Here is a 72,089-nt window from a genome sequence, read left to right on the forward strand (position 1 = left end):
CCTTAACAGACTACAGTTACCAGGATTCTTTGAGGGAAGTCATGACTGCTACAGTGGTACTTTAAACATATGGTGCAGATGTGGCCAGTGTCAGTCTCATTATGTGGTTGAGGGAGAGCCCAAACATCACAGAACTGAGAGGACTCTGGGTAGAAACCCACTCCCTGTTCTGCCAGTTCCCGTGCGTCTCCACCTCTCTCTTCTGCAAACAGGAGCACGCGACACTAGTCATTGTAAAACCTGGTGGGAGAAGCTTGAGTGTATTTTTTTCAAATTTAGCTTCAAAGAGATTTCGCAACTGATTGTCAGATCAACGTGTTCCCCCTCCAGGTGTGGCTGATGGAAACACTTTGTTCTGGTGACTAGTGTATTCACAGCCTTCGTCTCTCAGGCTTGCACTTAGCAGCAGTAGTGGCAAGTGCAGGGCCCATTCATGATAGTCACATCCATGCGTCCTTTGTTGCTGTGGGGTTGAGAATGAAATCCTTGTTAATGCCTTCTCCCACAACAACAGAGGTCCCTAGGAGCCGGTAAGCATGAAAGGAGAGAGTGTTAATTACTGAAAAAAGCCTTCTCAGAAGAATCTTCTCAGTGGCTAACATGCTCCCCTTTCGTGCTGATTGGCTTGTAGAGACATAGATACCCTGCTGGGACCCTGCTACCATAAACATATGGGGTCTAAGACACAACTACACCCCTGCTTAACAGCCAAACAAACCAGGCAAAGGAAGTGGACAGAGAAAGCCTTCTGTGCTAGGAAGGAACCTGTAGTGTTAAAAGTCATGCTTTTAACTGAGACCTTTTATTGGAAGGAGGGAAGGAAGCAAGCACGCGTAAGGATGAAATGAGAACCAGCAAAGGGACTGTAGCCTGGAGTTTGAGGTGGAGCAAGAGACCTTGGCAAAAGGAAGGAAGCCAAATGCAGCCAAAGGCCAGACAAAGTGAAATGAAACAGAACCAAGGATATCCTGATACCAGAAGAAACAAGATCCAGAAAGTGGACAGGCCAGCTTTAATAAGGGAGACCCTTAGGAGCGGCGTATGCCAGAGTGGGGGGCGGGGGCTGAGAAAGAAAAGAGGAAAAGAGCTGCTCTTATTCCATTTGTCTGGTGAATGCTGCTTAATTGCTGGGGGCTCCACTCATTTTCTGTCTGGGTAGAACAGCCTTTGCAGAGCTTTTTGAAGAAGGGAGCCCTGGAAATGGAACCGATTAGCCAGCCTATCGCATTCAGTGCCATGTGATTACATCATCACATAATAGCAGCACCACACACACTTTGGGAACATACCTTCAGCTGATGGGCTACGTGACCCACACAACTCCGTCGCAATATGACCAAAGGTAGGTGGGTCACACCAACCAATAATGACCTTTTAGATGGAGCAGAATCTGAGGGAAGGAAAAAGATGGAGAGAGATATCAAAAGAAAAGGGGGGGGGAGAGAGACATAAGGAGAGACCAAGAAAAAAAGCAAGAGAGAATATTAATTCTATGAATGCACCAAATGTTTTTTAGCTTTGACATTTGCTTTGAAATAAGCATATTCAGTGTAGCTGAAAAATGACCCCCCCCCAAAAAAAATCACAAATCACTGATCATTCATGTTACTTACATGTTGAAGAGAGCCCTTTTTGGCTGCATTTTGGGGGTGCCATTTTTCATTTGTTTTTCTTTCACTCTCATTATTTGCCCACATTCTGGGCCATTTTTTTCAGTTGGCTGTGGTTTGTGTCCAGGCATCCATGACCCATAGACAAAATGGCCATGGCCACTCCAGCAAGTCTGATTAACTGGCACTGAGGCTAATCAGGGTTTACATCTGCGGGTGGCAGTGTGCTCGCTGGTACCTCCAATGGTGTCCACAGAAGGTCAAATGTCCCTTCAAAAATCCACAATGTATGAGAGACTGTTTCCTGTTCTACGTAGTTCCTCTGTGTGCTGGCTCAGCCCCAACTACACTGAACACATCACCTTAAACAGTTGCAGCTGGTATAGGGTTGCCAGGTTCTTGGCCTGAGACTGATCCTGTATCTTTAGGAGAAGAGAATTTTAGGAGAAGACCTATTGGAGGTCTTCTGTATCTTTAAAAGTTGTGCAGGGGGAAGGAAGAATTCCACCTTGTGGTTTTTCCCATTACAATGTTGCAAGAACACCTGCACTTGGCTGACTTTCTCTTCTCCTAAAGATACAGGATCAGTCTCAGGCCATGGACCTGGCAACCCTAAGCTGGTAACATTTTGACTTGGTAGGGCTGCAGTCTTTCACCTTGCTATTTTCCTCATAATAGGAGTTATACAGCCCTTATTTAGGAAAGTGTGCTGTTACACTTATGCAGAGTGCCACTGTCTCCTCACTAAAAAACATCAATTATTCTCCTCACACATTGATATTTCATAAGACGCCAGGATTAAAACACCCATCTTCCCTTCCATTCTGTACAGAGAAGAGGTGCCAAGAGCTTCTCTCTGTGAGTGAACATGGCTGATGTACCTTTTCCCTCACTGATGTGAGAAGGCATGCCCACACCATTTTGAGGGCCTGTCTCTGGTTCTAATCTTTTAGATATGGCAGCCATTTTGTGTTATGCCACACCCAATGACAGCCATTTTGTGTTATGCCATTTTGTAACTGGCACCCACAACACTTTATTAAAGCTACAAATCTGCCACCTGGCCTGAAAAGGTTGGTGATCCCTGGGCTAAATTAAAGGCAGCAAGGGCAAAGAAGAAAGAGAAAGTTCTAGCAATGGCCCAGCATACACTGCTTAATTAGTGTAAAACTATTACATGGTTTAGAAATGTTTTAAAACAAACCAAGAAATAAACACAAATATATTCCTGATGAGTATGGAAAGTGGTCCCCATCAGGCAGCACTTTTTGACTGTCATGAAAACTGGCATGGACACCAAGGCAAGTAGTTATTCTCAATCCTACTAAAAAAAAAGTGTGAGTTTTTTAAGAAAGAAAAGAAATGGATCCATGTTGCAGGCTGGGGTGAACGGTGTATCTTGGGTCTGGAAAGTTTAAAGGCCATTGCTTTAGAAGGCTGCAGTGATGTGAGGAATGGAAGAGGGTCAAAAGATCAGTGTTGATTTTCTTAAGCAACAAAAATGAACCAAGTGTTGAAAACAAAGACTTGGTATAGTTTCAGTGCCAAGAAGTTTCAAGTTCCATGCTCAGAACAAATTCTGCAAATTCATGCAAACAATGCAGGCATTCTTGATATGTATACACTTGCCCAGTTTCTGAGAATTTGAATTTTAGCAACCCTGCTTATTTATGAAGGAGACTTACCTTCCCCATTGAGAACCAATCATACGGGTTTCCAATCAGCACCTAGAATCCAACAAATTGTCAAAGTAAATAAAGTGAGAGAACACCTCTGCAAACCCTAGATGGCTAGATTGCCAACCCCCTTTTTTAAAGAGCCTTTTAGTTTTTATCCATGTGAATAAATTTGCTTCAGATCTGATGTGCCCTCCAAGTATTTGGTAAGAATTTAATCCCACAGCATGTTGTGAGTTAATCCTAGATGTGTTTCCTGAACCTGCCAATGTTATGACCTCCCTCTCCCCCCTTCAGAGATGTTGATCCCAACAGAAAAGGAACGAAGGGAGAGAATTTCATGGGCTCCTTCCACTCTACACAAGGGAAATGATATAATTGGGACTGTTTGGATTTAGAAATTAAAATAATTTGGGTTTTCTCGGCAAGGTTCTCACAATGTCAGCTTCCATCAGGCCGATGAGAAACAGAGGCGCCTTGGGAGTGAGAGCTTTGACAGCTCTCCCAAATAACACCCTCACCGCCAGGGCAAACTGCTTTTATTTTCATTTTTCCCTTCCTTGTTTATTGTTGGATCAGAGGTAGTTTCCTTGTGTGCTAAACAAATCTGTTTGTACTTTCCCAAAAGGTGGTGGGAGAAACTATTGAGCAAAGAATTGGCCTATACCACTAACCAGAGCAGGCTCGGTTTCTGTTGAAAGCCTTGAAACTCCTGGTCCTGCCAGATTTGACCTACCCAGTGGTCAAATGGGGTGCTTCTCCTGGCCATTGGAACAGAGTAATTGCCAAAAGCAAGGCTTCACATTTGGCTTTGAGGCAGCAGAGATGAGAGAATAACTGGTTGGTACTGATTGTGGACACATTCAGTTACATTTGTGTGTAAAGGTGAACCTGCCTAATTTGTACTTTATACAAACTGAAACACAGCCATCCTTTGGAATTCACACTTCTCTGAATTTTGCAATGCAGTTCTCCAGCCAAGTAATGTGTACAAAAATGCATATACTAGGGTAAAGTGTGCTTAAAAATCCGCATACTGGTGAAAAAAACGAAAATGCATTGTATAAGAGAAAATGGCCTTGCAAAAATGCAGAGCTTGGAAAAGTTACTTTTTTAAACTACAGCTCCCATCAGCCCAATCCAGTGGCCATGCTGGCTGGGGCTGATGGGAGTTGTAATTCCAAAAAAAGTAACTTTTCCAAGCTCTGCAAAAATGTGTATAGAAGGCAAAATTACATACAAAAATGAGTATCTTATGAGAAATTGACAGAAAAATGTTGATAATTTTCATGAGGACTTTGGGAAAAAAACAAATTGATGTGGAAATGCAGAGGTCTACATTTAAGAGTAGAAAAATGGGAAATGAGGATTCACCCATCCCTACTTGTTAGCTATGTTTATACAGTGATTTTGTGGGAGCAAAAAACTGCAGAATGTAGCTCCCTTCACTCACTCACTCACTCACTCACTCACTCACTCACTCACTCACTCACTCACTCACTCACTCACTCACTCACTCACTCTCCTTCCTTCCTTCCTTCCTTCCTTCTCTCTCTCTCATTCTATTTCTCCTTCTAAAAAAAAAAAAGCTCAGGCTCCTATCTCCATCAATTGTCACCTGGCAGCAATCATTATATCAGGATGTAGCGGAGGCGGAAAAAGAAGGGATGCAGGACTACTCATCTAGTACAGCTGAGAGATCAGCAGCTTTTAGTGCCTCCTCTCCATGAACTTCTCTTGAACTCCTGGCCATTGGAACAACTTGTAATTAAGAAGTTGAATGAAAGTTTGCTTATCTCCTCCTTCCTCCCAATCGATTTTCCTCTTAAATTATGTTTTTTTAGATTTTTTTAAAAAATATTTTAAGTGAATTGGAAACTGTTCTGTGAGCCTTTTTTGCATGAAGAGGTTTTTTTAAAAAAATTTTTTAATTAAATAGATGCGGCCAGCAATTGTCCTCTTGACCCTTGCCCTCCTTGGCTTATTAAAACTTGCCTGCTTTGGATGGGGTCTTACTCCCTCTGAAAGAGCAGGTTCTTAGTCTGGGGGTGCTCCTGGATCCATCTTTGTCACTAGAGGCCAAAGTGACCTCAGTGGCTGGGAATGCCTTTCACCAGCTTCAGCTGGTAAGACAGCTGTGGCCATTGCTGGACTGGAATAGCCTGACCACTGTTTTCCAAGCACTAGTAACCTCCAGGCTGTTTTTCTGTAATTTGCTCTATTTGGGGCTGCCCTTGAGGTTGATCCAGAAGCTCTAGCTAGTGTAAAACCAGAGCTTGGAAAAGTTACTTTTTTGAACTACAACTCCCATCAGCCCCAGCCAGCATGGCCACTGGATTAGGCTGATGGGAGTTGTAGTTCAAAAAAGTAACTTTTCCAAGCTCTGTGTAAAACATGGGGTGCAACTGCCCACTGGGGCAGGGTATCACCAACATGTCATCCCACTGCTGAACGAATTGCCCTGGCTGCCCATCAACTACTGGGACCAGTTCAAGGTTCTAGTTTTTGTGTACAAAGGCCTATATTGGGACCAGGATACCTGCAAGATCATCTTACTCTTTATATACCCAGTCAATCACTGCACGCTGTAGGTGATTGCCTCCTGCAGATACCTTCTCATCAGGAGGTCCATTTGGCACAACATAGCAAGTGGACCTTTAGTGTAGTGGCACCTAACCTTTGGAATTTCCTCCCTTTAAATATTAGACAGGCACCATCTCTATTAGCATTTCAGCGCCTGCTGAAGTCCTTCCTCTTTCAACAAGTCTTTTAAGTAGAGATCTTCTCCCTGTCTGCATCTGTGTTGGAATTCCTTTTTAAGATTTTTTAAACTTTTTTAAAAAAAATATGCTTTTAAAGATGTTTTGTTTTAATATATATTTAACGTCTGTTTTTAAGACGTTTTAGAGTGCTTTTCGTGTTTTTGTTTGCCACCCTGGGCTCCTACTGGGTGGAAGGGAAGCATATAAATTTGTTTGTTTATTTGTTTGTTTAAATAAATAGTAAAAGATTGCTTTCTAATCCTTATGGCAGAGGTAGGCAACCTGTGACCATATGGCCACATGCAGCCCTCCAGGCTAATTTGAAAAGCCTTCTGCAAGCAATCAGTTCAGACTTCTGGCAAAGAGTAATCTGCACCTCTCTGAGCAGTTCACTAGAAGAAGAAGGAAGAGATGGGGTGCCCTGCCCACTTTTGTCTATGCCACCTCCACTGCTGGCTTTGCACAGTGGCATGCAGCACCCAGAGTATCTCTGAGAGAATGTAGCCCTCAATAGAGTAGCCAAGCAACTAAATGTGTGTGTGGGGGAGCCAAGGAGGAAACCATTCCGACCTTCGCTTGTGCCTTTAATGGCTACTAGGTCTGCAAAAATCAGGAGGTGAAGCTTTTTATGCCATGGGGATAAACATTAAATGCAGAACAAGATACTGCTAAAAATCAGAGAAAAATGTTGGCAACACCAGATCATAATGATGGTGAAGATCAGGGATAGGATTTGCTTTGGTGCCTGTTCGATTGCATTCTGTTGAACTGGCAGGCAGGTCCATTTCATTTAGTTATTCTCCAGCTATCCTTTACTTTTACCATTCTGGTTTTTTTGCCCCCAAAATAACAATATTAACATTTTTTCCTTTTGGAAAAGAAAGGAAAAATCTTTCCCCTCTGCTCAGTGCCCACCCACCCAGTCCCTCCTTCATCTCCTTCTTCTCCTGAATCATACTGGATCCTCCTCCGGTTACTCCAGCCCTGGGAGAAAGCAAGAGATTGCCTGGTCAGTTACCATCTGAAAAAGCAAGAAATCATCTGGTTAGTTTCACAGTTAGTAAAGCAAAGACTAAGGCTGATCAGTTTAATATTAGCAAACCACAGACACAGGCTGATCAAAGCAAAGACATAGGGTGCAAAGCAAAGATACAGGCTGAAAAAGCAGGCTAGTTGGTTTCAGGTTAGCAAAACCAAGACACAGGTGGTCAGTTTCACCTTAGCAAATCAAAGGCACAGGCAGCAAAGAACAGGCTGAGCAAAGCAAAGAAAGACTGCAAAGCAAAGAGCATGCTGGTCAGTTTCACAGTTAGCAAATTAAAGACTCTGGCTGGTCAGTTTAATTTTAGCAAATCAAAAATGCAGGCTGCAAAGCAAAGAAAAGACTGGTCAGTTCCACTTAGCAAAGCAAAGGAATATTCTAGTTAGTTTCACATTAGTAAAGCAAAGATATGGGCTTGTCAATTTCAGGTTAGCAAAGCAAAGACACAGGGCGGTCAGTTTCACCTTAGCAAGACAAAGACACAGGCTGCAAAGCAAAGAACAGGCTGAGCAAACAAATACACAGGCTAGTCAGTTTCACATTAGCAAAGCAAAGTCACATTTTTTAAATAAAAGAAAACAAAAACCAGTGTTGGAAAAGCTGCAGAAACTCCAGCATTCAGGATTGGTCTGTAAGATAGTTGACATGTGGACTATCAGGAAGTCCAATGCCAAGTTCCATTTTAGCAAAGTTCTCACCTATTCCTAGTGACAACATGCTTGAAAGCATGCAGGGAATGCCTGGTGGTGCTCTCAGAAACCTGCAGAGTTGCTGACTGAATAAAGTTTCAGTAAGCAGAGGTGGATTGAGGGCTCAATGCCCTGTTTAGATCACTCTCCTGCTATAAATTACACAAAATAAAGGTACCTTTCAGGTGCCCCTAGACTGTCAGTGTTTTGCAAGAGGGATTCAAGCACTTACAGGAACTTTAGGTTTGCGCATGTTAAGTGCATTAAAGTGGTCTGTCTCCAATGTGCAACAAATCCACTTAAAAGAAAAAAGGACCTTGTGGTTAGAAAAGTGACAGTAAAATGCACTGAAAAGTGTGGAATGAATGAATGATTAATGGGAAGATGTATAAACACCTCAGAGGCAAATCAGGAGGAATGTCAGATGAAGGCTCATTGTCGTTTAACAAATCTGAATGGATTATCACTAGAGACCAGATACAATCTACATGAGGGGGGCTGAAATGACCTTATTTTGACCTTATCCAGCTTTCACTGTCACTTGTTGAAGATGCACCTCTTCATCCTTGCTTTTGACACTTGAGATACATATATTTTAGGACCCACTCTAGTTGTGAATGTAGCTTGTTTTAAACTGTTGTTAATACTGTGTTTTTTATTTCCTCCTTCTCCTCCACCTTGTTCTTTCAGCAAGTGCCCCCAAAACAGCCTCTCTCTGTTTCTAAAATGGTCAGGCCTAACCTGCCCCCCACTAAGCAGATTGACAGCCTCCCCAATATGAGGAAGTTGGAAAGTGGAAGAATATAGCAAGGGTGTAGCAAGATGATTCTAGAGGTTGAAGATATCCAGGGCCTGTTTCCCAAGGTTCAAGACTAGCACCTGTCAAATTTGGGCAGCTACCTGGAATCCATGTGTGTTTGAAGAGCTGTCTAAAACTTGGATCTAGTATGACCTCTGCTCCTTTCCAGGTCCTTGAGAGAATAGCAGGGAAGCTCAAAAAAGGACTGCAAGGTCACCATCAGTTTCTTTTGAGGGGGGAAGAAGCTTTCTTGCATTAGGGAGGCATTGTAGATCATATGCTTGGGGGTCCACAATAGCCCAGTACTGGTCTGATTTAACAAAAGTAGGATGGGGTGAACACCCCTGATGTGAATGAGGGAAGATGTGTGAGCTTGTGTTTGGGGTGTTTACACATGAAATAAAAGTCACATGGGCTTCCCTTCTCCCAATTCTAAGTAACATCCAAAGCTGCCCAATGAGTCACCCCTTGAACATGTAAACAAATCAGTGGTGGGAAAGAATTTGGGTTGTTATCCAAAGACAAGTTGATAGTGTAAGCTTCCTCAGTCCCACTAAACTTGGTATTTGTGTTTCAAATGTCTCCAAGTTTTGAACGTTCTTCTGGCCATTTTCTATGCATGAAGACGAGTTCTCAATTGCACTGGTGATATGTCCCCATAGAGTTTCCATTGCAAATGAAACTGGTGCACCATTAACCCCCTTCTTTAATTTCTAATGCAAACTTTGCATAAAATTGGACCTGATAGTGGTCCCCAACTAAGTCACCAGGGGTATCACCTCCCACGCTCCCCTGTCACATTATGAATATTTTGCCATTTCCCCTCCATCCTCAATTCAGCTGGGGTGACAATGTCACAGCCAAGCCAATTAACTTTCCAAAGTAAGGCTTTGAAAGATGCTGATATGAATTCTTTTTATTAAATCAAGCCATCTTTAATCTGTCCATTTCCTTCCTCTGGAGAGAGTGTGATACATACTACACAAAATAGCAATTACATTGGATTTGTGTGGGTTCCTCCAAAAGTTTTTTTTTTGGCTTACAATTCCACAATCTGTAGAGGCCCTTAATACTGCAAGATTTCCTTTTCACAATCTCAGGTCATTGTGTTTTTTTCCCCCGAGCAGTCTGAATGTAATTTACAGGCTATTAATTTTCAAAATCACTCTTCTTTTATGATCTTTCTCCCCGTTGCTCTGAGCTGAAGGGTGGTCAATTGGCAAGGAAGAAATGCATCACCAGTACAACCCTTGAACTTTGAGCTATTTAGTTGTGGGGAGAGGCAAAATGGAGTGAAACAATCACATTTCTTTTTGGAAAGGTTTGAGAATTTGGGGGTCTGTGCCCCTCTTTGCCCCCTCCCTCTGGGAATGTCTCTTTGCTTTTGTTTTGTCTCTCTTGCCTTGATTCGTTTCCTTGCAAATTGGGGCATGACATCATGTGACGTGATAGTATCAAACCAAACTGAATTTGTATTTCAAAACACGTTTTGTTCAGTCATCCAGCTCGGTCACTCTGCTGTTTTGTCTGGCCGTTTTTCTTAATTAAACACCCATGAGAATTTCACTTGTGGAGTGTGTGTGTGTGTACACGCACACATGCACACACACACACAAACAAAACATCAGGGAAGGCTTCATATCTCTAAATTATGACCAACTGAAATTTCATCTTAGTTGTCATTCCAAGAAGTTACACTGGCTGCTCCACCTCCCTGAAAGTTGGTCTTGGGTCATTTTCACAATTTAATTAATTTCATAATTAATTCCATGAGAATTTCATTTGTTGAAGTCAGCATATTCAGAGCAGGCTTGATATCTAAATCTGAATCAGTAACATTTGTGCTTTGTTCTGGACCGAAGTGATGGGAAGGGTCTGCTCCCTGACCTTTTGTCTGGTGGACTGTCACCTGTTCCATACATCTGTTACTGTCAGTGGTGGCAGATGCAATATTCCCAGGTCCCAAGATGGGGAGGGAGGAACTAGGTTCTTAGGGAGCACCTGTTACGGGCTATTTACTCAACTCTCCTCTCAGCAGCTGAAAAATACTGAAGACTCCATCTTCACTTATAAAGCTTGAAATTTATTATTATTATTATTATTATTATTATTATTATTATTATTATTATTATTATTATTATTATTATTATTATTATTATTATTATTATATTCCGCCCTTCCTCCCAGTAGGATATTGATCTGTGTGGCTAGCATTGTGTCATTTTTTTTTTAAAAAAAATATTATTAGGAAAGATTGCATCAGTGTCTATTCATGTGAATGACTGTGATCAGATCCACATGTGCAAATTTATTGTCTTATATGACCTGGATAAATCATGCATGAAAATCATAGTCATCCAATGGTCTGCAAATGTTATACAAAATGAATTGAACAAATAGTGCCTCACCAGAGCACCATTTAGTTTAGGGCTGTGTGTATGAATCCAAGGCTAGCTCCATGCTTGAGAAGGCCTTGGCACTGAGCCCCCTCCTTCAACACCAGCGCTCCCCTCATGGGCTGGTGTTTCTTTGACCAGTGCTGGGTGTTTTACCATTTTAATTGCCCCCAACATATCACCATAAAGAAATGGTGGCCACTTGGCACTGAGTGCCAAAAATATTTTACAAGGAGGCCCAAGGCAGTTATCAGTAGTGGCCTCTGCTGGCGTGCTGGGTGTCCAGCAGATACCCAAGGATAATGGGTGATGATGTTAGCCCTGTAAGCATCCCTGTATGATGGTTGGGGGTTGGAGTCTACTACTGATCATCCAATCAAAGAAAAGATGAGGATGAAACTTTTGAAAAGCAAATTGCATGATATAGTAGTAATGGGGAACTTCAATTGGCGTAGTGGTTAGATTGTTGGACTATGACCTGGGAGACCAGGGTTTGAATCCCCACACAGCCATGAAGCTCACTGGGTGACCTTGGGCCAGTCACTGGTTCTCAGCTGCAGAGGAAGACAATGGTAAAACCACTTCTGATTACCACTTACCATGAAATCCCTATTCATAGGGTTGCCATAAGTTGGAATCGACTTGAAGGCAGTACATTTACATTAATTACCCTGTCATTCTGCCAAATACAGCCCCTCCAAGAAATTCCTGACTTGTGTTGCTGATAGCTTTCTCCTACAGAAAGTGGAGGAAGGAACTAGAGGCTATCCTTGACTTGATTCTAACCAACAGAGATGACTTAGTGGATGAAGTGGGAGTTACGGGAACTCTGGGGGAAAGTGACCATGTTATTCTTGAGGGTTTTTTTATTTTAAAAGAAGCAAAAGCTGAGAGTAGCCATCTGCATACCCTAGAATACAGGACAGACGATTTAAATAAAATCAGACAATGATTAATCAGGTCCCATGGCAAGCAACCCTAATGTGAAATTGAGTCTAAGATGGGTAGGAGTTTCTTAAAAAGAGCATTCTAAAGGTACAATGGCAAATACCTTCAACAAAGAAAAAAGGTGGAAGATAGCAAAAGAAGGCAATGTGACTTCACAAAAAGCTTAGAGATGACCTGAAAACAAAAAAGGACACCTATAGAAAGTGGAAGGAAGACCAGACCGCAGGAATGGTGTCAGGAAGGCTAACGCAGAGAATGAGCTGTGGTTAAGGAGGGATCCTAAAAGCAACAAAAAAAGCTTTCTTCAGGTGCATGCATGGTAAAAGACCAAGAAAAGAAATGGTGTTTCAGCTACTCAGTGAGGATGGCAAGATGATAACAGATGATAAAGAAAAGGCAGAAGTGCTCAATTCCTACTTTGGGAAGTCTAAATTCCTTCTAGTAGGAAGGGCAGGATATAAATTTAATAAGTAGGTAAGTAAGTAAGTTGAAGGGGCAGGATTGCAGCTTGAGATTGATAGACAAATGGTCAAAGAATACCTAATTACTTTGTGCAAATTCAAATCTCCAGGGCCCAATGAACTGCATCCTAGAGTTACGAAGGAACTGACAGAAGAACTCTCAGAACCACTGTCTATCATCTTTGCAAAATCATGGAGGATAGATGAAGTTCTGGATGACAGGAGGAGGGCTAATGTTGTCCCTATCTTTAAAAGGGGCAAAAAGGAGGAAGCTAGGAACTACAGACCAGTCAGTCTGACAGCAATCTCTGGGAAAATTCTGGAGCAGAAGTGGTCAATTTGTAAGCACCTTGAAAATGATGCAGTGATTATTGGAAGCCAACATGGATTTATCAACAACAAATCCTGCCAGACTCATCTAATTTTTTGATTGGGTAACCTTCCTGGTAGACTGTGGGAATGCTGCGGACATAATATATCTCGACTTCAGCAAAGCTTTTGACAAAGTGCCCCATGATATTCTGATTAGCAAGCTAGCTAAGTGTGAGCTGGATGGAACAACTATCAGGTGGATCCACACTTGGCTACAGAATCACACTCGAAGAGTGCTTATCAACTGTTTCTTCTCAAACTGGAGAGAGGTAATGAGCAAGGTACCGCAGGATCCTGGGCACAGTCTCTTCAACATTTTTATTAATTATTCAGAAGTGGAGGTAAAGGAATGCTTATTAAATTTGCAGATGATACAAAAATGGGTGGGATAGTTAATACTCTGGAAGACAGAAACAAAATTCAAAGTGATCTCGATAGTTAGGAGCATTGGGCTGAAAACAACAGAATGGAAATCAACAGGGATAAGTGAAAAGTTCTATAGGAAAAATAGAATAAATACAGTTATAAGATGGGGGACACTTGGATCAGCAATACAGTAATACTGTACCTCAATTAACAAATCCTCCAGGAACTAAGCTCCTTTTCAGGAAGGCCTTTTTAAAGGTGAAACTGATCAGCTTTGCTTCACCATGGATGGATATATTTTCAAGCCTGTGCCTTTGCTTTAAGGTGAAACTGACCAACCTGTGCCTTTGCTTTGCTATCAATAAACTGATATGCCTGTGCCTTTGCTTTGCTAGGGTGAATCTGACAAGCATGTGTGTTTGCTTTGCATTAAAGAGATCTCTTGCTTTCTCTCAGGGCCAGGGAGGAAAGGATCCAATATGATTCAGAGGAGGAGAAAGAGGGGATGGGCTGGGGGAGGTGAGGAGGCACCCTTTAAAGCCCCTATTGAAGCTGCCCCCACTATCTATAAGAGGGTGTAGAAACATATCCTCAGAGCTTGGAAAAGTTACTTTTTTGAACTACAACTCCCATCAGTCCCAGCCAGCATGGCCACTGGATTGGGCTGATGGGAGTTGTAGTTCAAAAAAGTAACTTTTCCAAGCTCTGCATATCCTGATTTTGTCCATGTTATTCCTACCTCTGATACCAAAGTTTCTGTTAAAGAAATAATGTCAAGGAATGCATCTACTTTGTTAATGGAGGCATTACTGTACTACATATGAGAACGATCTTGGAATTGTTGTTGATCACAGCCTGAATATGAGCATTTGCAAAAAAAAAAGGCAAATGCTATTTTAGGCTGCATTAACAGGACTATAGTTACCAAATCGTGTGAAGTACTAGTTCCCCTTTATTCAGCAATGGTTAGGCCTCATCTTGAGTAATGGATCCAGTACTGGACACCCTGCTTTAAGAAGGATGCAGACAAACTGGAACAAGTTTGACCGACCAGGAGAGAGACCTCGGGGTTGTAGTGGACAGCACGATGAAAATGTCGACCCAGTGTGCGGCAGCTGTGAAAAAGGCAAATTCCATGCTAGCAATAATTAGGAAAGGTATTGAAAATAAAACAGCCGATATCATAATGCCGTTGTATAAATCTATGGTGCGGCCGCATTTGGAATACTGTGTACAGTTCTGGTCGCCTCATCTCAAAAAGGATATTATAGAGTTGGAAAAGGTTCAGAAGAGGGCAACCAGAATGATCAAGGGGATGGAGCGACTCCCTTATGAGGAAAGGTTGCAGCATTTGGGGCTTTTTAGTTTAGAGAAAAGGCGGGTCAGAGGAGACATGATAGAAGTGTATAAAATTATGCATGGCATTGAGAAAGTGGATAGAGAAAAGTTCTTCTCCCTCTCTCATAATACTAGAACTCATGGACATTCAAAGAAGCTGAATGTTGGAAGATTCAGGACAGACAAAGGGAAGTACTTCTTTACTCAGCGCATAGTTAAACTATGGAATTTGCTCCCACAAGATGCAGTAATGGCCACCAGCTTGGATGGCTTTAAAAGAAGATTAGACAAATTCATGGAGGACAGGGCTATCAATGGCTACTAGCCATGATGGCTTTGCTGTGCCACCCTAGTCAGAGGCAGCATGCTTCTGAAAACCAGTTGCCGGAAGCCTCAGGAGGGGAGAGTGTTCTTGCGCTCGGGTCCTGCTTGCGGGCTTCCCCCAGGCACCTGGTTGGCCACTGTGAGAACAGGATGCTGGACTAGATGGGCCACTGGCCTGATCCAGCAGGCTCTTCTTATGTTCTTATGTTCTTATGTTCTTAAGTTCAGAAGAGGGCAACGGGGATGATCAGGGGATTGGAAATAACGGCCTTCAACCTTGAGAAGAGAAGAGAAGACTAACGGGAGATATGATAGTACTCTTATTACTTGAAAGGTTGACACACAGAGGAGGGCCAGGATTTCTTCTCGATCATCCCAGGATGCAGGACACTGAATAATGGGCTCAAGTTACAGAAAGCAAGATGCAATTCTCCTGCCCAGGATTCCTGACTTCAGTTACTGGAATTGTCTGTCAAACACGGGCAGAAGGTATTATTCTGTTGACCAGCCAAGAGCAGAAGGCTAGGCCCCTACTATTTATACTAGACATGGGCCAGAGCTTGGAAAAGTTACTTTTTTGAACTACAACTCCCATCAGCCCAATCCAGTGGCCAATGCTGGCTGGGGCTGATGGGAGTTGTAGTTCAAAAAAGTAACTTTTCCAAGCTCTGGACATGGCCAATCCAGAAATGTCATGCTGCTGGCCAATTACAAGGAGTGGTGCTGCACTCCTCTATTCCCTTCTGTGCCTGAAGAAGACTTTGAATGTTGCATTTTGGATAGTCTATGTTAATTTTTACCTCAGTAGTCCCTTCAGTTCCACTCCCTATATATGCATATATGTGTGTGTATATGTATATATATTATTTTATGTATTTTAATTGCATTTTATGTATTTTAATTTATTTTAATGTTTTTGTTATTTTTATTGTGTACAATTTTATTATGTACATGCTCAGTTTTATTGAGTGCCTTATTTTAGGGCAGAAGTGAAAGGATAGAAATATTTTAAATAAATAAATAAAAATAAATAGTCTGTTCATAGGGTTTTATGGTAAGAGGCATTCAGAGGTGGTTTACCATTGTCTTCCTCTGAGTCTGGATGCATCTTAGTCTGGTGACTCAGCTTTGACAATTCTGTGTGGGGTGCCCCTGCTAGGGGTCTAGCCTCTTGGCTTAGACTCCTGACGGCATCGCTCTCAGCTTCTTCAACACTCTCAACCCCCCTCACCATGTTAAGGTGTGCATCCTCAAGGGGGCTCTGAGGAGGACTAACACTGAATACCACCCTATCTGTCTGTCTGTCTGTCTGCCTGCCTGCTAATCACACATAGACACACACACATACTTCCACCTGCTGAAATTTCAGGCTCCCAAAATTATGCTAAGTACACACATTGCATCTGTGTACCCCATAACCAGAGCTTGGAAAAGTTACTTTTTTGAACTACAACTCCCATCAGCCCAATCCAGTGGCCATGCTGTCTGGGGCTGATGGGAGCTGTAGTTCAAAAAAGTAACTTTTCCAAGCTCTGCCCATAACTCACAGTAAAACTGATGCTGAAAAAGGAGAGGAGACATTGAAATGGGATTACAAAGTAGCCAGATTCAAGGATCATGAATAAGGCAGGTTTAGTTTTTGATCATTAAAAGAAAAAAGAGAAGGGCTAGTGTATTGGAAAGGGTTAAACTTGCAACCTGGAGAAGAGCTGGATGATATCAGCAGGAGAACACAACCTTGCTCATAATTTAGTAATAAAGTACTTGGAAAACTAGATCTGGAAGAGAGAGGCTGCAAGAATTCTGTCCAGGACAATCGAGGATACTTTGTGCTTCTTTAATGAAATACTAAGTCAGGTGAACTTCATCCCATCCAGAAATGGACTGATAAATTGTGGCAGGTCATGGAGTCTCCCTTGAATATCAGTAGCAGATTGTTTGGAACTCAGTGTGAATGCCCCCAGTTTAGATAGTTAGGCAAATTTGAGGAGGTCTATCTGTCATCACTATCATAACTAAACGGAAATCCTTCCCCTGTTCAGAGGAAGTGATACCTCTGAATACCAGGTGCTGGGATCAAGCAGTGAGGGAGGACTGCTACATACATGCTTTGCTTGTAGGTTTTCCAGAGGTCTGGCTGGCCATTGTACGAAACAGGGGGATAGGCTACCACGTGGGTTCCCAAGCACCAGTGGTCCATCAGGTTCATTCAGATGGTCCACGACATGCCTGTGAATTTGTGGTTGAAGATGGGAGATAGCACATCAATTGCATTACCGATTCATACTGATTTTAATGGTGTTTTTGTTGCTTCTTTTACTTCTTATATTGTACCACAGTTTGAATTCTGTGCAAATGATACAGCGTCTAGCACAGCACATTACAATTGCTACAGCAGGAAGGGAAATCATTAAGTGGTCCACCAAGACCCCCAGCAATTTTCAAAGGGTCCATGAGGAAAAAAAGTTTGGGAACCCCTGGACTACTGGATGGACCCTGTCCCAGCATTGCTGTTCTTATAGTTCTTGAGCCCACTAATATAACTGCCTTGAACCCACATATATGCCAAACAACTCCATGCACCCCAATATTTCAAATATTCATAATGGGGACACAGCGGTGCATTTCTGGGTGTGGCTGCCCCATTTCACTCCACACACACACACACCCCACTGCTGAAGGCTCTTCCTTGCTTGATGTATACTGAATCCATTTACTCTGCAATAATCTGTCCTGCACCAGTTATAAAAGCAAATATTATTTTTATTTTATTTATTTTATTTTATTCGATTTATTAATCGCCCATCTGGCTGGATTTACCAGCCACTCTGAGCGATGTACATAACAAAACATATAAAACAACAGAATATCAGAAAATATGGAGTTTGTTCTGTTGGTTAAAGATGTGCTGGGAGGGGAATGTAATACATTATCCAAATGTATGTTAGCAACCTTTCAAAATGAGTAGTTGCAGCTTATGAAATCGCAGGGTGCACGCTACATGATGCCTTAATGCTACCATCCTAGATTTATGTCTCATTGGGGGGACATGGATTCATTACATACAACATGCATCCATACTCCCCCCCTCAAGAGATTTATTTTGTAGAAACAGGGGAATGGTTCAAAACCTAGAGAATGGCAACTGTAGTAACTCACATTAATAACCTTTGTTCCTTCCTTTTGAAAAACACCCTCAAAAGGAAAAATAACAGATAGTGATTTACCAAGAACCAAGTACCAGAGGATTTAGACCTGGTAAATCAGGATCTGTGAGAAGTACAAATCTGGCTCCTTGCATCCTGAGTATCAAGAGGGCTGATGTCTCTTTGAGCCTCGAAAGAAGCCTCCTCTTCCTCTGAGCCTGTTTTTTAGCCCTTCCTGGGAGGCTCCTTCAGGATCCCATCCTCAACAAGGAAAGGCTGGCTGTGGCTCTTAGGTATTTGGTGAGTAGGATGAGCACTTTATCCTGATTTCCTCCTGCACTGTCTTTTTCTTCAAAGGTTCATGTCCAGCAGCGAGCCTTCCTGAATAGCTAATTATTCTAGAAACCAGGTAAATAGTGGTCACCACCAAACACTTCACAGGACCACGGGTATGTATGCAGCTCAGTAGCCCAAATTCTTGACTTAATCCACAAAATCCTGCTTAGCTCTCCCCAGCAATGCAACAGAGAGAGAAAGAGAGAGAGAGGAAACAGCCTCAGCTCTCTAAGTCGATCCCTTTAATAATTCTGGCTGCGTCCTGCCTAGACCAACCGCCAATTTGTATATGTTTGCTTTGTCGAGCATTCCCTTACGTGCTTTTTATCAGTAAGTGTATTTACAAGGTCTTCATTACTTCCTAATTGTCCGCTGCCTCTTCTCTTTAGTTATCTTCCTAAAGAGCAATTTATTAAAAACATAACAAAAAGGCAATTTGGTAACAGCCATTTTAAAGCTATTCATCCACTCCAGACCAGGCTCGTTTGTTAATACCCTGCTCTCTCACTCTGCAGATTTCCTTTTCCCCTTGGTACCCATAAAAAGGCCTTGTATTCCCTGTAACCTTTTTATTCACACTAACTCATCCTCCTCTTTAATTGTCTTATCTTTTCCCCTGTAGATTTTAGTAAACTCTGTGTGTATCTGCTTAATTCTCTCTTTTCTTCCTCTTTTTCACCCGGCCTTTTTTACGCCCTTAGATCATAGGTCTCTGAAACAATCCCATCAAAAGCCACTTTGGTCCTACAGCAGCAAGGCCCCGAGGGTCCTGGTTTACCAGAGATGATATTCATGCTAATGCTAATAAAAATATGTATTTATTCTCTGACGGTCTTATGCAAATGTCTTCCATCCAATGGCTTCTTCACAAGGTTCACTAATCTATTCATTATAGTCACAGCTTGCGATTTGTCACAGATGCCCCGTGGTCTCATTTCTGCCCTCTGATTGGAGGCCTGCGCAATTTTATTTAAAACAGGATAATAATGAATGATGTATGAATTTTTCATATAAATCCTTTATCTTGTTGGCATAAATCAGACTTTCAGGATTTGTAAATGTTTCTGACGTATATTTATATAGCCTCCTCGTGGTCATACACTAGTGGTTACTGACACACCATGTAATGGTTGGATGGGTGCACAATTTAACTCTTAACTAGAAGTTGTCTCAACCTTACACTTCTGAGAAGCCAAGGTGCACTGCACCCTTCAACCTCCTCTCTCGAAAGTAATAAGTTCCCCTTTTCATGTACCATACAAGGCAGTTTGCATTTGGTGGACAAATTGCTCTCTCAGTGTATTGTTGGCGCGATGGGGGAGAATTTCAATTAAGTTAATATTTACAGATGAATCTACCTAATTCGCACTTTCTGCAACAATACATGAAGCAAAATGCAAATCCTCCTTTGAAATTTGCTTTTCTCCAAATGCATATACTAAGGTAAAGCGTGCATAAAATGCATATATTAGTAAAAATAACACATACAAATGCATTATATTAGGGGAAATATTCTTTGCAAAAATGTGTATATTAGGAGAAATGCACACTAAAATGCTGAAGAATTTTCATGAGGACTTTGGTTTCTTTAAAAAATTGCAATCTGATGTGGAAATGTGGAGAACTGAATTTAAGATTAGAAAAATGAACTGAGTGAAGCCAAAATGGACAGATTCACTCATCCCTAATTGTTGGCGCTCATTAATAAGGGGGATGATTTTAGTAAACTGCTTATTTGATGGTATGTGATTCTATATCACCTTAGGAATCTTTTTTGCTATGTCCAGAGACGTGGGTTCAGAACATTTTAAATAAACAAATAAAGTAAGCAAGGCCACCATAAACAGTTGGCATAATTGGGCATCTGCCAAGAGCCCACACTTCAGCAGAGTGGGGCCCCACTGATTGGAGCTCCCTGGGCCAACTGCAATGATGAGGTTACTCACTGAGGGAGAGGGCTCACAGAGGTGGTCTTGCCCAGGGACCTTCCATAACCTGGAGCCCAGATTGAAAATATGGCATTTTCCTGCTTGGTTGTCTTTCAACAAATGCCAGACTCCTGCAGCCAGAACCTAGTGGCCTACTGTTGAATGAATGTATGGAATTCATCTCTCTTTACCTCTCCAGTGCTATACCCCAGCATCAGTCTAAGATGTCTCAAGACTAAATAGTAGCCAAAAGCTAAGATGTTTACACTTCCTATTGGCTGGTCTTCATCCTACCTATTGCACACAATCTGCCCTCTCTGAGAATCCTCCCCATCATTTTTCCTACCTCACTGTTCCTTTCATTCATTGCTCTCATGAATCTGGCATGTGGCCCTTGAAAGGGAATGAGGCCTTTGGGCTGAAAAGGTTTCTTTATTCCTGATCTATGCTAGGGATGGAAATGTATCTCAGCTTCGGTTCTCTCAGTTTCTAATTTTTCCAATATTAAATTCAGTTGTCTACATATCCGCATCAGTTTCCTATTTTTTTTTTTTAAAATAAGCCTCATGAAAATTCTTCAGCATTTTTTTGTATGCAGTTTTGGCTAGTGTACACGGTTTTGCAAGCAATTTCTCCAACTGTAATGCATTTTTGTATGCTGTTTTTCACGAATGTATTCATTTTTATGCACATTTCCCCCTAATATATGCATTTCTGTGAACATTATTTGACTGGGGAACTGCATTGCGAAATTTGGATAAGTGTGAATTTTGAATGAAATCTTTCTATCTCGTCCTTCTACCCTACTATAGGGCACTCAGGACGGCTACAATAACATCACACACATATATAATAAAATACACAATAAAAACAGAAAACATTACATTAAATTAAAATGCATAAAATACTATTAAAATACATAAAATGCATTAAGCATACACATACGAACTTACATACATGTATATATGTGCATCCACATATAAGAAAGTGAGAATAAAAGAACTTAAAAGATTAAAACAAAAGATAAAAACTTAAACAGTGTCAGGCTGACCCGTCAGTCCCAACCAAAAGCTCTCTGGAACAAAATAGTTTTTACAAGTTTCCGGAAGACCATCAGGAAGAGAGCAAAGCTGGCTTCTTGGGGCAGGGAATTCCAAAGTCTGGGAGCCACAATTGAAAAGGCTCTCTCCTGCATGCCTGACAATCTAACTTCTTTCATTCCAGGCATGCAGAGAAGACCAGAGGTAGATTATCTTAAATCCAGGCTAGGAACATACGGATGTAAGCGGTCCCTTAAGCACACTGGTCCAAGGCCATTTAGGGCTTTAAAGGTCAAATCCAGCACTTTGAATTGGGCTCAGAAACAAATTGGGAGCCAGTGGAGTCGATAAAGCACAGGATGGCTTGTTTTGGTTTTCACATTGCCCTATAATATAAGCCCTAATAACAGTTGAAGAGATAATGAAAGACATATCCCTCTGAGTACGTGCAGAGTGCCTTCCCCTTACCAGTGAGTAACCACTCCAGTGAATCCCATGGCCCTTTCTTGAAAGCTGCAAAACTGGACTAGGTTTGAGGAAAGGCTGATGCACAACAACACACACCACCTGAAATCCTCTGAGGCTCTCCTCCAGGTGCTCCCACCTTGGGAGGTTAAACAAGCGGCAACCACAGAAAGGGCCTTTCCGATCATGGTGCCTTATCTATTGAATGCTCTCCACCCATCCTTTTGTGCAAACACCTTTTTTATTTAGTCAGGCCTTTTAAATACTGTTTAAACTGGCTTTAATTTCCTGCAGCGGCATTGTTATGCTTTTACTCCTCTGCTGTTTTAGCTGAGTTTCAAAGTTGTTGGAACATTTTACTGTTTCGTTTTCATTGCTTTTATTGCTATGAGTCACCCTGGGAGTAGAAAATCTGCCGGATGGCATGTCACTTTCCAAATAAATATAAAAGAAAGAGAAGGCTGCTTTTGCACCCTCAAGCAGTCTCCGTGAGATAACAAAAACCTTGCTGGCTAAATGACAAGCAAGAAAAACTGAAAACCGGAAGAATATATCTGATTTCCTACTCATTTTGGGATTAGATGAAAAGGAGCCCGGGTCAGAGAGCAACTGAGCATGTGAATAAACTTCAGCAGTAAATCTTACTTCAACACTTGGTTGGCTGAGTGAATGAACTGGCTCCTCGAACATACCAAGAGCCCTACAGGATCAGACTGAAGCCACATCTAGTCCCTTCTAGTGCAATATTCTGTTCCTTGCCTCAGTGACCAGCCAGGCATCTTTGGGAAGCCCACAAATCAGACATGAGGCCAATAGCCACAAAAGAGGAAATACACACACCAAAAAAGAATGGGAAAGGGAAGGGGCTGGTTTGCATAAAATGTGCATGTGCTGATTGATATGTATCGATGCAAATTTAGAAATAATAACTATAATTTAAATAGAACGGCAATACCTCTCGCCATAGTGGGGATGTCCACGACCAAGTGACCTGTGTGCCTTGTTCAGTCTGCTGCGCAGGTGCTCACTGTTGATGGGCAACTCCAAGGCCCCTGTTGCTTTCACCTCTGTATCTTTAAACTGGACTTGGACTAGATAGCTCTTTAAACGGAGGCATCTCCTCTCTCAAATAAGACACATGGCAACTTTACTATCAACTCATCTTGCTGTAGTAAAGTTGATTATGTGCTGCGTGTACATTTGCCCAGTGAACTTCCCTGGGTATTCCTGGGTTCTTCTAGTATTCTCAGTAGTGTTGTGACAAATATTCCCAGGATCAATTTCAGTGAAAAAGGGATGGGGAGTGGGCATCCTGCTGAAACACAAGCTACCCTTTGTGGAAAATTGTGCTTTCTGAAGAAAAACACAGAGCACCATCTCTTCCTTTCTCAGCAAAGTGCTTGTCACTTTGTGTGTGTGTGTGTGACCTTTTTTTTAAGGTGGCAACAGCTCTTCTAAAGAGCTGCAGCATAATCTGGATCCCATTTAGGTTTGCCAGGTGTCCAGATTTTTGGGGTGCTCTCTGGGTCTCCGGGTTAGTCACCTTAATCTCCAGACTCTCAGCTTCCTTTTTAAAAAAGAAAGTTTCTCGGGGGTCCAGTTCCCAAGATATACACCAAAATGTCAGCCCCCGCCCACAACTTCTGTTAAATGAGCTCATAGCTGGCTGCTCTATTCCCGCACTATCAGGTTTGTAGCCAATAAGTGAAGTCAGGGTTGTGATTGACAAGGCAGTAACTAGAGCCCTTTGCAAGTCCGAAAACTTTTTCCCCACTTTTCTGAAAATCCCATGAATTGAGTAAGTATACAGCTTTCAGTCTTTTTCTCTCTTGTGTGCAGGAGTCAAACAAGTTTAAATTTTCCTGGGCTGTTGAAGAGGGCAGCGTTTTGAAAACCTTCCCAATATGAAGCTTTAATCCAATACTCCCTTTTCTGGGAGTAAAACTGCAATGCTAATCCACATACCTGGAGTAAATCCCATTGAATTCAATAGGACTTACTTTTGAGTAGACAGAGTTAGGATTGTGCTGTAAATTAATGGGACTTTTGAGTAAACATAGCAAAGAATTGTCTTTGTGTTGTAAATCTGTCTCTCCCCCTCTAATCCTATTTTTAAAAGCTGTTAGGCAGGGCTTACATAGGTATCATTGCTTTTATTATGTAGGAAACTAGTACAGTAGGGCCCCACTCATATGGCGGGTTACATTCCGGAACCCCGCTGTAAAGCGAAAACCGCTGTAAAGTGGAACCCATTGAATAGAATGGGGCGCAATGCCCGAAAATTGCCGTAAAAGCGGAACAAGTGCCATATGAGTGGGGCTTTAGTCTAATTGCATCTAACTGAGACCGCTGTATTAGCGAATTGCTGTAAAGCGAAGCACTGTAAAGCGGGGCCCTACTGTACTGATTTTATTTTTTTACAAAAATGTTCTGCAGTGACCAACTGGTTTTGACAATAAACTATTATATGGGGGGTATGTATTTTTACATTTCCAGAGTGTTTGTGTATATATGGAGTCTTTCCAACAACCCTGTGAGGTAGGGTTGCAGACTGGAAACCAAGGCAGCTCACAAGAAAAAATAAATCTCTTTAAAATCCAATAACCATAAAAACAAGTATAAACAGTTGCACAACAGCTTAAAGTGGCATGATTCTGAATTTTGGGTTGGTTGAATGAAGTTCCTTATAACTTGAGGTTGCAGTTCTGTGCATGCTTTCCTGTTTGAGTAAGCCCCATTGAATACATTGGGACTTGCTTGTGAGTAAACAAACATAGGATTGCGTTATAAATATCTTTACAGGTTGTGTAAATAATAAACCTATTTGATAGTCATGCTTATATAAATATTTCTCCATACCATGTCCCAATAAGTGTCTGACCTCACACTATAGTTCTACATCATTATTTACTCTACGCTTTAATTGTGCCCTTCTTCCTTGGGGTGTTCATGGTTCCCTCTGTTGTTTTTATCCTGAGGGGCAGATTAGGCTGAGAGATGGTGAGTACTCCATGGTCACCCAGTAAACTTTATAGCTCATTCCCATTTTAAAAAAATAATTAAAATGATTAACATGCAGGCAAAGTTTATGAAGTAGATCCACACAATACATTTAAAGAACATCCAACTTGCATTTAAAGCACATGATTTCCCCTAAAGAATCCGGGGAAGTGTAGTTTCCCCCTCACAGTTATAGTTCCCACCACCCTTAACAAATGACAGTTCCCATGATTCTGGGGTGGGATTCATGTCCTTCAAATATGTGTTGAATGTGCTTTAAATGGTGTGGATCTGCATTAGGTATGATGTGCATTCATTAGTGAATTGAAAAGAACAATTTTAAAAGTTTTTTTAAAAAACAGGTGAAGGGTTGTAGCTCAGTGGCAGGGCATATGCGTGCATGCAAAGGTCCACAATTCAATTTCTGGAAAAGACTATTGCCTGGAATCCTGGAGAGCCAATGCTAGTCCATGTCATCAGTACTCAGCTAGATGGCACCAAATGGCCTGAGTTGGTATAAGGCAGATTCCTTTGTTCCTAAAAATGGAAAGAGACCCAAGGGCCACAGTGACTCTAAAATTTATTTATGTATTTTAATCACAACATTTATATACCGCTTTATCGTAAAAAATCTCAAAGCAGTTTACAAAAAGAATTAAAACAATAAAATTACTGGCAAAAACAGTTAAAGACAGGTATTTAAAAATATTCAAAATAATAAAACCAACAATGAGTTAAAAATAGATAAAAACATAATAGCTTCTACATGCCTCGGTAGGCTTGCCTAAACAAAAATGTTTTTAGCAAGTGCCAAAAAGAATACAATGAAGGTGTATGTCTAATATCAATAGGCAGGGAGTTCCAAAGCATAGCTGCTGCCACACTAAAGGACTGATTTCTTACAAGAGCAGAACAAGTACTATGTGGCCCCCGTAACATGGAAAGCACACCTTGAACTTGGTCTGGTAGCAAATCAGCAACCAGTGCAGATTTCAGAGTAGAGATATTATGTACTGATAGGGTCTCACTCCTGTCAGCAATCGTGCCACAGCATTCTGCACTAACTGCAGCCCGTGGGTCAGGTTGTGCTCTGTGGGGATTTCTGTGACCTTGGCTAACTGGCTGCCAGGTTTTTTTTAGTTTGGGTTTTTGGTTAGGAATCCTGACTGGTGGTGGGATGCTGAGTTTTCTGCCTTCCTCATAGGAATCTTGTTGTGGTTGGTATGGTTTTCCATTTAGGAAAACATCACTGCCTTTTCTTTTTCTTTTTGTATTCGCACTTACATTTAACCTCACTCCCTTTCATCCACAGAAGCAACAACAGTGGTTCCATGTGCACAGCTCAACCCCCTTAAACCCACTGATGATGCACCTTGCTGTTTGCATGATGGTTTGTTTCTTGCCCAAAAGTGGTAAAAGAGAATTCACATACTGGGTAGTGTGGCTGCTGTCCCAAACTGCTGCCTATGAAGGTAGACCAAATCATGTGTGTTTTCTCTCTGTCAATTATTATTCTCTGGAATTGGGTTGGCTATCAAAGTGAGTTTATAGCAGCCCATAAGGTAGACAGAAAAGAGTAGAGAATTTTCTTACTCTTATTCATTTCTCAGACCTCTTTCTGAAGTGAATGGTCAAATCCATAAAGAAATTTGAAGCAGCCATGTTAAAAGGTAGGGGTAGAGCATTCCAGGCAGGGGGTTGCCAACCCTGCTTTGATATGGATAGTTTTGCAGAGGATCCCTAGTCAAGCTTTACCAACAGCACAGTCCAAACCATATCTACTGAAAAGTAAGTCCTATTGAGTTCTATGGGGCTTAGTCCCTTAGTAAGTGCATTTAGAATTGGAGTCTATACTCCATCTTTACATCCATCTTTACTCCTGAGTGCTCCCATCTAATATCTCCACAACACTAGGCTCGGTTCTTCCTACAGTGGCCTTCTGGTGACTGGCCTGGCCTGAAAGCACTTAAACCCTTCTTGACGAAAGCAAGTAAACTAGATTAAATGTTCCCTTCCCAGGCTCCATCTTTTAGCTAAGATTTCTATCTTAATTTCCAATAGAGAAATGTTTTTGTTTGAATTGTATGTGCCAAGCAACTGTGGTTGATGCTTCATGTATCATGCTTAATGAAATCACTCAGGCCCACCCCTGTGACATCACTCAGGCATGCCCCTATGACATCACTAGGACCCGCCCCCAAAATCTCAGGATGTGGGATGCTTCTGACCTGACAACCCTAATCCTATTCTCTCAGCAAAAGTACTTGCTAGGTAAGTATGAAGGTGGCATTTTTGGCCCAGCCTGTATTTGTCACTTACAGCACTGTTTCCATTCCTCTGCAGTTTGTCTTCTGCCAAAAATAGTGTTATTCGTTTTGCTGTCCACTGTGGTGAAATTACGTAACGTATATGATTTACATAATTAATTACATAAATTAAGTAAATTATATAAATTACATTGTCATTACATTAGTCCAACCATTCATGTCAATGCAAAGGACATGTAATAAGAACATAAGAACATAAGAAGAGCCTGCTGGATCAGGCCAGTGGCCCATCTAGTCCAGCATCCTGTTCTCACAGTGGCCAACCAGGTGCCTGGGGGAAGCCCGCAAGCAGGACCCGAGTGCAAGAACACTCTCCCCTCCTGAGGCTTCTGGCAACTGGTTTTCAGAAGCACGCTGCCTCTGACTAGGGTGGCAGAGCACAGCCATCATGGCTAGTAGCCATTGATAGCCCTGTCCTCCATGAATTTGTCTAATCTTCTTTTAAAGCCATCCAAGCTGGTGGCCATTACTACATCTTGTGGGAGCAAATTCCATAGTTTAACTATGCGCTGAGTAAAGAAGTACTTCCTTTTGTCTGTCCTGAATCTTCCAACATTCAGCTTCTTTGAATGTCCACGAGTTCTAGTATTATGAGAGAGGGAGAAGAACTTTTCTCTATCCACTTTCTCAATGCCATGCATAATTTGATACACTTCTATCATGTCTCCTCTGACCCGCCTTTTCTCTAAACTAAAAAGCCCCAAATGCTGCAACCTTTCCTCGTAAGGAAGTCGCTCCATCCCCTTGATCATTCTGGTTGCCCTCTTCTGAACCTTTTCCAACTCTATAATATCCTTTTTGAGATGAGGCGACCAGAACTGTACACAGTATTCCAAATGCGGCCGCACCATAGATTTATACAACGGCATTATGATATCAGCTGTTTTATTTTCAATACCTTTCCTAATTATTGCTAGCATGGAATTTGCCTTTTTCACAGCTGCCGCACACTGGGTCGACATTTTCGTCATGCTGTCCACTACAACCCCGAGGTCTCTCTCCTGGTCGGTCACCGCCAGTTCAGACCCCATGAGCGTATATGTGAAATTCAGATTTTTTGCTCCAATATGCATCATTTTACACTTGTTTATATTGAATTGCATTTGCCATTTTTCCGCCCATTCACTCAGTTTGGAGAGGTCTTTTTGGAGCTCTTCGCAATCCCTTTTTGTTTTAACAACCCTGAACAATTTAGTGTCGTCACTAAATGCAAATGGAGAAAAATAATTATGCATCATTTGCAGACTGAAAGCAACACAAACAGCCAATACCAATCATATTTGCTGGATTAATTTCCATTCCGGATGTGGGACAAATAAGCAAACATTAGCAATTTCCACTTCTGCTTCTGAGTTGCATTCAGTTAAGTCCTACTCAGAGTAGACTCACTGAAATTAATGAAGCTAAGTTACTCATATCTATTAACTGTAATGGGACTATTCTGAGTAGGACTAGCACTGAATACCACCCTCTGTTTTCACTAGAATTTTTTGACATTCTTGCTGCTTGCCAAGCAGGGCCAACTCTGTCATTAGGCACAGTGAAGCAGCTGCTTCAGGCTGTAGATGATGGTGGGTAGGGAGCAGAAGGTTTGTGCTGGAGGACAGAGCTGTGTGTGCCAGACAGCCTGCCCTGCCTGCTGCATTCGGGTGCAGGGGAGAACATGGTCCTATTGCCATCATTGAAGTAAGATTCAACTGCCCCTTTAGTCAGCTTCTGGTGGATTGGCCAGCAAAATCTCTTGGGCCAGTCATGTTACTAAGCAAGAAAGCGTGCCTTGTTTCAGGTCAGACTATTTATCCATCAAGCCAAAAATGGTCTAATGTAACTAACAGCAATTGCTAATTCTAGGATTTTGAGGGTTGTCAAACAAAGCACCTCACTGGGCCTCCTTAACCTAGAAGGATGACATGAAAACTGGGAATTCAGTTTTTTTAGGCTGTGTCTGATCTTCATGGGTACTCTGTGCAGACTGAGGATGATAGTACTGTTAGAGCAGGGGGCCCTCTGGTGGCCTTGGGACCCTAGCAAATACCCAACCTTGCCACCCTCTGGAGCCAGGCCAGCTAGCAGCGGCTTTCTGGGGTCTAAGGCACCTGTTCACTGAACCTTTTTTTGAAAGTAGAGATGCCAGAAGCAGAATGTGAAATCTTTGGCATCCTCTCATATTCTATCATGAGCTCTCCCCTTATGGAGAAGGGGAGGATCCACACAATTATTTGCCCTATAGCTTGCCTCCTTTAAAGTGGCAGTTGCAGTTTTCCTCTTTCCACAGAAGGCAAAAGGCTTTGTAAAATGGTGTGCCCAGTTTTGCTCAGCAACAAGCATGACAGCTTCCCTTCCTTGCACTGTTGATTTTAGAATTTGCCTCCCTCCCCACTTCTTCCCCTTAATTTCCTGCATTCCCTCGGGATAATTTGACTAGCAGAGAATTTGAAACAGACTTGGGATTTTTAAAACCATGTTTGGCAACCCAGGTCAGCCCCCTTGGTTGGCACAGTTTTGGTTCTCAATGACTTTTGGTTATTATTAATGCTTCTGCTCTGCTTACCCAAGTGCTTATAAGGCCCAATTCATTCTCTGACCTGCCCTTACACTATTGTTCAGTAAGATTCATTAGGACTTTTCCTGGAAATTACAGTGACAGATAGAGCTGGGTAATTTATGGCTTTTCTTGAAGGTTGCACAATTATTCAATAAGTGTCCTTCCTTTCCCTTCCTTCCCTCCCCTTCCTCAGCCACTTGTTGGAAATAAATATTGAATTTAGTTGTAGAAAAACTAGCTATTGAAGAGGTCGAATGTCCAATATAAACCCTCAAGTGGGCCCTTCAGGAGTCTTTACTCAATCTCTCCAATATGCATCTGTGACTGCAAGCAATTCCCTCTTCAGAAACAAGGCTCCTTGCCTTGTTAACTTCTCCAACCAATCTTACTGTCAGAACTCAGCCTCTGCAAAGAGAGTCCTGCAAACATCCAAATGTTAAGCATTCATCTTGACCAATGAGGAGAAACAGCAGGACAATAAACCCCACCCCCAAATTAAGCATGGGCTGCAGAGTACAACATGCGATGCTGCTGCCTCTGCTAATGGCTAATGAGCTCCTGTGTGGTGTAGAGCCAAGGAGGTAGACTCAAACGAGGAAGACCTGGGCCCAAATTCCCTGCTCAGGCATAAAGTTCACTCTCTGATCTTGGGGGAGCCACTTATCTCTCAGCCTAACCTACCTCACAAGATTGTTGTGAAAATAAAACAAGTGCATCCATGTTACCTAGAGGAAGGTCTGGGTGTAAATAGGATCAATTCAGCAAATGAATTCGTTGCCTAACTTGTCTGCCATGAGCAGAACCTGCAATTTTATTTTATTACCTGGTGCACTGAGAACTGAGCAACACCATCAGCAGAGTCAGATGGCAGAAGCTGGACTCTTCCAGGACTGTACCATTTCAGGCTACCAGTGGGGGATCTTGTGTTTGAATGCTCCCCACATAAAGAATTCCATACGCACAGGAAGTTAGTATAATAAGGATGATGTCAGGCTGCAACAATTTAATGTGCTTGGTCATTTTCTATGCCCAGAGGGTTTTTTTTTTCATTCAGACATTCAGTCTTCCACCTATACACTGAACTGGTACAGGCTAGAAAGAGCTGTATCAAATGATTCTGTGGAGTGTTGTGTAGCATGGCTCCTAGTCCTCAAGGTGCAAGCTGCACATGACCATACTGATCATAGTGGATGCTTTTTTGTTGTCTTGTACTCATGCCTCTGCTCACAACAAATGGTCAGGTGACCCGTTTGCCCTGAGGAAAACCTAGAATTTTGCACAGCATTGCAACGTTGGGCTGAGTAAGGCATGAAGAGGGTTAGATCCTGCTCATAGATATGTAGTTTCTTTCTCCGTTACAAATGGAATAGCATTAGCTTGGTAAGAACTGTGCTGCACAATGCATTTTTAGTCAGAAGAAGTAAGTCCCACTGTGTTCAAAGGGATTGATTCCTTTGCACATAAGAACACAGGAAGCTGCTTTATACTGAGTCAAACCATCAGTCCACCTAGCTCAGTATTGTCTACACTGACTAGCAACAACTCTCCAGGGTATTCTGAGAAGAGTCTTTCCCAGCCCTGCATGGAGATGAATGGAGGGATGGAACCTGCAACCTTCTGCATGGAAGGCAGATCCTCTACCACTGAGCCACAGCCCTTTGCCTCTACACAGGATTCCATGATCCCTGCTAGAGCTGTGCAGAGGGCCCCCCCATCCACCCTATGGCTCCAATCCAGAGGGGGACATCAGGTCGACTCACCCTGGGTTTGGAGCCACTCCCAAATAGGTTTGGGGGCAGAGCTCACATTTAATTAGGGTAAAAAAAATTGTGGGGAGGGAGAAGATGTTGCGTCTCCTTCCCCGCTCCCCAGACTGAGAGCAGGGTCAATTTATCTTTCACGATGCTGTTTTGCGTTACACAGGAGAGAGCGATTTGGGAGATGCTGTTTTGCAAAGGGTTTTCTGCAGAACAACCACCCCCAAGATCATTCCCTCCCCCACTTTGCAAAACATCGTAGCAAAGGAGGGAACCATCCTAGGGGATGCTGTTTTGCAAAGGGTTTTCCTGCAGGAAAACCCCTTACAACACAGCACCTGCCCTTTGGGCAGGAAGGAAAGCTGTGGCTGCCTCTTTTTTCTGTCTGATGCCCTGCCCTGTGACAGCCCTGGGTCGCTCTGGGTCATCAAATCTGACCTGTCATGAACCATGGCTGTCAGACCCAGACTCAGCCACGGCCCCAAAAGTCTGAATGGGTTCAATTTGGCTTGGGCCTTGGCCAAATCTGGTGCACAGCCATAATACCTGCTTTGAACATCTGAATGGGGATTGTGTCTCTTCCGTGCTGCTATCACAGCTCTCTCCCTACATTTCTTTAACTTGCTTCATTGTAGATCAATACATTTAAACGAAAGTCATTTCTTTCTTTCCTCCTTCTGCTTCATACATGTTTGCCTCTGGCGTGCCCTGAACGATAGATTTTTCTGTTAAAAATAAGCACCTTTTCCAAAATGTCACACAAGCAATATTTTCCTCTGTTCTTGCAGTTACACTGAAGTCCAGACTGTCCCTTCTTTCACTCTAGATAGTTTTGCAGAGAGGCCTGTTGCTCAGTACAAACAGAATTTCTCCCTTGTCCAGTCCTGACATGCCCAGGAAATAGACTGCGGATGTTACTAATCAGTAGATTAATCAGAGATGTCAGCATGTTTCCTGAGCTATCTGCCTAATGATTCCCCAAAACAGCTACAGACCAGGGATCAGCTTAACAGGGTAGAGTTTGCTCCCACTGCCCTCCTTCTCCCTGCTCTGCTGCTGCCACCCACTGCTCATGCTTTCGTTCCTGCAAGTTCCCTGCCTATTGAAGCTTTGTGCACACCATACATTTAAGGAACATGAGTTCCTCAAAAGAATCCTGGGAGCTCTAGTTTGTTAAGGATGCTGGGAACTGTAGTTCTGTGAGATCTAAACTACAGTTCCCAAGAGTCTGGGGGGGGCACATTGGGGTGGAAGGACTGTCACTATCTATTCTCTTAGTTTCTCATTTTTCCAATCTTAAATTTGGTCCTCCACATTTCTGCAGCAATTTGTGATTTTTTAGAAAAACACCCTCATGAAAACTGCCCAGCATTTTAGTGCAAATTTCTCCTAAAAAACACATTTTATACGCAGTTTTGACTTATGTACACATTTTCACAAGCAATGTATCCTAATGCATTTTTGTCTGTTATTTTCACCAATATATTCATTTTGTGCACTCTTTCCTCTAATATATGCATTTTTGTAAACATTGGTTGGTTGGAAAACTGCATCACAAAATTCAAATAAGTGCAAATTTCAAAGGATGGCTGTGTTTTGGTTCTCATATTGTTTCAGAAAGTGAGAATTTGATCAATTGGGCTTTAAATGTCAAGTGAATCAAATTTCTCCCCCTAGAAGCCATGTCCTTTAAAAGTATAGTATGTATGCAGTCATGCTTGGATCTACAGTAAGATTAGGCAACATGAGGCCCAAGAGTTCAGTCCACCTCCTGGCGGCTTCCAAATTGCTTCAAGCATAACTTCTAGGGCAACCATCTCAAGCCCTGTGATCAGCAGAGGAGGTGCTGCTGCGTGGCAGAGCTTGGAAAAGTTACTTTTTTGAACTACAACTCCCATCAGCCCCAGCCAGCATGGCCACTAGATTGGGCTGATGGGAGTTGTAGTTCAAAAAAGTAACTTTTCCAAGCTCTGCTGCTGGGTGTTGCCTGGTTGGCACTGACCTGTGACAGGGCCTTCTTGGTGGCAGTTCCGTTTGTGGGAAGTTTGTCTGGTGAGGTAAGATGCATCTGTCTCTCTCATTAACTTTCAGGATGAATTTGAAAACATTGATAGCTAAAAGATACTGTTCCTGGCAACCTTGAAATTATTAGCAGTGAGAGCATGTCTGTCTCTCTAGTTTAGATATATCTATATACATATAGATATATATTTGTAAGCATCATGTTTACAAAAGGGGAGCTTCAGCAACCTGTGAGAGGGTGGGGGAGCTTTGGCGATCCGTGAGGTGCAGGGGGAGCTCCTGTGATCTGCAGGGGACAGGGGAGCACTGGCAACCCATGTGGGGGGAAGGGGGAGGGCTTTGGTGACACATGGAGAAATGTGGGCAACTTTAGTGACCCATGGGGGAAAGGGGCAGCTTTGGTGACCCATGGGGGGGAGGGGGAGCTTTGCTGATGCTAGGCTGAGTTGGCAAGCGAAGTGAGCATAGCTTTACATACTTTAAATGTTTGTAATTGTTATTTTTTTATATGTACTTGCAGTGTTTTGTCACTGTTCTGTTTACCACTCTGGGCTCCTTTGGGAGAAAGGATGGGATATAAATTTAAATCATCATCATCAACCCCATTATGTGCATGAGCCATTTTCTATCATGCAAATCAAGACAAAAGCAAAGGACTCTCCTTCCACTCCTCTCCAGCAGGAATAGAAACAGGATTTGGTGGTTTGGTGGAGCCCCCATCTCCTGTGTATGTGCCAAGAAGATATAGGCAAACAGCTGGGAGTAGCTGAGGTATGTAAGCAGAGAACTCCCCCAAACCCATAGCATGAATCAGTGGGCAGAGCCAACACAGAGCCAGCTCTCTCTTTTGCAGACTAGATTGATTTGATATTTCAGCCTGTTTTGTGATATTTTGTGGTATTTATTGATACTGTTGTAGTTTATGATGATGATGACAATGATGATGATGTTCTGAATTGTTTTTATCATATTGTTTTGTTCTTGTTATGAAAGATGCTTTGAGGTCACCTGGTGATGAAAAGTGGCATACAAATATATTAAATAAATAAACAAACATTGCTGTCTTGTCAGCCCTTGTTGAAAGGTAATTACAATCTGTTTATATCCAAGTGGACTGCAAAGAGCTCCAGACTGGACAAATAGGCAACAAAATGGCAATTGATGGTCAAATTAGGGATGGAAAAGAAATTCAATTCAGTTCACATTTAAATGTATCAAATGTGCACTTCCTGAAACAATAAGAGAACCAAAGCACAACCATCCTTTGAAATTCACTCATCCGAATTTTGCAATAAGAACATAAGAAGAGCCTGCTGGATCAGGCCAGTGGCCCATCTAGTCCAGCATCCTGTTCTCACAGTGGCCAACCAGGTGCCTGGGGGAAGCCCGCAAGCAGGACCCGAGTGCAAGAACACTCTCCCCTCCCGAGGCTTCCGGCAACTGGTTTTCAGAAGCATGCTGCCTCTGACTAGGGTGGCACAGCACAGCCATCACGGCTAGTAGCCATTGATAGCCCTGTCCTCCATGAATTTGTCTAATTTTCTTTTAAAGCCGTCCAAGCTGGTGGCCATTACTTCATCAATGCAGTTTTCCAACCCACCAACGTTTTACAAAATGCATCTATTAGTGGAAGTGTGCATATAAATGCATACATTAGTGAAAATAGCATACAAAATGCATTATATTAGGAGAAATTGTTTGTAAAAATGTGTACATTAGACCAAACTGCATTCAAAAAATGTGGTTTTTAGGAGAATCTTCAGGAGGAGTTTTAAAAACAAAATTTTCCAATGGCTGCAGAAATATAGAGAATTGAATTTAACATTGGAAAAATGAAAACTGCCCTGTGCTCCTGCTGGGAGGAAGGGTGGGTTATAAATCAAATAAAAAATAAATAAATAAATAAATACTGGGAGAACCAAAACTGACAGATCTTTCCATCCTTAGTTCAAGTAAGTGACAAACAATGGAAAGGTTAAAAGGTTTGGGGTGTTTTAGTTTTAAAAGTGGGGGGGAAGGATCTCATAACAATTGGGATCAAAGCGGGTGGGAGAATTTCACCTTTTTCTCTTCTGCTGTGGTCCTGATGAAAATCACTCCTTTTGAAGCTGGTATTTGTCCTGGAAGGAATTGATGCCTGCATTTTTCTCCCTCGTTTACTTTCAGTGAAATTGTTTGAACAAAAGAAAGTACTTTTCAGCACAACACAGAATTAATTTATGGCATTGGCTGCTACCGGATGTGATGATGGCTACTACTAACTGCCAAATTTGCACTTTCTGAAACAATATGCAAACCAAAACATAGCTGTCCTTCAAAATCCGAACTTCTCTAGATTTTGCAATGTAGTTCTCCAGTCAAGTAATGTGTATACAAATGCATATACTAAAGTTTGAATAAAAAAGCATACATTAGTGAAAATAACATACAAAATACATCATAAGGGAAAATTGCTTTGCAACAACAACGCTTTTTGGCATAAGAACATAAGAAGAGCCTGCTGGATCAGGCCAGTGGCCCATCTAGTCCAGCATCCTGTTCTCACAGTGGCCAACCAGGTGCCTGGGGGAAGCCCGCAAGCAGGACCCGAGTGCAAGAACACTCTCCCCTCCTGAGGCTTCCGGCAACTGGTTTTCAGAAGCATGCTGCCTCTGACTAGGGTGGCAGAGCACAGCCATCACAGCTAGTAGCCATTGATAGCCCTGTCCTCCATGAATTTGTCTAATCTTCTTTTAAAGCCATCCAAGCTGGTGGCCATTACTGCATCTTGTGGGAGCAAATTCCATAGTTTAACTATGCGCTGAGTAAAGAAGTACTTCCTTTTGTCTGTCCTGAATCTTCCAACATTCAGCTTCTTTGAATGTCCACGAGTTCTAGTATTATGAGAGAGGGAGAAGAACTTTTCTCTATCCACTTTCTCAGTGCCATGCATAATTTTATACACATCTATCATGTCTCCTCTGACCCGCCTTTTCTCTAAACTAAAAAGCCCCAAATGCTGCAACCTTTCCTCGTAAGGGAGTCGCTCCATCCCCTTGATCATTCTGGTTGCCCTCTTCTGAACCTTTTCCAACTCTAGAATATCCTTTTTGAGATGAGGCGACCAGAACTGTACACAGTATTCCAAATGCGGCCGCACCATAGATTTATACAACGGCATTATGATATCGGCTGTTTTATTTTCAATACCTTTCCTAATTATTGCTAGCATGGAATTTGCCTTTTTCACAGCTGCCGCACACTGGGTCAACATTTTCATCGTGCTGTCCACTACAACCCCGAGGTCTCTCTCCTGGTCGGTCACCGCCAGTTCAGACCCCATGAGCGTATATGTGAAATTCAGATTTTTTGCTCCAATATGCATAATTTTACACTTGTTTATATTGAATTGCATTTGCCATTTTTCTGCCCATTCACTCAGTTTGGAGAGGTCTTTTTGGAGCTCTTCGCAATCCCTTTTTGTTTTAACAACCCTGAACAATTTAGTGTCATCAGCAAACTTGGCCACTTCACTGCTCACTCCTAATTCTAAGTCATTAATGAACAAGTTGAAAAGTACAGGTCCCAATACCGATCCTTGAGGGACTCCACTTTCTACAGCCCTCCATTGGGAGAACTGTCCGTTTATTCCTACTCTCTGCTTTCTGCTTCTTAACCAATTCCTTATCCACAAGAGGACCTCTCCTCTTATTCCATGACTGCTAAGCTTCCTCAGAAGCCTTTGGTGAGGTACCTTGTCAAACGCTTTTTGAAAGTCTAAGTACACTATGTCCACTGGATCACCTCTATCTATATGCTTGTTGACACTCTCAAAGAATTCTAATAGGTTACTGAGACAGGACTTTCCCTTGCAGAAGCCATGCTGGCTCTGCTTCAGCAAGGCTTGTTCTTCTATGTGCTTAGTTAATCTAGCTTTAATCATACTTTCTACCAGTTTTCCAGGGACAGAAGTTAAGCTAACTGGCCTGTAATTTCCAGGATCCCCTCTGGATCCCTTTTTGAAGATTGGCGTTACATTTGCCACTTTCCAGTCCTCAGGCACGGAGGAGGACCCAAGGGACAAGTTACATATTTTAGTTAGCAGATCAGCAATTTCACCTTTGAGTTCTTTCAGAACTCTCGGGTGGATGCCATCCGGGCCCGGTGATTTGTCAGTTTTTATATTGTCCATTAAGCTTAGAACTTCCTCTCTCGTTACCACTATTTGTCTCAGTTCCTCAGAATCCCTTCCTGCAAATGTTAGTTCAGGTTCAGGGATCTGCCCTATATCTTCCACTGTGAAGACAGATGCAAAGAATTCATTTAGCTTCTCTGCAATCTCCTTATCGTTCTTTAGTACACCTTTGACTCCCTTATCATCCAAGGGTCCAATCGTCTCCCTAGATGGTCTCCTGCTTTGAATGTATTTATAGAATTTTTTGTTGTTGGTTTTTATGTTCTTAGCAATGTGCTCCTCAAATTCTTTTTTAGCATCTCTTATTGTCTTCTTGCATTTCTTTTGCCAGAGTTTGTGTTCTTTTTTATTTTCTTCATTCGGACAAGACTTCCATTTTTTGAAGGAAAACTTTTTGCCTCTAAGAGCTTCCTTGACTTTGCTCGTTAACCATGCTGGCATCTTCTTGGCCCTGGCGGTACCTTTTCTGATCTGCGGTATGCACTCCAGTTGAGCTTCTAATATAGTGTTTTTAAACAACTTCCAAGCATTTTCGAGTGATGTGACCCTCTGGACTTTGTTTTTCAGCTTTCTTTTTACCAATCCCCTCATTTTTGTGAAGTTTCCTCTTTTGAAGTCAAATGTGATCGTGTTGGATTTTCTTGGCAATTGGCCAGTTACATGTATGTTTAATTTAATAGCACTGTGGTCACTGCTCCCAATCGGTTCAACAACACTTACATCTCGCACCAGGTCCCGGTCCCCACTGAGGATTAAGTCCAGGGTTGCCGTCCCTCTGGTCGGTTCCATGACCAACTGGTCTAGGGAATAGTCATTTAGAATATCTAGAAACTTTGCTTCTTTGTCATGACTGGAACACATATGCAGCCAGTCTATGTCCGGGTAGTTGAAGTCACCCATTACTACCACATTTCCTAGTTTGGATGCTTCCTCAATTTCATATCTCATCTCAAGGTCTCCCTGAGCATTTTGATCAGGGGGACGATAGATCGTTCCCAGTATTAAGTCCCTCCTGGGGCATGGTATCACCACCCACAACGATTCTGTGGAGGAGTCTGTCTCTTTTGGGGTTTCGAGCTTGCTGGATTCAATGCCTTCTTTCATGTATAGAGCGACTCCGCCACCAATACGTCCTTCCCTGTCCTTCCGATATAGTTTATATCCAGGGATAACCGTATCCCACTGGTTTTCTCCATTCCACCAGGTCTCCGTTATGCTCACTATATCAATGCTCTCCTCTAAGACCAAGCACTCCAGTTCTCCCATCTTGGTTCGCAGGCTCCTAGCATTAGCGTACAGGCACTTGTAAGCAGTGTCTCTCTTCAAGTGTCTTTGGCACTTGTGGTTAGGCCTGTGATAATTTTGCTCTTCTGAATTTATATTTATATCAAGACTGTCCTCTTCTCCCAGGCATTTTACCATGTGTTTTTAAATTGTTTTACATTTTCAAATTGTGTTTTAAATTGTTTTTAAAAGATGTGTTTTAAATTTATATATTTGTTTTAATGTTTTTAGTTACTGTAAACCGTCCAGAGAGCTTCGGCTATGGGGGGTATATAAATACAATACAATACAATACAATACAATACAATACAATACAATAAAATACAATAAATAAATAAATAAATAAATAAATAAATAAATAACAGTTTATTAGGCAAAACTGCATACAAAATGTGTTTATTGGGAGAAATCCACACTAAAACACTAATACATTTTCATGAGCATTTTAAAATAACAAACAAGAATAATAACTGCAAATTGCTGCAGAAATGTGACGAACTGAATTTAAGATTGGAAAAATGAGGAACTGAAAGAACCAAAAGTGAGATCTGTCCATCCCTATCAGTGGCTCTGAATAGGTTGGCTTTATGGAGACGATGTGTCCAGAGACAGTATGACGCTGAATGCTGGCTGCTTGGGACTTGCCAAAGTTGGAGAGGGCTATTGCTTTCCTGTCCTGTTTATGGCATTCCCAGAGGCATCTGGTTGGTCACTATGAGAAGGAGGATGCTGGACTAGACAGACCGTGAATCTGTTCCAGAAATAAGAAGGGCTCCTCTTATTTCTCATGTCTTTAGTTGCTGACCAGTGCCCTGAGACTGGACTCTGCTTTGTACATCCAGGATATGAGCTGCACTCTTCTCAGACCCAAGCAGGGAAAACACATTCTGGGCTTGAAAGTGGGTGTGCTGTGTAGACCCAGTTTGGCCTCTTTCAACATAACCTATAGCAGTGGTTCCCAACCTGGGGGCCGGGACCCCCAGGGGGGGCGCGAAGTAATCCAGAGGGGGCTGTGAACAGTAAAGAAATGAATTATTTATTAGCTTTTTTAAAACGAGAGGGGAGGCTTTTTGCTGAAGCGCCAGAGCGTCTTTCAGGAGCACTAAGGGCAGGCATCTGCCTATAAAATACATGGCAGATGCCAAAGGAGGCTGAGGGTGGAGCTACCAGGAAGAAGAGGGGATTACTATCACTGATTCCCGTCTCCTTGCACTGCCGCTACTGGCAACGCCCTTGCTTAGAATGAGAGGAGAGGGCTTTTTGTGAAGCAAAAAGAAGCAAGCCTGCAAAGAAAGGCTGCTTTCCCCCTTCCTTCCTGGCAGCCAGCCTGCCTCCCTGGGGGGAGGGGGTCACAAAAAAAATTCACCTTATAAAGGGGGTCCCGTGCTCATAAAGGTTGGGAACCACTGACCTATAGGCTCCTGTGGAGGCAAACCTAGAGGAAGAAAACTGGCCCCGGTCTGCTACTAGCCATGATGGCTAGGCTCTGCCTCCACAGTTGGGGGCAGTGTGCTTCCGAATACCAGTGTCTGGAAACTGCAGGAGGGGAGAGTGCTCTTGTGCTCAGGTCCTGCTTGCCATCTTCCCCCAGGCACCTGATTGGCCACTGTGTGAACAGGATGCTGTACTAGAGGGGCCACTGGCCTGACCCAGCAGGCTCTTCTTGTGTTCTTAGGTTCTTATGAAGGATGCAGGTGGAATCAGAGCAGCCTCGGCCAACTTAGGAAACAAGACTTTTTTTCTTCTGTTTCTGCTGAGCTTGCTGTTGTGCCAGGTTCTCAAGGCTGAAGATGACAGTATTATGGAAGCCAGGCCAGCTAATGTCATTAAATACAGGGCTGTAGTATTGAAAGGCCCAGCCACATTGCCACACTCATCTGAGAGAGAGCGCACACCAAGTCCTGCATGAGACTAGGCAGAGGCTTGAAGGCACACCCCTCAGTTCTGCCGCCTGCAGCCATTTTGTATTGCTCAGACCTGTTTACATATTTTTACTCCTCGGTATCCTTTCCACCAAATTCCCTCCCCCTCTCCCTCCCCCCCCCACTTCATCTGCTCTTTGTGAGGATCTCTGAAAGGCCTGAGTGTTTACCCTGGATTGGCTTGTGGTATTTCATTTGGCTTTACAGTTATTCCCCTCCCCGGGTTGTAAAAGAGAATTCCCCAAAGCCATCTCCGTGGGCTGTTTTGTCCGGATTTCAAGGCCCGGGGCCTGGTATCTTTCACGTGTCAAGTTTGCTTAACTAGCAGCGTTGCCAAGTCAACCTGTTTCCCAGCATGCCATGCTGTGAGGTGACAAGTTGCGAACGTTTCCTCAGCTGAGTTTTACAACTGTACTTCCCTTCACAAGGAGGGGGACGGGGAAAAAATTCAAACCAGCACGTTGAAATTATTCAGTTGGTTTGCTTGAGGGAGAAAAAAAAACCCCACAAATGCCAAATTCACTTCAAATGTCTCTCTAGGTGAAATCTCAGTGGCAGCTGGAGTAAATACTTTTTTAAAATAAAGTGCTAGAGCGGTTCTACACCTTGCAGAAAGTTTATTGTGGCTTTTATTGTGCCCAGTGCTTTAGATGTTCTTTGGGATGAGTTGTGGGAGGATTCTGCTTCCTCTCAGGATCTGACTGAGTGTGGTCTTTGGGCGTGTGACAGAATTTTGCCCCAAGTCAGACAGTCTTGCCATCGTGGTGTTTTTATTGTGGCTCTTGCTATCATCATTATCATTTATACATAATCCGGTGCTGAGTTTTTGGCCGTAAAAGTTTGGGAGAGAAGGGGGAGGTATTTGGTTTTGTGTGAAAAGCTTCAGGAACCCTCCTCTTTATCTTTTTTGTATTCCATTTGCTGTCTGTTCGCAGCTGCTTTCTCCCCTAGTCTGCAGCCTGGGTTCCATTAAAAAGAGGAAGAAGGAGCTTCTTTCTGAGTCAAACCCAGACAATTAGGGATCACATGAGAGAGGTTCACACAAACCCTTTCATGCATTGACAATACTTGTAATGGGGTTGTGGATAGCAGTGGTGGCTCCACGTCGGTGAGGCAGTGGAATCTGCTCTGGTTTTTAGCCCCATTATTGTTGATGATGTGTGTGTCAGGCACACCACCAGTTGCATGTTCAGTAGCCACGTGAAGGGACTCTGTGCATATAGCCCATGTATATCAGGATTCCTCCTCATATTGAGGAGCCCTAAGTGCATAACATCAGTGTACACATAGTTTCCATTCACACTGCTGCTGAACAAGTTGTGTGTAAGTATGAGTGCATTGTTGGTGGAGCTTGCTGGCACAATCTCACAATCCTCTTGTGTGCTTTTAATGTGTGAGGAGGTTTGTATGAATTCCCCTATAGGCAGCATGGTGGCATTACACTGTCATACAGTCAGTCCGATTTGGCTACGTGATGTCACTAAGCCAAATCAGAGGGAGAGCAGGAAGCACTATCTTCACTCTGAATAGATATCGTATGAATGCCATGTAGCCAATCAGACTTGGCTATGCTCTGATATTTCAAAGCCAAAGCAGAGTATTAGCAAAGATTAGCTTGCATTACCCTTCTAGAAAACTGGCAAAATGGAGGGTGCATTTCACATAGCGATTTCCCTCCCAACCCATTCAGGTCAACCTTTTCTGTATCAAAAACAAATCTGCACGATTATTTTAAATCTTTTTTTAAAATATATATATAACCTAGCTTGTGTTTTTCAAAATGGAAAAAGTTAAGGCACTAATGAAGAAAGTTTGCATACATTATCTCATTATTTATAATTCCCTGAAATATAGGTCAATAGAATTATCTGCATACTGTGGATGGTGAAGGATGGGAGTTGGGAGAAACTGAGAGATAGTGGATTGCCTAAAGGTATTATTTATTATTATTTATTAATTTATTAAATTTATTCTGCCCTTCCTTCCAGTAGGGTTCATAACTGAGACAGCTAGCCATTATATTAACTCTTCCTTTAGCCACTCTTAGTTCTTTTCTCTTTCCCTGTGGGTGTAGCTTGGCTTCCCTGCATGAGTTATCTGGAGCTACTGCCCTGTGTGTGCTTGTGGCTCTTTCTGGTCTGGGTTGTGTGAGCTGATCTCTGTGGGACAGATTAATAGGTGGCCCTGTCTTTGGGCAAAGGATGAGAATAAATGTTCAGTTTCCTCCAACTCCACAGATTTCTGTCCAGGATGCTCCAGTATATATGAGTCAGTAGCGTAAATCTAAGCACTGTCAACCTAAAAGGAGTTAGACCTGACCTTGCTGTTTGGCTAATATACTCCCCCCTGCCTTGTCCCCCAAAAGTCACTAAAGCCTCCTCAGCTCCATTGAGAAATGCTTCCCCTAGCTAGAGAATATACCTAAAGCCTGGGAAATACAGGCTTTTCCCATAGTCAGTACCGAGAAGCAAGGGAACCCAGAAAAGCTTCCTGTGCCTCTTCTATAACAGGACTTTTGGGTTCCCTTGTTGCAAAATTTGTGCAGGAAAGGGTCTAAGATGGCAAGTTCCTACAATCAGGAAAAATAAGTAGTAAAGCTTTCCCTAGACCAGGGGTCCCCAAACTATGGTCCATGGCCCACTAGTGGCCTACAAGCTTCATTCATTCAGATGGTTCATGCTGCGTCTGTGGATTTGTGATTGAAGACGGGGTGGCACGTCCATCGCATTAAATATTTAGATTGATCTGTAACTGTATTTTATTGCTTTTATTTCTTATATTGTATGTTATGGTATTACAATTTGAATTCTATGGAATTACAATTGCTACAACATGCAAAGAAATAATTAAGTGGTCCACAAAGACCCTCGGCAATGTTCAAGTGGTCTGTGTGGGAAAAAGTTTGGGAACCGCAGCCCTAGACTGTTGATGGGCCAATCTGTCAGTTCTGATTCTCTCCATTTCTCATTTTTCCCAATATTAAACGCAGATCCCCACATTACTCCTAATTACTCCTGATAAACACATTACTGTATGCAGTTTGACTAATATACACACTTTTATACGCACGTTCCACTAATATATGCATTGTTTTACACATTGGTTGGTTGGAGAACACCACTGAAAAATTTGGAGAAATGCAAATTTCAAAGGATAGCAATCTTCCACCTGCAGACTGAAATGTTTGGTCCAGGAATGACTGTATCACTTGGTTTTGCTAAATGAAGAAACTGGTGCCAGTTCTATACAACAGCATGTGACTATCTCTGGGCCAAACAGCAGAAGGAAAGTAACCCCCTTTTCCTCTTCAATGGCTCTGTGATTACTTTTTTGTCCTTTTGGAACAGATTATCCTGGGAACTGAGGACAGGATGAAAGGAGAAGAATGAAGGGTTAGCCTGGACAAGATGTACCTCAAGAAAAATGCAGCATTTTGCAAGCTGACCTCAGACATCGCAGTTTGGGAACCACTGATCTATAGCTAACAAAAGAAGAACTTTAAAATAAAGGAACCCGCACCACCACATCTCCTTCTTACTGGTTACCATGTGTGCGGATAGTGCTATTACATAGTTCAGTCACTAGGTGGCACTGGATTTAATTGTAGTTGTGTTAACTCAGCAGTTTCCTGTGGTTATTCTGCTCTTGTTGGAGAGAGACAATAGTGTTCTAGTTTAGCTTCCTGAATTGTATGTTATTTTCAGCTCTCAGTGACACTGGCTTGTCCTTCACTCCAGAACTGGGAAGAACATGTATAAGTTATATAGCTTTTTTCTGCTTTTCCTTTATGAATCGATTGTTTTAAATATATTATTTGACATAAGTTTGAAATTGGGCAGGCTATAAATATTTCAGTAAATAAATAAATAAAGCATTTCCCACCTTTGTGCCATAAACACATTTCTGTTTTAGTGTAAGGCAGCTGAGGTTGCCATTTCAGCAAGTAAGAAATCCTGTACAGAGAATAATCACCGAGGTGCTTAAGGAAAGAACTCTGTCAAAGCATTTGCTGTTCATAGTGGGCAGACAGACCCTCACTCCGTTCACAGTATGGCCCCTTTTAGTTGCCACCAAGGCACTATGCTGTGCTAATTCTGTGCTGGAGTTCAGTATTTAGTGAGGTGCATAAAGGATCTTGTCTTGAAGTTCACTAATATGTGTGGCCGGCAGGGCCCACTCCAAAGAAAACGACTTCAAGCCCGGAATCCTTAATCCCAAACTGCTCAGTGCCTGTTTTATTCCATTTCGTATGATTTAACGCCATGAGGATGCCATGAATCACTTTCAGTGTTGTGTACATTTTATACCCCTCTGAAAAGCACGGCTGTATTTCTGCTGCTTTTGTAAAGTCCCACAAATTTATGTCCACCACTCTGCATTAAAACATTTGCACTCTTTATTCAGTTCTCTAGGATTTATGCCCACTAATGGCTATGCTGCAAAGAATTGTGCCTCTTGATGAAGTGATCCGGGGGCCAAAGTAAGAGTTTATTGTTGTCGGACATGATCTTGCCCCTCATAGTCATTTCTGAAGAGAGGAGAGAAAGGGGGGGGGAGATTCTTGGCCTACCCCATGCAGCCCTACAATCCTCTTAAGCCCCAATATCAATGAATCTTTGAGCATGAAGAATAATTCCACAGAATAGACGGTGGCTGGGAAGACATTTAACTTTAAGAATTTGTGACAGCTGATGAAATGAAGAAACGAAACATTTCTTTTCCTCCACTGAAAATGGGGAGAATGATAAACCGCCCAGAAAAGGGAAGAGATGGCCTCTCAGGGCAAATCTTTCAAAAGAGTCCCTTGTGGGGGAATCGGCAAGCCTGAACAATATGGACCAGCTAATGAGAACAAGAGAAAGCTACCCTCTACACAGCTCTCAAAGAGCATAACCAGCTTCTGAAAGCCGAAGGAACTCGTTCCCCATCTTAGCAACTTGGGAGAGGGGGAGGGGGAAACTTGTTTATTATTTCTTTGATAAGGACATTTTTACCTCAGCGTCACCAGGAAAGCTCCTTTTCTCAAATTGCATCTCCCTGTATTAGTGTTTATCAGTGCAGAGGAGAGATGGGATCCGTTGGCCGATGCCGATTCAAAAGCGTTCCTTCAACCTAATATGCCGGTATCAATGCGAGGTAGTTTTTTGTCCCCTAGTTGCTGCTTTTACCAATCTGTTTTTTTTAAATGAAGTGTCAATATATGAAAGGAAATAATGATAAAATTATCATTCTTAACATCGATATTTTAAAGGCTTTTTAAATCCCCATTTTCTAAAATAGCTGCAGAATATAGCTTCATAAAAACCCTATCTGCAATGATAGGGAATAAGCAAATTACTGGAAAATTTGATACCAAATACAAATTGGGCACAATTCTAGCACATCCCTAGTTGGAGCAGAATGTTCTTGGATGCGAGTGGGGGAGGGAGCAAGCTTCCTGCAGCTGCTCCTTTTCTGATCCATAAATGGGGCTAAGTTGGTCTCCCCCCTTGCCATGTTGTTCTTCCTGGGAGGCAGGAAGATCAGTACCCCTTGGTCTGTATGCCACCCACCCATACAGTGCTGAATTCCCAGAGGAACTAGGTTTGCCAGGTCTCCAGTTTCTGCCCAGAGACTCTGGATATTTGGGGTGCTCTCCAGGTCTCTGGGTAAGTCACCTTAATCTCCAGATTCTCAGCTTTCATTTTTTAAAACATAAGTTTCTAGGTGGTCTGGTTCCCAAGATATACACCAAAATGCCCCCCATAAGTTCACTTAAATGAGCTTGTAGCTGGCTGTTCTAATCCCACCCTTTCATGTTTGTAGCCAATAAGTGAAGTCAGGGTTATTGACAAGTCAGTAACTAGAGCCCTTTGCAAGTCCAAAAACTTGTTTTTTCCTGCTTTTCTGAAAATCTCATCCATTGAGTAAGTACATAACTTTCAGACTTTTTCTCTCTTGTGTACAGGAGTGAAACAAGTTTAAATTTTCCTGGGCTGTTGAAGAAGGCATTGCTTTGACAACCTTCCCAATATGAAGCTTTAATCCAGTACTTGCTTTACTGGGAGTAAAGCTGCAATGATAATCCCACATACCTGGAATAAACCCCATTGAATTCAATAGAACAGACATGTTTAGGATTTTCCTATACATTCATGGGACTTTTGAGTGAACATAGCAAAGAATTGTGTTTGTGTCTCTTCCACTCCAATCCTATTTTAAAAGCAATTAGGCAGGGCTTACATAGGTATCACTGCTTTTATTATGTAGGAAACCAATACTGATTTTATTTTATTTTTAATGGTCTGCAATTACCAGCTGGTTTTGATAAAAAAAACCTATTATGTGGGGAGTATGTCCTTTTACATCTCCAGTGTATGTGTGTATATGGAGTCTTTCCAACAACCCTGTGAGGTAGGGTTGCAGACTGGAAACCAAGGCAGCTCATAATAAGAAATAAGTCCCTTTAAAATCCAATAACCAATAAAATCCAATAATTCAGTATGATTCTGAATTTTGGGTTGGGTGAATGAAGTTCCTTATAACTTGAAGTTGCAGTTCTGTGCATGCTTCCCTGTTTGAGTAAGCCCCACTGAATACATTGGGACTATGTCCCAATAAGTATCTGATTTCACACTATGGTTGTACATCATTATTTACTCTACACTTTAATTGTGCCCTTCTTCCTTGGGGTGTTCATGGTTCCCTCTGTTGTTTTTATCCTGAGGGGCAGATTAGGCTGAGAGATGGTGGCTAGTCCAGAGCTTGGAAAAGTTACTTTTTTGGACTACAACTCCCATCAGCCCACTCCAGTGGCCATGCTGGCTGGGGCTGATGGGAGTTGTAGTTTTAAAAAGTAACTTTTCCAAGCTCTGGCTATCCATGGTCACCCAGTAAACTTTATAGCTCATTCCCATTTTAAAAAATTAATTAAAATGATTGACATGCAGGCAAAGATTATGAAGTAGATCCACACAATACATTTAAAGAACATCCAACTTGCATTTAAAGCACATGATTTCCCCTAAGGAATCCGGGGAAGTGTAGTTTCCCCCTCACAGTTATAGTTCCCACCACCCTTAACAAATGACAGTTCCCATGATTCTGGGGTGGGATTCATGTCCTTCAAATATGTGTTGAATGTGCTTTAAATGGTGTGGATCTGCATTAGGTATGATGTGCATTCATCATTGAATTGAAAAGAACAATTTTAAAAGATTTTTTTAAAAAACAGGTGAAGGGTTGTAGCTCAGTGGCAGGGCATATGCGTGCATGCAAAGGTCCAAACTTCAATTTCTGGAAAAGACTATTGCCTGGAATCCTGGAGAGCCTATACTAGTCCATGTCATCAGTACTCAGCTAGATGGCACCAAATGGCCTGAGTTGGTATAAGGCAGATTCCTTTGTTCCTAAAAATGGAAAGAGACCCAAGGGCCACAGTGACTCTAAAATGTATTATGTATTTTAATTACAACATTTATATACCACTTTATTGTAAAATATCTCAAAGCAGTTTACAGAAAGAATTGTTTTGTTGTTATGTGCTTTCAAGTCGATTACGATTTATGGCGACCCTATAAATCAGCGACTTCCAATAACACCTATTATAAACCACCCTGTTCAGATCTTGTAAGTTCAGGTCTGTGGCTTACTTTAAATCCATCTCTTGTTTGGTCTTCCTCTTTTGCTACTCCACCCAGAAAGAATTAAAACAATAAAATTATTGGCAAAAACAGTTAAAAACAGGTATTTAAAAATTTTCAAAATAATAAAACCAACAATGAGTTAAAAATAGTTAAAACATAATAGCTTCTGCATGGCCAGGTAGGCTTGCCTAAACCAAAATATTTTAGCAGGTACCAAAAAGAGTACAATGAAGGCATATGCCTAATGTTAATAGGCAGGGAGTTCCAAAGCATAGGTGCTGCCACACCAAAGGACTGATTTCTTACAAGAGCAGAACAAGTACTATGTGGCCTCCGTAACATGGAAAGCACATCTTGAACTTGGTCTGGTAGCAAATCGGCAACCAGTGCAGATTTCAGAGCAGAGGTATTATGTACTGATCACTCATATCAGCAATCGTGCCACAGCACTCTGCACTAACTGTAGCCCCCGGGTCAGGTTGTGCTCTGTGGGGATTTCTGTGACCTTGGCTGCCAGAATTTTTTTAGTTTGGGTTTTTGGTTAGGAATCCTGACTGGTTATGGGATGCTGAGTTTTCTGCCTTCCTCATAGGAAACTTGTTGTGGTCAGTATGGTATTGCATTTAGGAAATCATTGTCTTTTGTTTTTGTTTTTCTGTTCGCATTTCATTTACCTTTATCCTCACTCCCTTTCATCCACAGAAGCAACAACAGTAGTTCCATGCGCTCCGCTCAACCCCCTTAAACCCACTGATGATGCATCTTGTTGTTTGCATGATGGTTTGTTTCTTGCCCAATAGTGGTAAAAGAGAATTCACATACTGGGTAGCATGGCTACAATTCTTGTTGTTCCCAAGCTGCTGCCTATGAAGGTAGACCAAACCATGTGTGTTTTCTCTCTGTCAGTTATTATTCACTGGAATTGGGTTGGCTGTCAAAGTGAGTTTATAGCAGCTCACAAGGTAGACAGAAAAGAGTAGAGAATCTTCTTACTCTTATTCATTTCTCAGACCTTTTTCTGAAGTGAAGGGTCAAATCTGTAAAGACATTTGGACCAGCCATGTCGAAAGGTAGGGGCAGGGCATTCCAGGCAGGGGGTTGCCAACCCTGCTTACATATGGATATATTGCAGATGATCCCTAGTGAAGCTTTGCCAACAATGCAATCCAAACCATATCTACTGAGAAATAAGTCCTATTGAGTTCTATGGGGCTTAGTCCCTTAGTAAGCGTGTTTAGAATTGGAGCCTTCAGGGGCACCCATCTTTACTCCTGAGTGCTCCCATCTAATATCTCCACAACACTAGGCTCCTTCCTACCTACAACGGCCTTCTGGTGACTGGCCTGGCCTGAGGGCATTTTAACTCTTTTTGCCAGAAGCAAATTGGCTAGATTAAATGTTCCCTAACCAGGCTCCATCTTTTAGCTAAGATTTCTATCTTAATTTTCAATGAGAGAAATGTTTTTGTTTGAATTGTATGTGCCAATCAACTGTGGTTGATGCTTAATGTATCATGCTTAATGGCATCACTCGGGCCTGCCCCATGACATCACTTGGGTCCACCCCATAACAGCACTCAGGCACAACCCTATGACATTACTGGGGCCTGCCCCCAAAATCTCAGTGTTTGGAATGCTTCTGAGCTGGCAACCCTAAAGGGAACTCTTATCTTGGGACAGGGCCATAGCCTCAAACAGGTGCAGAATAATAAAAGACAGCATCTCCATTCCCTTGCCCCATCAAAAGTGCTGCAGTTGGTTTGTTTGGAGGGGGGAACTTGACAGCTTTGCTCTGCAGTCTGCAATATTATGAGAAAGGGAGAACAAGTTTCCTTAATCCACCTTCTCCATGCCATGCATAATTTTATACACTTCTGTCATATCACCGCTTACTGGTCTTTTGTCTAAACTAAAAGCCCTAAATGTTGCAACCTTTCCTCATAGGGGAGGTGCTCCATCCCCTTGATCATTCTGGTTCCCCTTTTCCAAATCTTCTCCAGCATTAAAATACTTTTGAGATGAGATGATCAGAACTGTTCACAACATTCCAAATGTGGCCGCACTATAGATTCATACAACGGCATTACGATATTAGCAGTGTTATTTTCAGGTCATTTCCTAATGATCCCTATCATGGAATTTGCCTTTTTCACAGCGGCCACACACTGGGTCGACATGTTTACTGAGCTACCCCTTACAACCTCAAAGTCTCCTTTCTGTTCAGTCACTGCCAGTTCATGCCTCAGGAGGATATATGCAAAATTAAGATTGTACTTACATGAAAGGACACTCTGGCTCCATCCATTGATTAAAGGAACAAGAGATATCTACCGCTATTGAAGCAAGAACTCCAGCAAGGAAAGATCAGCCTGGCCCCCTCCATGGGCCAAAGAAGTGGCAGCTGCAGGGATCTTGCTTCTCCCTCCCTGCTGGAAAGAACACTGTTCAGAACTTTGTAACTAAAATAGTGCCTAACTTTTGTTTTTTCTTCTTCTCCCTCCCAGTCACTTTTCCTTTTGTGTCTTTTAGATTGTAAGTCTGAGAGTAAGGGCTGCCTTATTATTTATTATTGTAAGAGACTCTGGGATCCTTTCTCAGCTGAAGAGTGGAGCAAGAATACTTTAAATAAATTATAAACAAACATGGATTATGATCCAAAGGGCAAACAAGGAGGGTTTCCTCTTTCGCTTTGTTGCCTGTCTCTCTTTGTACCTCCTTTGGTATGTGCAGCACACTTTTACTCTACTGAAGTGAGTCAGTCGGCTCCATTGTAAATAAAGAGTGCAATGTTTGCATAAGCTCCAACACCTCTGGCAGGATCTTGTGAACCAGAGTGATGGTTTACACAAAGAAAACCACTATAAATGTCAATAACCTGAAACCACAATCCAGCAGCTCCAGCAAAAGAGTTAATAATAATAATAAAAAAAATAACCAGCAAATATCAACCTTTGAAAATGTGGCAAAGCAGTCTGACCAGTTTCCCCGAGGATGTTCCAGAGTCAGGGCAGCACTGCAGAGAAAGTTCTGCTCTCTACATTGAACTGAACTTCCTATGCAGGAGAATCTGGGGTAGGGTCTAATCTGTTCTACTCATAAGAGGTATGCAGCTCAAGGGTCATCGCTAAATTATTTGCACACACACACAAGCTAACATGAATGTATCCTGAGATCAAAGCTGGGGAGCCTTAGGCAATCCTCCAGGCTTCTGTGTTTGGCTCTCAGGACAGTCCCCCATCCATCCCTCTTACCAGCCCCAAACCATGTTCTCCTTGCATGCTTTTGCATGGCTGGAATGTGTCCTTGAACTGTGATATTTCTTATTTTATTTTATCTATTATTTGATTTATATCCCGCCCTTCCAATAGGAGCCCAGGGCGGCAAACAAAAGCACTAAAAGCACTTTAAAACATCATAAAAACAGACTTTAAAATATATTAAAACAAAACATCTATAAAGACTTTTTTTAAAAAAAGGTTTAAAAATATCTTTTTAAAAAAGGTTTAAAAAGATATTAAAAAGCAATTCCAACATAGACGCACACTGGGATAAGCTCTCAACTCAGAAAGACTTGTTGAAAGAGGAAGGTCTTCAGTAGGAGCCAAAAAGACAACAGAGATGGTACCTGTCTAATATTTAAAGGGAAGGAATTTCAAAGGGTAGGCGCCACTATGCTAAAGCTCTGTTTCCTATGTTGTGCGGAAGAGACTTCCTGATAAGATGGTATCTGCAGGAGGCTCTCACCTGCAGAGCATAGTGATCGACTGGGTAAATAAGGGATAAGACGGTCTTTCAGGTATCCTGGTCCCAAGCTCTACAGGGCTTTGTACACCAAAACTGGAACCTTGAACTTGGCCCGGTAGTAAATGGGCAGCCAGTACAATTCTTTCAGCAGTGGGGTGACATATTGGTGATACCCTGCCCCAGTGAGCAGTCTCACCACTGCATTTTGCACCAGCTGCAGTTTCCAGACCAACCTCAAGGGCAGCCCCACACAGAGCACATTACAGTAATCCAGTCTGGAGGTTACCAGTGCATGGACAACAGTCCAGAAATGGCCATAGCTGTATTACCAGCCAAAGCTGGTAAAAGGCACTTCTAGCCAATAAGGTCACCAGGGCCTCTAGCGACACAGGTGGATCCAGGAGCACCCCCAGACTACAGACCTGCTCTTTCAGAGGGAGTACAACCCCATCCAAAGCAGGCAACTGACCAATTATCTGAACTGAGGAACCACCAACCCACAGCGCTTCCATCTTCCTCAGATTCAGACTCAGTTTATTGGCCCTCATCCAGCCCACCACTGAGTCCAGGCAATGGTCCAGGACTTGCAGGGCCTCTACCGATTCAGATGTTACAGAGAAATAGAGCTGGGTATCGTCAGCGTACTGCTGACACCTCACCCCAAATCTCCTGATGACTGGTCCCAAGGGCTTCATATATATGTTAAACAGCATGGGGGACAAGATGGTACCCTGTGGCACCCCACAACACAACAGCCAGGTGGCTGAAAGATAATCACCCAATGCTATTCTCTGAAAATGACCCTGGAGATAGGATGGAACCACTGTAAAACAGTGCCTCCAATACCCATCTCACCAAGTCGCCTCAGAAGGATACAATGGTATCAAAGGTTGCTGAGAGATCAAGTAAGAGTAACAGGGTCACACTCTCCCTGTCCTTCTCTCGATAAATGTCATCCATCAGGGCGACCAAGGCCAATTCAGTCACATAACCAAGCCTGAACTCAGACTGGAATGGGTCAAGATAATCTGTTTCATCCAAGTACTTGCAATTGCTGTGCCACAACCCTCTTTATCACCTCCCCTAAGGAGGGGGTATTTGAGACTGGTTGGTAATTATCGCAAACCAAAGGGTCCAGGGTGGACTTTTTCAGGAGCGGTCGGATGACTGCCTCTTTCAGGGTGGATAGAACCACTCCCTCTCACAATGATGCATTGACCACTCCCTGGATCCACTCGGTCAACCCCCCTCGGCAAGCTTTAACAAGGCAAGAAGGGCAAGGGTCGAGAGGACACGTTGCTGGCCACATCATCGCAAGCACCTTGTCGACGTCATCAGGCTGCATCAACTGAAACCGTTCCCAAGACTTTGCAGCAGACATTGCACTGGACACCTCACTGACGACTACAGTAGATGTGGATGGGGTATCAAGATTGCTATGGAAGCGAGCAACTTTACCCTCAAAATTCCTTGCAAACAATTCATAGTGGGCCTCCAAAGGGTCTAAAACTCCATTTCCTGGAGTTGTAAGTTATAAGTGACAATGCCTGTTGCTTGCCAGGTTGTAGAGCCATGTGTCTGTGTAGACATCTGGGGGGAGGATTGTGTGTGGCTGGAATGTAGCCTACTTTACAAAGGTAAGAGTCACAGCCATGGCTCTGCCCACTCGTTGCCTTTGGCCATGTGCACCACTGGCTAGTAGCCTTCAGAAGATTCTCTTGAAGGGAAAAATGATTCCCCACCCTTTGATCCTTAGATGGATCAAGATTGTGGTTTCTACTACATGGAAAAGCAACAAGCACCAGCAAACAACAACAACAATAACAATAGTAATAATACTTTTGGTTTATTTATTTATTTATTACTTTTATATATATATATTGTTTCATTTTTATTATATTGATTTATTAAATTTATTGTGTATCACTTTTCTTCATAAAAATGAACCCAAAGTGACATACAGTTAAAATGATTAAAACCAATATAAAACTAACACAACTGAAAAGTTAAAAAACACAAAACATAGATAAGACATGGGCACATGTGGTGCACATCAGCGGTTCTTAACCTGTGGTCCATGAACTCCTTTCAGGGGGTCTGTCAACCAGGCACAAAAAGAAATCAGTTTCCAATGCAATAAAATACATTGTATGTGAATTTTGTGTGTTTATGTGCATTTTCCACATGCTTTTAGAGGGGTCCATGACCCCAAAAACATTCAAAATCACTGGCGTACATGGTTCTCTCCTCCCCATTTTATCCTCACTGCAACCCTTTGAGGTTAGGCAGATAGACAGTGACTGGCCCAAGGTCACCCAGTGAGCTTCATGGCTGAGTGGGATTTAAACCCTGGTCTCCAAGGTCATAGTCCAACACTCTAACCATTATACCACACAAGCTCTTTTACATTTCTATCCCACCTTTCTTTAGTCATGGAACCCAAGGCTGCTTACATATAGTTCTTTCCAGGCAGACTGCAGCACCCTGCAGTGATCAGATGGTTTGTTGGCATAACTCATGCTTTGCATGCATATCACAGGTCCAGTCCCCCAGCATTTCCAGATAAAGGATTGCAGCAGGACCCCTGGCCACTCTCTTGAAGAGCTACTGCCAGACAGAGTAGACCATTGCTAAGCTAGGTGGACCAATAATCTGGCTTAGTCTAAGGAAACTTTGTGTGTTCACCTATAGAAGCCTTGCAAGAGGCCCTAATATTTACCTTCCACCATATACCCGGGAGGAAAGATTTCTTGGGCCAGCCCCACAGACAGTTATGAAGCAAAATTACTTCCACGACCATTAACTTTCCAAGATTCAGTTCCATTCACTTGTTGGCATCACACTCTCACAGGTGGTGCCAATACAAATATATTTAGGGTCAACATTTTTCCAAGTCTGAAAAGGCACAAAGAGGCATTTAAGTGGCCGAATAGGGTACTATATTAAGCACCAGGAATTCCAGGAGAGTTCAACTTATTACAGAGTATGTGGATGGTAAAATTTTAGTTCCTTGGGCGGAGATCCCTATCTCGCAGAATCTGCTCTCAAGGATGCAGAGGGTCCAGATGAATTTATCATTTAGCAAGACATTAAGTTCTATCACCTGTAGCTGGAATCAGGATAATGGGTTTTTATCATGCTACATGTGTTAATTAGCTTGCCAACGCCTAGATGATTTTGTTATCGCTAATACTGCTTTGTAAAAGGTCACTTGTTAAACCTTAATGTAATTGTCATTGTCTGTACTTTCCTGTGTTTCACTTCCTTCTGAACGCATCCCAAGACCTCCTCTGAGAAGTATGTGGGCCTGCAACCTCATGCATCTAATAAAGTGGATTGTTCCCTGTCCTAAACCCCAGAGAGCTGCTGCCAGTCAATGTGTACAATACTGGGCAAGATGGAACAATGGTCTGACTCCATATAAGGCAGCCTTTATGTTCCTATGACTGCAGCCCATGCAAGTTTATGCCATAATACATTCATTGTTAAGGTGCTATAAGGCTCTGCTGTCTTTCCAAAGTGTTCTTCTTATCTTTATTTATTTATTACATTTATATTCCATCTTTTCCCCAAAGAGCTTAAGGGTTCTCCCCCTCCCCATTTTATCCTTGCAACTGAGAAAGTTCAGTTTTCTCCATTTCTCATTTTTCTAATCTTAAATTGGGTTCACCACATTTCTGCATAATTTGCATTTAAAAAAAAAAAATCCTCCTGAAAATTCTTCAGTATTTTAGTGCAAATTTCTTCTGATAAGCACATTTTTATATGCAGTTTTGACTAACGTTCACAATTTTTGCTAACCATTTCTCCTAAAATAATGCATTTTGGTATGTTATTTTTACAAATATGTTCATTTTATGCACATATATATGCATTTTTGTAAACACTGTTTGATTGGAGAACTGCACTGCAAACTTTGGATAAGGGCAAACGTCAAAGGATGGCTGTGTTCTCATATTGTTTCAGAAAGTGCAGATTTGATGGATTTGAATTGAATGTCTCCCCCATCCCTATTCACTGTAATTGTGGGAAGTAGGTTAGGGTGAGAGCCTGTGACTGGCCCAAGGTCACCCACTCAGCTGCATGGCTAAATGGGGATTTGAACCCTGGTCTCCTAGGTCCCAGTCTGACACTCTAACCACTCTGCCACACTGGGGTTAGATAAACCTATCGAGTGATTACCTGCATGGCTGTTAGTCATCATCATAAAATAATCATAATAAAATTTTATTTGTTAGTCGCCTATCTGTCTGAGTGAACGGACACTCTAGGCGACTTACAGCAATACAAAATACAATATATAAATCAATATACAATCAACAAACCATAACATCAATTCATCTAAAACCATCCTTCAATTAATACCCATAAAAACTAGTCCACCCCAGAAATCCCATAGGCCTGCCTGAATAGCCAGGTCTTTAAGGCTTTAAGGTCTTCATGGCTAAATAGATGCCTCATATTCAGAGTACCACTAAAATACCAGTGGAGGGTGGAGCCAGTGTGGGAGGACTTCCGTGCTTTGCGATCTGAATAGCCAGAAGGGAAAAAAGAGGAGCTGAATTTTGGGACGCTCCAATGGCGGCTGGTGGCTCCATGTCAGCAGGGCAGTGGAATCCCCTCCAGGTTTTCATCTGAACTTTCAAGGAGCTGTCCAAGGTGCTTCAACCATCTAGCTCAATGCTGACTAATCTAACAGTGTAGGGGCATTTTTTGGCCAGAGGGCCACATTCACTGTTGGTCCACCCCTCCAAGGGTCACATGCCAGTGTTGGGTATGGCCAAAGCAAAAGTAGGTGTTGCCAGTGTCGGTAAGGCCACACTCATTCTCCCCTACAGACACACACATGCTTACCAAACATACAGACCACACATACACACCTACCTGCAGACTCACATACACTGCAAACAGGCTCTGCTCTGATTCACACTGGCCCTCCAGGCTTTCAAGCAAAGGCCTCTCACTTCACCTGCTACCTGATCCTTCTAACTGGAGATGCTGTAGATTAAACCTGGGAACTTCTGCATGCAAAGAATGTGCTCTATGGCTACCGCTGATCTAGGATCTCTCCTCAACACTGGGCTGGGGGGGGGGCTGTTTTTCTAGGGGTTCAACAGCTGTATTAGAGGAAAGCAGCCAAACCCTCTGTTCTTATCTTGTCTTGCTGAAGAATTATCTATTCTCTGAAGCATTTTAATCTAAATTGATTTAATTTAAAAATGTTATTCTATTAATTTTAGACTGTATTAGTGTGTATTATATTGTGTCATTTATTGTATTTCCAATATTATTGTATTTCTATGTTCACCGCCCAGAGAGCTATTTGTAGTCGGGCGGTATATAAATTTAATAAATAAAAATAAAATAATAATATCAGTTGTTATGAAAAAGGAGTGAAGCCTGCTGGTTCTGCTGTGAAATTAATTCAGAAATCCAACAGGTTCCTAGTCCTTATGACCACAGGAACCATACAAGTGTATGGGAAATCTTAGAAGACAACCAGGAGGTTAAAAAGAATTTCTAGGTGTCATTGGGTGCATTTGCAGTTGCTCTTTACTCCTCATGGCTAACAGAAAAGATTATGCGAATATGTGCACATTTGCTTGATTTGTGCAGTTGATTCAGTATTCAGGTGTTCTCTGTGCAGAATTTGAACTACTCTGGCCTGAATCTGATTTGCCTTTCAGAACAGAGTATAGGAAGTCCTGTTCATACTTCATTCCTGACCTCCTCATACCACAAAGGGGTTCATCTCCAGATCAGAGAAAAAGAAACTGCTTTCTTCACATCATGCAAAATTAGCTTTCCACGTTGCCACAAGATGCAATTACGGCTTTGGAAAAAAGTAGTCAAATTTTTGGATAATAATTCTATCAAGAGCAATCAGTCATGACAGCTCAATGTGGAACCTCCATGTTCAGAGGCAGTATACCTCCTAATACTGAATCCTTAGGAGCAACAGCAATAGAGGGTTGTTGACTTCACATCCTGCTTCTGGTCATCCGAGAGTCGTTTGGTTGACCTCTGCTGGAAGCAGGATGCTGGACTACACCCAGCAGGGCAATGCTGATAGTCTTATGATCTGTCAATCTCCTTGCTTGGGAGATCTGGAGTGGCATTATCAGGGCCCTCCATCCATTGCTGCTGCCTTTGGAGAAGACGTTATTTGCTCCATGTGGTAGTTTCCCTACAGAGCTTGGAAGATTACTTTTAAAAAGTAATAAATTACAGTTACAATTACTTGGCCCAAAAAAGTAGTAATTACCGTTACAATTACGATTGCTCTGAAAGTAACTGATTACTTTACTTTTTCTCAAAAGTAATCACTACAGTTACATTTCAGTTACTTTTTTTAAAAAAAACTCCTACAAAGTGCTGGCCTTGGCTGCTGCACATCTAAGTAGCCTAAAACAATATTAAAAATAAACACACACACACACAGGGGATAGTAGAATAAAAAAATTACCCATAAGATTAACAGAATGGCATAACAGAATCTTACATCCCCCACCCCGACCTCACATTTCAGGGTAGTTGAGTTGAACCAGTGGGCTGTTACCCCAAAGAGGGAGAGAGCAGAGACAAAGGTGTCTCCTCTCTCTCAGACAGTCGAAGAAGAGAAGAGGGGGAAAGGGTGGAAGGAGGAAGGGCAGATAAGCTCCCTAAGCATATCAGTCTGCAAGGGAAGGAAGTCAGGCAGAGCATCACAGGTAAAGGCAGGCAAGCCTAGCCAGGAGTTTTATCTAAGAATTATGGCTTCTAAGAGCTGGTTGTTGAGAGAGCAAGAAAAGTTATCTCTTGGAAGCAAGCTTTGTTGTTGTTATTATGTGCCTTCAAGTCAATTATGACTTATGGCGACCCTATGAATCAGTGACCTCCAAGAGCATCTGTCATAAACCACCCTGTTCAGATCTTGTAAGTTCAGGTCTGTGGCTTCCTTTATGGAATCAATCCATCTCTTGTTTGGCCTTCCTCTTTTTCTACTCCCTTCTGTTTTCCCCAGCATTATTGTCTTTTTTAGTGAAACATGTCTTCTCATTATGTGTCCAAAGTATGATAACCTCCGTTTCACCATTTTAGCTTCTAGTGACAGTTCTGGTTTAATTTATTCAAACACCCAATTATTTGTCTTTTTTGCAGTCCGTGGTATGCAAAATGTGTGTGTTGTACCAATCTTTCAGTAACAGTTCCACAAAGAATTTTCTGAAGCTTGCTTGCTTTCTTTTGACAGATGCTCATTCACTTGAAGTGAATTTTTTTAGTCAATAGATTCCTACAAGTCTGAACAGAAGTGAGAAATCAATACATCTTATTGTCAAATTAACATTGTCACAAGGTCTTCAGCTGCAGTTTCCCATAATAAAATCTCCATATGAGGAGGGCGTGGAATGAGTTTCTCCTATGAAATACTAATTTTATTTAGCAGAGAATAGACTTAAGCTCAAAGTTCTCTTGCTGAATAGCATCTTAGATCCAGGCAGCAGTGTGGGGGGTTGTCTCTAGCTTCGCAAAAATGCTAGTCATGGTAGTTGGAGGGAAAGAGGTGCAGGTAAGGGTAGAAATAAAGCAGAACTAATCTTAATGATTTTAAGACAGCAGGTGCTAATGACTTACACCTCAGGGTGCTGAAGGCACAGGCAGTGGAAATATCTAAACTGTTAGCAACTATATTTGAACATCTGTGGAAGACAGTATAAATCTCCGATGACTGTGAAAGAATGAACAATATATTTTTTCAAGAACAAGATTTGGTGATTTACAAATCAATGCATATAACTCATTTGGAAAGTAGTTTGAAAAACTGTTTTAAGAAACCTAATCATTAGCTTATAGAGGGAAAACAGACAATCACTAGAAACTCAGGGAGGTTTGAAATAGTTACAACTTGCTTTGGAAACATTGACACATCATGTACACACTGATCTTTCCCTATATTCTTTCCTTATGACTTACATCTTTAAAAATGTATTTCTGACCAGTCTCAGGGCATGGTCTGAGATCACACGATGCAACAACCTGAACTGAAAGTAAGCCTGGGGTCTGGTCACTGCCTGAATGGGAATCGTTTGTGAGATCACTGAAAATATTTTTAAAGCTATTACAGGATAAGCTTGCTGTATATTTTAAAGACCTCTGGGACTGTTATCTAAAGTGGCACCCTTGCTTTTCCCATTTTGGTCCAGCCAAAACTCTCTGGAGATGGAGCCAGGAGCTATGCCCATGAACAAAATTCTAGTTTGGGACTGAAACAACCTATTGGGCATATTGAAGATGACTTTGTTGAGTGGGTGGGAGCTTGTTGATAGCTTGAGTCTTCAGACAGAGATTCTGGCTTCATACACAGACTTGCTTTGTCATGCATTACAAAAGTCTTTTTAGCTTTTGGGAGTGACAAGAGTTTTGACAGCACAATCCTGTGCATGCTACTCAGATATAAATCCCACTGAGTCCGATCCTGTATATAAGATTCAGCCTAACTACACAAACCTTGGAAATCAGTCTTGTTTTCTCCAGTGGGTCTTACTTCCTAGTAAGTGTGTTTAGGATTGCAGCCTGAGCGTAACTATTCAAACAGCTAACTGGCCAAGTGCACAAAATTCTTCGCAACATCATCAAGCTGATCTTACTGATGAATGCGGGTGTTGTGTTGGAACCAGAAAATGTGGGGGAACACTCTTGATCTTAGCTTTCAAAGCAGACACATGAAAAGGTAAATGCAGAAAATCCTCATATTACATGTTCCCCAATTTGTCAAGCCATGGAATTTGCCAACAAGAATGGAAGCCACTTGAGTGTCTTTAGAAGGTATTTGCCCAGTTCATGGGTGTGTGTATGGATGATACCCAATGCTGATGACACTCAGGTAGACCTATTGAAATCAGTGGACTTAAGGAACTTACATCTATTCATTTTAACTCACTGTTTTACAGACACACACGTGTATGTAACATCCAACATACAAACACACATACCCTGATTAAAAGTCTGCCTTCCTTATCAACAAAGGTCAACTTGGGTCAAGTTGTGTCACTAAAAGAATATGATTCCGCTTCCACACACACAGAGCCACCCACCCACATCAGTAAAAAAAAAAATCCATCTGTGAACAGGGGTGTACAAGAACTAGGATGAAGCTGACTCCTTGGCACACCCACAGACCGACCACCTGCCTTGCGGCGGAGACTGTGCGGGGTGGTGGCTGTCTGCGTGTGTTCCCTCGCCCGAGAAGAGAGAAAGGCGCACTCTGGCACAGCAGCCGTGAGACAAGCCGCCGTGGGGAGCTCTGACTGGGCGAGCTGGGGAGTGGAGGGAAAGCATTGCCGTCGCCCGCTGTTTGCTCGGCTGGCAAAAGAGACTCTGCGGAGGAGCGTTACGCAGCTCTACATGCCTGGGAGCCGCAGCGGGACAAGGCACAGCCAGCTTGGGTTGTTCGAGGCGCGTGTTTCGGCAGCAGCAGAAAGTAGTTGCCGCGCACCATGAGGGGAGACGGCATGAAGGCTGGTGCCCCAGGGCACCCTCCTCAGCCTTCCTGAGAAAGAAGGGGAACGGCAGCAGTGGCGGTGGCTCCAAGAGGAAGTGCAGCGCGGCGGAGGGGGGCACGGTGGCAGGGGCGGGAGCAGGACATGCGGTGGGGACGGCAGGAGCTGCGGGGGTATGAGCAGTGGGGGGGCAGGATGCATGGGGCACACGCGCACACACACCATCCTCACTCACTTCCACAGCTCTCTTCCCCTCCATTCTGCTGCTGCCTTCTCCGTCCAAATATAACGTCAGAAATGTTACAGTTACTGCTAAAAAGTAGGGAAATTGCTAGTCGTTCTATTATTTATTTATTTATTTATTGTACTTTTAGACCGCCCTTTAGCGACAAGCTCTCAGGGCGGTGTACAACAGAATAAAACCACATTAAAATACAGGTGAATGTGGGTACAATACAACTATAAAAACATTTTAAAAACAAGGTGAAGACAAAGATTAAAATAAGATTACAATTAAAATTAAGATTAAAATGCCTGGGTAAAGAGGTAGGTCTTTACCTGGCGCCAAAAAGATAACAAAGAAGGCACCAGGCGTATCTCATCAGGGAGGGCGTTCCATAATTTGGGGGCCACCACTGAGAAGGCCCTAGATCTAGTTATTGCTCTCCGGGCCTCCCTATGAGTTGGAACCCGGAGAAGGGCCTTCGACATCGAGCGTAGCGAACGGGTAGGTACATAGCGGGAGAGGCGTTCCACCAGGTATTGCGGTCCGATGCCATTAAGGGCTTTATAGGTAAGAACCAACACTTTGAATCTGGCCCAGAAACATATTGGTAGCCAGTGCAGTTGGGCCAGGACAGGTGTTATATGGTCAGATTTTTTAGTCCAAGTAAGAACTCTGGCCGCAGCATTCTGCACCAGCTGAAGTTTCCGAACCATCTTCAAAGGTAACCCAACGTAGAGTACATTACAGTAGTCCAATCTAGAGGTTACCAGAGCATGGATAACTGTGGCGAGGTTCTCCCTGTCCAGATAGGGTCGTAGTTGGGCTACCAGCCGAAGCTGGTAGAACGCATTCCGTGCCACCGAGGCTACCTGAGCCTCCAGTGACAGGAGCGGATCTAATAAGACCCCCAAACTATGGACCTGCTCCTTTAGGGGGAGTGTAACCCCATCTAGGGTAGGTTGGACATCAACCATCTGGGCAGAGAGCCCCCCCACCAACAGCATCTCAGTCTTGTCAGGATTGAGTCTCAGTTTATTAGCTCTCATCCAGTCCATTATTGCGGCCAGGCAGCGGTTTAGTACATTAACAGCCTCACCTGAAGAAGATGAAAAGCAGAAGTAGAGTTGCGTATCATCAGCATATTGCTGGAAACGGACTCCAAATCTCCTAATGACCTCACCCAGCGGCTTCATATAGATATTAAAGAGCATGGGGGACAGAACTGAACCCTGCAGGACCCCATATTGGAGTACCCAGGGACTCGAGTAATGCTCCCCAAGCACCACCTTCTGGAGACGATTCTCGAGGTAGGAGCACAGCCACTGCCAAGCAGTGCCTCCAACTCCTAAGTCCGCAAGTCGTCCCAGAAGGATACCATGGTTGTTGGTATCAAAAGCCGCTGAGAGATCAAGGAGAACCAACAGAGTTACACTCCCTCTGTCTTTCTCCCGACAGAGGTCATCATACAGGGCGACCAAGGCTGTTTCTGTACCAAACCCTGGCCGAAAGCCCGATTGAAATGGATCCAGATAATCAGTTTCATCCAAGAGAGCCTGGAGCTGGCGAGCGACCACACGCTCTAAAACCTTGCCCAGGAATGGAACATTTGCTACCGGTCTATAGTTGTCAAGGTTATCAGGGTCCAAGGAGGGGGTTTTTTTAGGAGCGGTCTCACCACTGCCTGCTTCAGGCAGGGTGGTACCACTCCCTCTCATAAAGAGGCATTAATCACCTCCTTGGCCCAGCCGGCTGTTCCATTCCTGCTAGCTTTTATTAGCCACGAGGGGCAAGGATCCAGAGCGGAAGTGGTCGCCCGCACCTGTCCAAGCACCTTGTCCACATCCTCGAGCTGTACCAACTGAAATTCATCCAATAGAACAGGACAGGACTGTGCTCCGGACACCTCATTAGGTTCAACTGCTACAATGTTGGAGTCAAGGTCCCGACGGATGTTCGTGATCTTATCTTGGAAGTGTCTCGCAAACTTATTACAGCGGGCTGTTGATGGTATTATTGCGTTCTGAGGACCAGAGTGTAAAAGTCCCTGAACAACTTTATAAAGTTCCGCTGGGCGGTTAGAAGATGACTGAATGGAGGCAGCAAAGTATTGCTTCTTTGCTGCCCTCACCGCCTTCACATAGAGCTTGTTAGAGACCTTCAAAAGTGCATGGTTACAGCCGTCGGGAGTTTGTCTCCATTTGCACTCAAGCCGTCTCCTTTCTTGCTTCATCACTCTTAGCTCCGGGTATACCAAGGAGCCAATTGAGCTCTGCAAAGGAGAGGGCGCACCAGGGCGATCACGTCAGCTGCCCGGGTCATTTCCGTATTCCACAGAGTGACCAGGGTTTCGACAGGAGCGTCAGTTTTATCAGCCGGAAAACTCCCTAGAGCCTTCTGAAAACCCTCAGGATTCATTAGTCTCCGGGGACGGACCATCTTAATTGGTCCTCCACCCTTGCAGAGGGGAGAAAACATTGTGAGTCTAAACCTTAATAGGCGGTGATCTGTCCATGACAAAGGAATAGATGTAAAATCCCTCACTCCCAGATCACCATCCCCTAATCCAGTGGCAAAAATTAAGTCTAGAGTGTGCCCCGAGATATGCGTAGGGCCAGTAACAAATTGAGACAGCCCCATGGCTGTCATGGAGGTCATGAAGTCCTGAGCCGCCCCAGACAAAGCGGTCTCAGCATGAATGTTGAGATCCCCCAATACCAAGAGCTTGGGGGATCACAACAATAAATCTGCGACCACCTCTGTCAGCTCAGTTAGGGAGGCTGTTGGGCAGCAGGGTGGACGGTAGACCAACAGTATTCCCAGTCTGTCTCGCTGACCCAACGCAATGTGGAGACACTCCAGACCATTAGCCACCTGGATAGGGTACCTAACAAGAGGGATGGAACTTCTATAGACCACATCGATTCCCCCTCCCCGACCCTCGGATCTACCCAGATGCTGAACCGAGTACCCAGGTGGGCACAGCTGGGAGAGATTGATGCCTCCCAGATCGCTCACCCAGGTCTCGGTAATAAACGCCAGATTGGCCGTCTCATCCACAATTAAATCATGGATGAGTGAGGTTTTATTATTTACCGATCTGGCATTAAGAAGCAGCATCCGGAGATCCGAGAGTTGGCTGATAGAACTACCAGCAATCCTGTGGATGTGGGGAGGACCGGTACACAGCACAGCCACCAATTGTCTGGGTTGAGTTCTCCTTAACTGACATGTCCTCCTCACAACGCCATACCTCCCATTACCCGTCACTACACTAACAGGGGCCCCCTCTGGTCCTCCCTCCCAATGCACTATCCTCCCACCCAGGCACATAATAAAATAAAAATAAGTAACAAAACTCACAATCTGTACACAATCACACCCTCACTCATACAGACCACTCATACACTCATACATTCAGGGAGTAGCAGCAACAGCGACGCCTCAACAGTTAGCAGACAGCAGTAGCGGTAGCCGTAGCCGTAGCGGCAGGGGCCCAAAAGCGATAGAGTGGCAGTGTTCCTCAGCTAAGCAAGCAGCAGCAGGCACTGGGTCTCCCAGGCCACCTCAGCCAGCTGGCTTATGTATCCCTCCAAAGAGGGACAGGTGGTGAAAATCAGTCCTAGCTGGCTGGGTACCTGGGGCCTGGTCCTGCCAGGCAGAAGTCCTACAGGGAAGGGCGGTGGAGGTGGTGGTCCCACAGCAGCAGCAGCAGCAGCAGCAGCAGCAGCAGCAGCAGCAGCAGCAGCAGCAGCAGCAGCAGCAGCAGCCTCTCCTTTCCTTGGCAGTGATGGTTTTTTCCTCCTGCAGGCACAAGCGTGAAGTGCAAATGGGGGGATTTGTGACTTGCATAACTTGTATGAGAAGGACCGGAACAAGGCACAGCCACAACATGTCTGGGCCGCGTTCCCCTTACCTGGCACGTCCTTCTCATAACACCATACCTTCCTCTGCCCGTCACTACGGCGATTTGGGCCCCCTCATGTCTCCCCACTAGGTGGAAAGATCTCTTCCCCAGGCACATTGTAAACTATAAATACAGAAAGAAAAATACAGAAGACTCAAATACATAAAATACACACTCACTCAAAACGTACATTCATACAGACACCCACACATCCAGTTCAAATCCATACAACATGCATAGAAAGCGCAGCAGCAGCAGCAGCAGCAGCAGCAGCAGCAGCAGCAGCAGCAGCAGCAGCAGCAGCAGCAGCAGCAGCAGCAGCAGCAGCAGCAGCAGCAGCAGCAGCAGCAGCAGCAGCAGCAGCAGCAGCAGCAGCAGCAGCAGCAGCAGCAGCAGCAGCAGCAGCAGCAGCAGCAGCAGCAGCAGCAGCAGCAGCAGCAGCAGCAGCAGCAGCAGCAGCAGCAGCAGCAGCAGCAGCAGCAGCAGCAGCAGCAGCAGCAGCAGCAGCAGCAGCAGCAGCAGCCTCTCCTTCCCTTGGCAGTGATGGTCTTTTCCTCCTGCAGGCACTGGGTCTCCCAGGCCACCTCAGCCAGCCGGCTTATGTATCCTTCCAAAGAAGGACAGGTGGTGAAAATCAGTCCTAGCTGGCTGGGTACCTGGGGCCTGGTCCTGCCAGGCAGAAGTCCCACAGAGAAGGGCAGTGGAGTTGGTGGTCCCACAGCAGCAGCAGCAGCCTCTCCTTCCCTTGGGGCGATGGTCTCTTCTTCCTGCAGGCACTGGGTGTATTACTAGCAAAATGTAGTGAAGTTACGCCCTCGTTACTTAAAAAAGAAACGAATTACAAGTAACTCGTTATTTTTAACGAGTTACTTCCAAGCTCTGCATATATATATATATATATATATATACAGATAGTATCCAAAGAATGTTCTATAGAGCCATGCTGAGGATTGGGGAGGGGGCAGAACTAGGGCTGCTCTGCTTAGGGAGGAAATGGCTCACCGTAGATGGCAACCATATGGAGAAGCTGATAGATTTGGCGCCTTATAGGCATTGCTTGATGGTTCCATTGATGACCTGGCAGCATAACAGAACGTGGCTTTCTGATTCCCTGCCAAGATCCTAATTGAAGCCTGCTTGCTTTGTTGTTTGCTAACACCTTCCTTCAATGGCACAGGCAAAGCCAAGGCCTGTGGGCAATGGTAGGCGGCTCTCAGCCCTGTCTCTGATCCCTGCTGGAGGGCACTGCCCCTGAACAGAGGTTGTGCGGCCTCTCTGCAAACTCTTGGCCTAGAGCTGGGCCCGTTCATCCATTCCCTTTGAATATCTGGAGTCAAATCTGTTAGGATATTATGGAGAAGCAGGAGGGCCCTGCACCAAGCAACCAAGGCAAGGAGCAGAAGATGCAAGGATTTTACTGCAGATCTGAAAAGAATTTGAGCAGATGGGGAATGTTTGGAAATCTCTTCCTCTCTGTGGGGGTGGATGGGAGTGTGTGGGAGGATGGGGCAAACCTGAGATTGGAAATGGAGACAAATGCATCAGGTTATCTGAGTCACATCGCCTCCTTTGAATTCTTTCTGTTGTGTGGATCCTGTGCTTGTAGCAAGGATCACATATCAAAACTAGGGCTTGGAAAAGTTACTTATTTAAACTACAGCTCCCATCAGCCCCAGCCAGCATGGCCACTGGATTGGGCTGATGGGAGTTGTAGTTCAAAAAAGTAACTTTTCCAAGCTCTGATCAAAACCCTTCCTCCCTATTTTGCTTGTGAAATAAGCCATCTAGACCAGTTAACCCAAGCAGAGTCCCCTTTTACTGGCTGTGTGCTTTTCTTGGTCTCACTAAAGACTGGCTTTGCAAATTTGTGAGTAGGGATGGAGGGGAAATCCCATTCAGTTCACATATGGGGCCAAATCTATCAAATTGGCATTTTCTGAAACAACATGAGAACCAAAACATAGCCATACTTCAAAATTCACAGGAATCCAAATTTTGTGATGCAATTCTCAAACTAACCAATGTTTACAAAAATGCATACATCAGGTAAAAATGTGCATAAAAATGAATATATGAGTGAAAATAACATACAATAATGCATTGTGTTAGGAGAAACCGCTTGTAAAAATGTGTACATTAGTCATAACTGCATACAAAAATGAGTTTATTAGGAGAATTTTACACTAAAATGCTTGAGAATTTTCATGAGGATTTATAGACAAAAATTCACAGAAATGTGGAGAACTGAAGATTCTAAAAATGAAAAATTGAGAGAACCAAAAGTGACAGATCCTTCGATCTCTAGTCTGACTCAAGACGGGCTTTGCAAATTTGTGACTGAGAAGGCCTGCACTGTTCAGTTAAACTCAGATACACTCAAACCATAAGTGAAGGGCATCAACAGTACCAGTGGTGCACAGTGCAAGGATCCAAAGTTGCAAATCAGGAAGAGCAGTGCTGGCTGTGGGATTTTGGGGCTCCTTGCTATCTCCAGGATAAGGTAATCTCCTCAGTGGACCCACCCAAACACATATACTCCTGAATCTTTAAGAGGTGACTGTACAAACTGCAAATTCTCCCCTACTGTCTAAACATCTTGCATCCTTTTTGCAAAGTGAGAATTGTGTTGGGCAGGTGGACTGTTTGTGGGTCTTCGGGCCCTGGTGAATGCCCAGCTTCACCACTCTCTGTGGCCTTCCCTTAGGTAAAGTTGTAAAGAAGAAGCCTTAGGAGGGAATGTTTAGATATTAGTTGGCTTCACACTCATTATTGTCACCCCATATGGTTAAATGTCTTCCTGGTCTGGGAGATCTCTGCAGTGTGGAGTCACAGTAAATGCTCATATAGATTGCCCTAATTTTATCTGAATGGGTGAAGGTGTCACACATAAGTAATGATATAGCCCACGTGTGTTCATATGCAGCTAATGGAACTGTGAAAAAGCTCCAAACACAGACTGGAAGGATTGAGAAAGGTGCTTTAAAATGGTGCTTCTCACAGTACAGATTGACTGTGTGGAAGGATGATTTCAACAGCAACTCCAAGTAGGAATAACCTTCTAGGTTGGCTTAATGGGCATTGGCATATGTAAGGCTTAGATCACCTCTGAGTCTTTTCCATATTGTCTTTGTGAGCAACTGATGCTTTCATTCATGCAGGAGAGAAAATGGAGGAGAAGGATTTGTAATGCAGGTGAGCATTCTGGCCCCATTGGGTTTTATGTGTGCATTAGAAACCCAGCTGAAGCAAGAGCTTCATTACTGCTGCCCATAAAATAATGTCATGTGACATTATGACCAATTAGCTTCCATACTGACAACATCATGATGTTATGAGGGGGCAGACAGGTGTTATGTCACTAAATTCACCACCAGGTTTACAATTTCAAATGGAAAAGGAAGGCAAAAGCCCCAGTGATCATATAGGGCACTATCTTCAGAATGAGTATGTAGTTTCTGCTTAGCACTGGAGGCTGATGGCTCTAAAGTCAGTGGGGCATTGAATCTGCTCCAGGTTTTTGTCCGAACTTTCAAGGAGCCATCCAAGGAAGCACCTTGAGCAGCTCCTTGAAAGTTTGGACTAAAACCCAGAGCAGATTCGCTGCCCCACTGACATTGCAGCCACCAGCCTCCACTGCTGGTAAGGAGGATCTATGGACAAGTTTGAGAGCTCCCCTAATGAATTAAGGAACAAAGACATTTCTAGAGGAAAGTAACCAAGACAATAACAGGTTTCGACAGGAAACATGACACACAGGAGGGACTCCGAAGGAGCTGGTTCTGTTTTGCCATAAGAGGAGACACACAATGAGAATCATGAAATATTTAAGAGGCTGTCATGGAGAAAATGGAGGATGATTGTTTTCCCTTGTCACTGATAATCCGAGAAGGGGCTGAAGCTGGGACAAGAGGTTGAAGTTGCAAGGAGGTCAGTTTGGGTGAAAACACCCCACATTGATGCTGACAGCTGCTTGTAGCCGATAAACTACGGTTTGCATCAACATGTCTCATTTAAGCAAAGCATATTGAGTTAAGAGAAGCATATTAACTTTTAAGGAGTTGAACCATTTGCCTGGGGAATGGATGGAATCTGTTCCACAGAATGCTTTGATGGGGGAGGCTGCAGAAGCAGCTATCATTAAGGGTCTGCCCAAGACAACTTAGGTCATCCACCGCAGAGGGCTGACCTCAGTTCTCATAATTCCTATCCACGCTGGTCACAGGAAGCCACTGCAATTGCAGTTGAGTTGTGGTATCTCCTGCACCTAATGCCTTTGATTCCTGGCACTGCCTAGCAGTAGCGAAGTAAACCAGACCAGTGCTTGTGGCTGAAGCAGTGGATCAATGGTACGGTCATTCTATGCTGTTCTGTCCCCTTTTGTTTTTATTTATTATTACATTTGTATCTCACCTTTCCTCCAAGGAGCTCAAGGTGACGTACATGATTCTTCTACTCCCCATTTTATTCTCACAAAAACCCTGTGAGGTAGGTTAGGCTGAGAGACAGTAACTGGCCCTTGTTGCTTGGTAGGGACTTGAATCCTGGTCTCCCAGGTCCTAATCCAAAAGTTTAACCACTACACCAAATGGGCTCTCAGCCTTGAATGGGCCAGGACTGCTCCATTGTCTAATGAGTGCCACTTGAAAGACCTGAGTTTGAATCTGTGTCCCTCCACTGGCATCATGAGCTGGGATTGTTGGGCAGTTGATGAGGCCCACATCCTAGCAGGAGGCTCACTGCCAAGCTCTGGAGCCCCCCAGCCCTGCTCCTCCTCCTTGCTCTCACTGCCTGTTTACCTGTCTCCCTTTAAGCAGGTGAGCAGCTGCCACTAGAGAGGGAATAGAAATTTAATCCAGTTTGGATTTAAAGGTGAACCTACCTGATTTGCACTTTCTGAAACTATACACCAGTGATTCTCAAATGGCGCACCCACGCACACTGGTGCACCCTAAGAGGTCGCTAGGTGTGCCTCAAATATTATGAAAGTATATTTTAAAAATGAGAAGAAACCCATTTGTATAGGGTAAGCAATAGCTTTCTATAGTTTAAGTTATTTTTATTCATAGTTTAAAATATATTAAGATATTTTTAATTTTGTATACGAAGTGCCCCAGAATTTTTTTTTATGTTTTACAGTGCGCCGCGAACCAAAAAAGTTTGAGAACCACTGCTATACACAGACAGAACCACAGCCTTCTTTCAAAATTCACATTGCTCTGTTTTGCAGTGCAGTTCTCCAGCCAAGCGGTGTGCACAAAAATGCATAAACTGGGGTAAAGTGTGGATTGAAATGGACATATTCATGAAAATAAGCTACAAAAATGCTTTATGCTGGGGCAAATTGCTTTGTCGAAAATTTGTAGATTAGATAGGGCAAAATTGCATTCCAAAATATCCCTATTAGGAGAAATTCGCACTAAACTACTGAATAATTTTCATGAGAACGTTTTTCTAAAAAAGAAAACTGATCTGGAAATTCAGAGAACTGAAGTTAACCCGGGGGGGGGGGGAATCAGGAGAAGCCTAAATTGTCAGGTTTGCTCTTCGACAGTGACCAAAGCAAGGCAAAGGAGCATATTCCCACTCACTTAGCCCTCCCCCTCTGAGCAGCTGTGCAGGTTGGGGCCAGAGGGAGAAGGCAAAGTGGCCCTTCGCAGGGCCCCTCCCCTTTTCAAAAAAATAATCCTGGAACTAGGATTGTCCTCCACAAAGCCTCTGCCTGGTGGCCTTGGTCACACTGCTATGAGTTAAGATTAGGGATGGACAAATGTGACAGTTCTGGTTTCTCTCAGATTCACATTTTTCCAGTTTTCAGTTCTGTTCTTCACATCTCCACATCAGCTTTTTTAAAAAAATAGTCCTCATAAGCATTCATCAACATATTAGTGTGAATTTGGTGTAGTGGTTAGAGTGTTGGACTATGACCAGGGTTTGAATCCCCACACAGCCATGAAGCTCACTGGGTGACCTTGGGCCAGCCACTGCCTCTCAGCCTCAGGGGAAGGCAATGGTCAACCACCTCTGAATACATGAAAACCGTATTCATAGGGTCGCCATAAGTCGGAATTGACTTGAAGGCAGTCCATTTCCATTTTTTAAATCCTAATATACATGATTTTCTATGCAATTTTGCCTCTCGTACACATTTGTGCAAAACAATTCTCCCTTGTGGGATGCATTTCTGTGTTATTTTCACAAATATATGCATTTTTATTCACATGGCCCCCACTTAGAGGTCATTACATCCAAGCAGCATATACATTTTGTTAAATAAAGTAAATAAATCAATTGTGCTTTGCATTTTTTTTTTTTGCTGGAAAACTGCATTGCAAAACTTGGAGATGTGTGAATTTGGACGGATGACTGTGTTTCGGTTTATGTAT

At 43.1% G+C, this 72,089-nt stretch overlaps 1 long non-coding RNA gene across 1 annotated transcript; it reads left to right on the forward strand.

Moving 5' to 3' along the window:
• The first annotated feature begins 18,139 nt into the window (after positions 1-18,139).
• Positions 18,140-45,045, forward strand: LOC133388558 (uncharacterized). Its single transcript, XR_009763863.1, has 3 exons — positions 18,140-18,229; positions 42,584-42,662; positions 44,077-45,045. It is a non-coding gene; the product is annotated as an uncharacterized LOC133388558 (long non-coding RNA).
• Positions 45,046-72,089: the final 27,044 nt, after the last annotated feature.

This window comes from Rhineura floridana, chromosome 7 (assembly GCF_030035675.1).
Source record: "Rhineura floridana isolate rRhiFlo1 chromosome 7, rRhiFlo1.hap2, whole genome shotgun sequence".
Classification (NCBI taxonomy): Eukaryota; Metazoa; Chordata; class Lepidosauria; order Squamata; family Rhineuridae; genus Rhineura; species Rhineura floridana.